At 40.0% G+C, this 72,089-nt stretch overlaps 1 long non-coding RNA gene across 6 annotated transcripts; it reads right to left on the bottom strand.

Annotated features, from left to right (window-relative positions):
• Nucleotides 1-2,386: 2,386 nt before the first annotated feature.
• Nucleotides 2,387-53,835, bottom strand: LOC146763588 (uncharacterized). 6 transcript variants are annotated; one of them, XR_014951652.1, is made up of 4 exons: nucleotides 33,810-53,835; nucleotides 29,939-33,707; nucleotides 29,706-29,835; nucleotides 2,387-27,333 (listed from the first exon to the last, which is right to left on the bottom strand). It is a non-coding gene; the product is annotated as an uncharacterized LOC146763588 (long non-coding RNA). The 6 variants fall into 6 exon arrangements; XR_014951654.1 differs by having other exon boundaries at nucleotides 2,387-25,734; nucleotides 27,255-27,333; nucleotides 29,939-53,833; XR_014951651.1 differs by having other exon boundaries at nucleotides 2,387-25,941; nucleotides 27,255-27,333; nucleotides 29,939-53,832.
• Between the last annotated feature and the right edge of the window lie 18,254 nt (nucleotides 53,836-72,089).

Consider the following 72,089-nt stretch of genomic DNA (forward strand, 5'->3'; position numbering starts at 1 on the left):
CCAAAAGAGACAATACTTATTGCCACATCTTGTTACAAAGACAGCACTGCAATCAGACAACACTTTAGGGGGTGATTCAGAGCAGCTTCAGTTTGAAGAAGCACTTAAAAGGCTGAATTGCATCTCTTCAGTTGCAAATCTTATACAAACTTGCCCTGGTTTTTTTTGTTAATTTTTGGTTTTGGTTTTGGTTTTTTTTTTTAGTTTTGTTTTTGGTGGGTTTTTGTTTGTTTGTTTCTGGGGGTTTTTTTCTGTTTCACTTTTCTTTAATGAAACACGAACTCTGCAAATAGCCTCTCTGCCCCAAGAAACACTTAAAGAAAGTTCTGCTTACACCTCCCTTCCCACCTGACCACCTTGCCCGTATGTAAAATGAAGGCTTTTTTTTTTTGTGTTTCCACGAAACTACAAACATGACCAAACTGGTCCACAAAGATTTAACTTTTGAGGAAGGCGAGAAACAGCAGAAGAAAAATTCCTGTTGGAGGAACACCAGGACAGACACCAACTTGTGTGCACATGGATCACCTGCTCTCTAACCAAAGGTCCAGTGGCCACCTGGGGACACTGTGCACCCTGAGCTGACAAACTCCCCAAATTGCAGGGAAAAAAAACCCAAAAACAAAACAAATAAAAGCTGCAGATACCACAGCTGCAGGTCCCACAGGGCAAAACCATTTGCAAGCCTTTGAACAAGATGGAGCAGAAATAGTAGCAAAGTCACATTGGCTTATAGAAACATGGGGGTTTTTTTTCATAATAGGCAAGCAGATAAAAAAAATATCCATCCAATATCCAAGGGTGCTGAGGGAGCTGGTGGAAGTGGGAATACACGTCTGGAAGCAGAAGAAACAGGAGGGAAGGGAGGAAGGGAGGGAGGGAGGGAGGCAGGAAGGAAGTATTTATAACCATTATTTAAATGGTTATAGATTTATAAGCCTCAGCTTTCCACAGATCTGTTCTTCACTGGCAACTTTCTAGCACATATTGGGATAATGCTCCTAGGAATAAGCACAGAAAATTTTCCAGTTCAGTTCCCACAAAGATATGAACCTGAGTTGGAACACACCACTTGCTCTACCTGTTCCTGTGTTTTCCACATGCTGAACAACAGCTTCAACAGCTGCTTGAAACCCTTTCAGCCTCCTTGCTGGTGAACCAAGCCAGGAAAATGCATGTGGAACTGGAGAGCTGCATTTTGAAGCAGACAGCAGAAGGAAGCTTCCCTGACCATGGCAGGAGGGTTTGGTTATTAATGTCCCTGCAGCCCAAACCATTCCATGATTCTGTGAAAGAGGGAAGCACACTGGTAAAAGAAAAACAAATCATGACCCTTTAAAAACCAAAAACACAAATGCCACACACTCACATATTTTAATAACTGAATGGCATTTCTTTTAGGAGTAAAATATGTTAGTTATTTTCATGCCTGGTTGGTAAAAAGAGCGAAGACTATTTTTAACCCCACTCAAATTTATTTACAGGTCATGAACTCTAAAAATGTCATCAGCAGGCACTACAAACTGGAATACACAACATTTCTTCAGAGCTGCAATTTGTTTCACTTGGTGCACAGCTAAACTTTACTGGAAATGAGAGTCACCATCTAACCCTTAAAAGTGCCTTGTTCATTAGAGGAGGTGTTATTTGATTTAGCATTTCTTTATCCATGAAGCATTTTATTCATTGTCAGGAGAGTGGGAATAAATATTTCCCATAGGAGTTGGCATGCACCTGCAAGTTGCCAAGTAATGGGGAAGATTCTGAACTAACAGATGTTAACAGTGGAGAAAAGCTAAAAATTGATGTTGAGCACTGAACCTGCCACTTGACAGAGAGGAAGATCATCTTGATTCATATTTTCCTGTAGGAATTTCTAAGAGTTCTCCATCATGTAACTCCAGAGTCTTTTAAATCAATTACTTATTTCTGTAGAATTTTCCTGTAAAACTGTTAATAAAAGCACAAATGTGAAGCTTCATGTGCAATAATATTTGTAAACTAGAAATATTGATATTTTCACATTTCAGAAGTGACAATGGGGGGAAAAAAAGCTGAACCTGTCCTTCCATATCTATCAACACATATGAAACATGCATTTAATACCATTTTATTATTTTTTAACTAGTTATTTTATTCGTGGTTAAGCAGGTGTGGCCCAGAACAAAGTGAAACACAGAAAGTTGTTGGCCTCGGCAAGCAGTGATTTTGTGTTAACAATGATGAGATTAACAGCAAGAGAATCAGAGGTGGAGCTTTTTGAAAGCTTGTCAGATTTTTGTTTCACATAAGCAAAACAATGTGTGGGTGGCAAAGAAAAAACCATCCCTTGCTATGGGCAAACTTGAGAAATTCACCTCTGGAGTTAGAAATCAGTTGTTTTTTGTTTTTTTTTTTTTTTTTTTTTTTTTTTGTTGTTGTATCTGTAGTATTGTGATTGGCTAAATAAGAACAAGAGGCAGATAATCTGTTTGTGGATAAAGGATCCACTCGTGGCTTAAATCAACAAGGAAATCCCAGAATGTTACAAGCTGGCTTACACTGACTGCTTACATGCTCATCAGCTCTTCCACAACTCAACTCCCCAGGTTCTGTCACAACACTGGGAGGTCAAGACATGGTGTTCATGACATCACTAATGCTTTTTAATTAAATAGAAGTAATCCTACCCTTAGATTGCACTTTATTTCAATTACATTTTGTAATTCACTAAAGGGAGTCCTGGAAGTATTTGCTAATGCTGTGTTTCCTCAGTGGAAATATGGATGGTTTCCCAAACTGTTAACAGGGACTCATGGGGTTGACACAGCTAATTATAAACCTAAACAGATTTCTCTAAAGTAGTGGCTTAAAATTTGTCTGATGCTGGAGGAAAGTGTCTGGGATGATTTTTATTTCTGCTGAAATTAATAACCTCACTTTAATCCATTTTCTCAACAGCTTCACTAGAAGTTTGATATCTTTAGTTCAGTCTGCTGGTTCCTAAGCTCTTTCAAGTCATTACACTTCAGTAATTCACTGGAATCAATATTAGTGGGTCTTAATCTTGGCATGAATTATTCCTGAGACACCTTAATAATAAGCCAAATGATTTTATAAAGAGACAATAGACCGGTGGTCATGGTACACTTCGGCAAGACAGTGTTAAAAAGACAGATATTGTCCCAAACATCCCTTAAAAAAATGTGTTCTCAAAACCCCAAACTACCTGCAGTTTGGCAGCTACTCCATGCAGAGCTGCGACTTGGGACTTCATCTCTTCTGCCACTATTCTCCACCCAGTATTGAATATTTAATTAAATGGGGAATCATCTACCAGTGCATTCACAGTAGCAGCTCAGTTTCTCTCATTTAATCTTGTAAATCTTTAATCCTGTAATCTTTAATCCTGTTTCTTTGGGTACAACACAGGTACCAGGAAAAGCAAACTTGTCTGGGTCTGATTTCTAGGCAGCAGAACCAGCTTATTTAAATCAGAGCCACCACAGTGCCCATCAACAGCCCTGCACATAACAGACCTGAATTACCTTACACGTGGCACTTCTGTGTAGAATTTGCCCAGGCTGTTCTGTGTTCAATACAGCAAAACGCTAATCAACAGGATTAATTAATTAGCATTTATGCATAGCGCCTGAAGCCTTAATTAACATTCCTCTCTGATTAAATTGTTACTGAGGATTCCAAGTCTCAGGTGAAACTGAGCGTTGGAAGTTTTAGTGCTTGATCTTCCACCCCCCTGTCTCCCAGGACTTCAAAGTGAACATGAGGTCAATTTCTCAAATCCAGTGGAGTTTTGCCATGCCCTTTTTCTTCCCTGGCAGTGTCTCCTGTAGCAAAAATCAGACACTTGGAAGCTTTGCCTGCTTCCCAGTCCCTTGATGTCACCAGGCCACTGTTCCCTTGATAAAATACTTAAGATGCTAGACCATTACTTTTCAATGATAAAATGTCACTGGGACTATATCCATTCTGTTTCACAAACAAAGATAAGGAAAGAAAGCCTCATACCAGCTTGGGCAAACAATATTCATTGTAACTTTTTGCTATCCTGTCTGTAAAAGTAATTTTTCCTTGTCTTAAAAATGCCATTACTGTGTCATAGAGTTTCTATCTCCTGTTGTATTTTGTAACCTATCTCCCAAAAGATTCAGCCTCTGAGAAGATAGCTAGGTATAAAGCCACCCAAATCTGTATTTTTAGCAGGCTGTTTCCTCAAACTCAACATGGTTTTACACAGCCAAAAATGAAAAATGAAATGAAAATGAAAAAGACTTCTAAATTTTGACAGAAAATCACATGGTATACAAGTATAGTGCATCTTGCTAAAACCTGGACATTTCTTTTCAAAAAGAAGGCTAGATATAATCCTGCCCAGCCACCTCATGTGATAAAAATTGTGTCCAAGTATTGAATGAACTGGAAAATTACCAGGCTGAGGTGATTTATAGTGACCAAAGAGGTCTTCATTCCTTTGCCAAACTTCTTTCTGTCTAAAAGAGCATAAAGGTTTGATAGCTCACCTCAAGCTCCAAAGCCCAAGTGATTAATTTATTTTGTTGTGTAATCACCTCCTCCAAGGGGACCAGCTTAGGGTAAAATTCAACATATTGGGTCTCTTACATCAAACTATCAGAGATGCTGAAGTAAGAGAAACTTCTAGAGTTTTCTCACTTTTCTGAGGCCATATTCAACACGAAAGTCTAATTTCAGCTACCCAAGCTGAAAAGATCTACAGTACTGAAGTTTTTTTTTTCTACCAAATAAAAAACAATTGCATATCTTTATCACTTAGATAAAATCTATGTTGAGAAATATGATTGGGTACTCACAGAGAATTAATTATGGATATGCAAAAGTCTTTGTACAAGAATGTATGCTGACTTAGTAAATTATACATCATATAAAGAAAACTAATTTGGTATAGATATTAAATTCTGCTGATTTGCAGCTTGCAAATATTGACATTTTGATTCTAGTCTTTGAAACTAAAAAAAAAGTTCCAAGATCTTGTAAATTTGCCCGAGGTATGGAGAAAAATTTCCTTCTCAACTTCTTTGCTTATCTCTATCTCCAAATGAATTGTCATTCACCTTTTAGCTCAGCTGTGTTCTACATGTGTTTCTTTTTCATCTTTTTATAGGTCTTTGCAGGTATGCAAGCTTAATAAATTTCATCACAGCTTGCAATGGCAGCTCTGTGTCAAAAGGAAAACAAGTGCATGGGATTAGTTATTAGTAGATTGCATTAGAGAGAGGGAAAGTAGCAACTTATTGCAAAAGCTGGCTGAAAAACAAGACCATACATTCCACTTGATATGATATCAGTGCAACTTAAACTTGGAAAATAACTTCATAAAGGGTTTATTTTCTCAGAAATTGGGGTTTTTTTTTGTTTGTTTTTGCTTTTTTGGTTTTGCTTTTTTTTCTGGTTTTGGTGTTGGTGTTTCTTTGGGTTTTTTGTTTGTTTTGGTTTTGGTTTGGTTGGGGTTTTTTTCTGAAAGAAGAAGGATTAAAAAAAAAAACCAGAACTTCTAGGAAAGATAGGAGACTCAGTATGTTTTGTACACTAGTTTAAATCTTCCTGAGGGATAAAAATAGCCTTCAAGCAAGTACTCTCCTCCACCCTTGGGTGGATCATGGCAATTTCCACTGCTCACCTCCTGATTATGCTCTAGCATAAAAAATATTGCTTGGGAAGAAAAATGTGGCAAAGGGGAAGGGATGTAAAGTGGTTTCCCAAGGCAGGAGGGACAATGTGTGAAACAGATGGATGGTTCCTCATCACCAGGAAATTCTAATGCTGTTTTGTGGTCTGAATTTGGCAAAGGGTTGTGGTGTGAGGAGCAGATGGAGGCATCCATCCTCTGTTTTTTATCTGTGGCCTGCCACACAGCCAGAAGCTACTGCTGCCACTCAGCAGACAAAGACAAGCCTGGATGCTTCTGCCTCCTTCATACAGACCTAAGATATTTGACATTTGATACGAAAATAATGCTGGGATAAGGAGAGTCAAATGGGCTTTCCCCAGTTGATTTGGGCTGGTTAACCTCTTATTTACTACAAGAGGGCTCTGCATCTCTGCCTGCTCTGTTTGGATAATACCCAGCTATCAAGCACTCATGACTGACTTTTTAGCACAGTTGGAGCTATTTGTCATGGTTATCCACCAATTTCTAGGGCAGAATGCAGTGAATCACCTCTTACAGTAAATATTTCTTTAAGAGGCTTGGGGTGCAATCTGAGACCTGTTTGACATGTTCAGGTTAAGCCTCTGTGTTGGTGAGGTTGATAGATGAGCTCTCAAAGAAGGGCACAGATCCCTGCCCCTCCTTTAGGAGCCCTGCCTACGTGATTGATAATTGAGTCAGTGTTATGCTAAAAAAGTTGCCTTAGCTACAGCCCTTGGTTCAGAGAGCTCATCCATCACTGGCCAGGAGCATTTTGCTATCACTCTATGGGTGTTTGAATGCAAAATACTCCTGCTTCATTGCCCTGGTTAATTCTGACTGCAGCCAAGGGCAGGCAGTAACTCTCATTGTCAGAAATTAATTTATGCTTGCCTAAGAGAGAGTCACAGCTGGGTTAAGGAAGTGCTGAAAACTTCCTAATGAGAAAGCACCTAAAAAGGAGTGTCAGAATGACACAGGCAGGACCAGCAGTTAAAGCAGGTGACTGAAGTCAACAGAATTCTCCAGCCACTTGTGACTGAGAAGAAACTTGAAAGAAAGCAAAATATTGTCAGGCTCCATCCGTGGCAGTGTTCAGGTCACAGCACATCATGATCTAGTGGGTGGCACCCCTGTCCATGGCATGGGGGCTGGAAATGGCATGGTCTCTTCCAGCTCAAGGTGTCCTGTGATTCTATGATAAGACCACATATACTTTGTCCTTCTTTGAGTAATGATGCCTCAATGCACAGCTATCAAACATCTGTTAGCCTCATGCTATGCCAAAGTCACTGTGGGCAAGGTGGAGACCCACAAGGATAAGGAAAGGGAAAAAAAACGAACTAGGACCCTCTGCCCTGTACCTTCACTGCTGAGGCTGGTGGGCAAAAGGTTCCATGTTTTCTATGGAATGACCACTGGGCTAAGTGTTTTGTTTTTTTTTTTTAATTTATTTTTTGGTTTCTCTGAAGCATTTATCTGTCCTGCTGCCATTCATTGGCAAGCACCTTGGTTTGACAGGAGCAGGCACTGATGAGGTGCTGAAACACATCCACAAATGCCTTCCAAGGTGAGTAAATATTTCTTTTGGACACTGTGGTGCAGCAACAGGATGGGTCCCACCTGTGACACCATCCTTGCCTGAACATGGACAAGTATGGGTTTAAATCCAAGTAATCCAAGCCTTTGACAGGGACTGAGTCTTTTCAAATTCACACAATGTGTGAAAACAAGGAAAGCTATGTGCCAGACCAACCAACCCGGATTTTTCTGGAAGTCCCCAAGTTCCAGCCCTGAAAATTTAATTTCATTTTGCCCCTTAAGTCTCTTTTCCATGTTGCAACATGACCTGCATGCATATTCCTTCTGTTTTACCCTTTTATTTCTCTGTTCCTTTGCCACACATCTCAGATATCCCCCAGTTTATTACCAGGAAACAAACAGGTGTTTGACAGGTGGCAATTTGCCTGGTATTAATTGCTGGGAAACTGCTCACTCAGAGATCTTATCCCTTCATATTCTACTCCTCATACTAATTGGCACTCTTGATAGGTGATAAGGTGAGAATAATAATTAGATATAGATGGAGCATTTTGACTGATGCAATCTGCACAGCAAATATCTGAGCAGCAGCAATCAAAACTGCTCAGGAGCTGGCAGGAATTTCTGCACAGAGGTTGGTGCATCACCCTCAGAGAAGCAGAGTGCTGGTGAATTACTGTCTGTCTTCCCAGTGCTTAGATATCCGAGAGGGCATCACTGTGGAAGGTGTTAATTAGTCCATTCTCCAGCACCTTTGGGAGAGGGAAGCTTCCAAAGGCCCTGAAGAAAATTAGGCAGGCCATTCCTGGAGGCAGGTGATGAGCCTTTAGCTGAATGAGATTACAGCTCCCAGCACTTTTTCCTGGAGAGGAGCAACCCCTGACATCCCTGGGTGCTGTTTTGGTGCTGGCTCTGCGTGGGCTCTGCAGGTGCCAGCCCTTGGAACCCCCTCTGGGCTTTGCCTGGCAATCCCTAGTGATATTTCCACCAGCAATGATCAATTTCACAATCCCTGGTGCACATCTGCTCGCACGAGTCGCCACGGGAGAGCCCAGCCAGGCAGGGCAACAGAAAAGGAACAGATGGGGCTGTTCAGGAAAAGGAATGTTTCCCAACAAAAGCCATTCAGAAATATTTATTTTATGAGCAGAGATTAATATCTTCAATTTGTTATGAAAAAAAGAAAAACCAGACCCAGAGAAATATTGTTGTGCTGGGTAACTGTTTCAGACTTGTCTGTTGTGATAAATGTGAGATGAATAAATATCTGTAGCTAGGCTGGCCTGACAAGAGAAGATTCTTTAGTGCTGACCATTGAGAATTTAATGAAAATGGAAGTAGTGTGTACTTAAAGGTAACAACAATGTGAAAGAGGAATAGCCTCCAGGTCTGCAGGCTGAGAGATCTGCCTCAGGTTTGCTCATTCACACTTTCAAATCAGAGCCCTTTTTGTATATTCATACCCATTTTGTTTTGATTTTTGTGCCTTATTCACTGAGCAGTATTGCTGACAGCAGTATCAACCCCCAAAAATCCCAAGCCAGTCATGTGGGGGTTTCAGTAAAACACCAGCCCACATCCAGAAATACTCTCCCAAGAAGGCTGGGTGCATGCTTTAGCTCATTTAAAAATATATGGTGTTACACACATGTTCCCATCAAAGCAGCTGGCATGGTACAGGCTAGATACCAAATATCAGGACGTGTTTATAAGCAAACTATAAAGGAACAAAAACAGAACAAAACAGAACAAAATGCAAACTAAAAAAGAAAACCAAAAAAAACCCACCACACCACAGAAAAAAAAAAAAAAGAAAATAAATAAAGAAAAATATATATGAATGAAATACATGAACATTTGAAAGCAAATGAAAGGACAAATCCTTCTAGATATTTATTTCCAGAGAAACCACTTAAGGATGATAATAACTCTTCACCTTCTTTCTTTGGCTGTTTTCTTTTCCTTCCTCTCTTTGCAGCCTTGAATCTGATGTGAGGAGCTGCTCTGAATTCTGTAGTCATAGGCTCACTGCCAAAACAAGCAAGCAGTATGTTCACAAGATGTTATAATCAGCTGCAACAAGCAACCAATTTTTCTTGCAGCAATTGGACCTAACAGAGGGTTATATGACTTACTTTGTTCCTCCTTATTTGTTTTTAGCATTCCTTTATTCCTCCTTTGTTTTTCTTCCACAAAAATATATTCCATGCACTGCTAAAAACTGAATATTTTTTCCCCCCAAAATTTAGTTATAGATAAGGATAGCTAAGGAAAAAATGCCTATACTTCTTGAGATTACATGCTACAGAAATGTCTGCTTGTATCTGGCCTGTGCAAAACTCCTTATGAGAGAAGGACTTTTCTACTTGATAAATCCCATCTTTGGGTCATATTTCATGTAGTAGCGTCTGGAGGACACATTCAGTCTCAAAGGTGATGACAGAAGTCACGTGGCTACCACTGAAAAACAAGAGAAAATTTAAACAAAACAAAAGCTTGAATAGAATTTAATAGTCCATCAGAAAATTAAGTCCTACATGTGTGTGTGGTACTGTGCTATGGAAGAGCCCAAAATTTCACCCCTATTATCTTAAATTATTTAAAATGAAAACAGGCAGGAGAGAAATTCACAGTGAAGCAGATAGACATGGAGATATGCATCTCCTTTCAGGGGAAATAAATCTGTTTAACTTCTTGTGACATCTCCAAGGTCTCAGAATGTTTTACCTGCTTTTTGCATACACACAGAATTCAATCTCACATCTTCTATGGAGATATAGCTAAGCTGGAGAGGAACCACTGCTAGAAAAACTGAGAGATGCATCCCCTCAGTGATATTGGGAGTACTACTGTATTTGAAGCTTCTGACCTGAGTGCTCTTCCACCTTTTTTTCTTTTTTGAGGGTTCCTTAATGCCATCCTTCACAACACCTTTGTCGTGCATGCTCCACATGACCCTTCCAGCCAAATGTTTGTTCTTGGTCTTTCTGAATTCTTTTTTCCATGAAAAAGAAGATCACAGGAAAACAGAAAACCTTTTTATCCAGGTTTCTGATGCTCAGGATGTGGCCCTGGTTCTAGGATGCGAGTGGCATGACTTACTCTCCCAACAGACTCAAGGGCAATCAGGTTTTTCCCATTTCTACTCATTCTTTATTGAATTAACTTGTTTGCTTGGGCAAGAAAGAGTAATCAATCTTTTCTGTGTGCAGCAGTATGAGGACTTGATTTTATTCCAGACCTCAAGCCGCAGAAAAATCTAAACATTAAGAGTGCCCAAGACCTTACAGAGTGAAGATTTATATATAACCCTATATTTACTATTTCAGACACACAGTGCTTCAGAGTTGGTTTCTTCTCCAGCTCAGATCAGTCTTTAACTTAAACAGAGTTTTCAAAGAGCCTGGCTCCTGGCCTAATGCTAGTCCAGGGGAAATGAGATGATCATAGTGGTAATAATTTGTACGTTGGGCTTTAAGTCAGATGTGGTTGATCTATTCTCAGTTTATCTGTCCATATGGACTTTCAAAGAGGAGAAAGCAGTGTGGTAACAATTTTCTTGAAAAGGCCTCTGATTTCTTAGTCAGAAGATTTAAGGGGATTGTTCAACTTTCATTTAAATGTAAAAAAAAAAAAATTAAAAATTGCCAACCAGTGTAATATTAATCACCTCTGACTGGATGTTGTATCAGTGGTGTAACCAGGCACATGCTTGTGTTGCAAAGTCCAGTTTTCTTTCAATTCCCTTCTGATTGCATAAGTCAGGACCAGTCCTCACTGTGGCTGTGCTGGCAGCAGCAGGCTTTTCAGGGAAATTCTCCATTCTGTGTGACCTGAGGATTATGGCATAGAAACACTTTTGCCAGATGAATATTCATACGACCCTCACCCATCCTCTGGCCAGTGTCAAGCCCAGTTCAGAGTGCCGGTGCTGGGGAGGATGAGCTGGGATGTGGGATGGGGCTGGGACAGTGCAAGGAGATCCAGGTTTATTCCTTCTCCCTCTCAAGTTCTGCTGGGAGGAGTTAATCTGCTTTTAAAGGAGAAGAAGGGACTTGGTCCTGCATAGTCATGACTGGCCAGACTCAATTCTTTGCAGTGGGATGTATTGGGTTGGCTTTTCCAACACAAGAAGTTGCGGTGTTGCTCCACTTTAGTCTCTGAATCACAGACTATTCTCAGTTGGAAGTTGAAAGTGGCCCCAGAAGGGTCATTAGGTCCAATTCTAAAGTGAATAGCCCACACTGTGCTGTGACCAACTCAGATAATCTGAAAAACCTTGAAAGAGAAACCAGGAGATCAATCCAGACACAGTAATTCACTCAGTTACGTAACACTTTTTATTTTCAGCCATGAAAACACATTAAACTAATAGAATTGACCAAAATTTGTTTTCATTTCCCTGATCAAGAAATCTAATAAAACAGCAATTCTGATTTATTTTCTTCTCCCGAAAATTTATTTAGTTTCCATATCTTCTGTGTTCCCTTTCCACCCATGCCAATCACCTTTACAGCCATAAGCAGGCATGGAACTTTTTGCAAGGTCTAAGCCTGCATGAAGTTTAACAATACTTTAAAAAAGACCCTAATCACACACTGGTTTTCACCTTTTTGTGGATAATCATTGTTTCTAGAGGTATTTCACCCTTGGTCTTAGAAACTATTTCATATCTGGAAGTAATTTCCTCACTTTGTAATTATGTTTCCAGAGGAATTCTTGAGACTCTATTAAAATTCATAACCATGTTTTTTTTTTTTTTTTTTTTTAATTTGGATATCCCTAATAATAAAACTCAGGAAGCAGTTTTTAAATATATTCAGTATCCAACATTTTCTTTCTCATATAGATTTTATATGGAACAGAAATTGCTGCTCCACGAAGGTCTCTGCTGACTACTGTAGTTATTTCCTACCATACTGATGAGATAAAAATACAAGCAATATTCAGTCAGCATAAAAATTATACTGAGAAAGTTTAGTGATGATTTTGCCCCATGTTGTGGTTTCATTGACATCTGCACAATTCAGTGAACTGGGGCTCTCTCAAATGAGAGGGTTTTTTCCTCACTTTAGTGAAGCTGAAGGTACAAACCCAAAAATCAGATTCCCTGTGAAGGAGCACCTGAAATGTCTTTTGGAATCACTCCCTTTAGCATCAGGAGCACAGCTCTGACCCAACAAGTACCAGCAGTCAGAGAAGCTCATTAGGGCAGGCAATTTATGCAAAACATGTTTTCTCTTTCCATGCCTGAAACAAAATCACATCCATGGGTTTAGTAATTTAAAGTACTAAAAATGGTGGTGGCTCTATTTTTGCTTTTTGGTGGATAGCATAATGTTCTGATTTAGTCAGGGAAGAACCTATATATTAAATGCAAATGCAGAGAATATGAAGGAGAGTGGATCAAACCCATGGTGCTTTTAAAGCTCATTTATGGATGTGTAAAAACATACATGTTTTATGCATATACTTCATAAAAATGTTCTTCCTCCTCGCTTTGGCTTAGTTTTCCATACCTTTGTCTCCAAGACTTTGAAGTTTTGTCCAGACTAAAGCAAATGTGAAATTAAACAGACCTTGTGCTGCAAGGATGCTGGATTGTTTTATTAAAAAATATAATCATTAGGGGGTTCAACCCTTGAGCAAATCACTGATCTATTGCAAGACAAATTCATTTCAGCTAATCTATCTGTTCTCTGAGCTTTGCTGTTTTTTTTGTTCTTTCAGTGAAAAAGAAAAGGAAAAAAATGGAGAAATATATTTTCTTCTACTTATCAGCTGAGAAAGAAGATGATTGCACCTGTCTCTAAGCTTCTTGGATAGCTCCTTTTTCTGATTGAATCCTACCGTTTAAAGAAAATTACTACTAGCTCCTTGAATGGTCTGTCTTCCAAAACCTTTTCTTTTTTTTACTAAACCTGAGAGAACAATATAACCTAGAAGAAGTGACATTGGTGCTGATAATTTACAGGCAGTAAAGACACTGAACTAAAACCCAGTAACAAAAAGATTTTTCTACTCCCATTCCCTGACATTCTCTGATAAAATCCTATCAGGAAAGCAGCTGTCAATCTCTTCAACACTACCTCAGGTTTAGTTCAGTATATTGGCTGAATAATTTCAGCCTAGGACTAGATTTTGCACCTTGCACTTAGTTTATTTTATGTTTGTCACTGGTGACATGTAAGTAACTGATCACGTGGGGATGGCTCAAATGAGTATTTCTTCAGTGGATCAAATTGCTACCCATTTTCATTCCACTTACAAAGTTCAGTGGAAGATGTGAAAGGTATAAATTTTGGAGGAACCCTGAGGATTCTTTTAAGGTTTTATAGAAAAACTGCACCTTTGCTCTGGCAGCAGGAAATGGAGGGCAGGACAAGGCTTCATATGACAGCCAACAAACTGCTGCCACTTTCTGTGAATGAGTGCAAGTGCTTCAAGGACTTATTTTTCATTTTGTCATTAATGGGTACTGCGTCCCTCATTAAAATATCAAGACTCTTTTAGATTTAAAGAGGAGCTCAACAAATTAAGCAAATTGCTTTCAACTGTGGACTAGACTCAGAACCTCTCCTTTAAACCGAATAGATCAGTCTGGAGCCACCAGTGACTCAGAACGTTGCTTTGATCCCAAAACACAGGAAACAAAAGTGGGAGGAAGTGTTTTGCTGTTGTACTTCTTGTTTCCTCACCTGCCCAGGAGTGGGAAGCATGGAAAGAGGCATAGTGATAACAGATGCTTTAACAAGTCTGCAAAAGCAACTCCCTCCTTTCAGGAGTTTTCCCCTTCCTCCATCTCTTGACTCTTTACATACCTGGCAAGTTATTCCGTCTCTCCACAAGCCCATTAGGCTTTGTAATACCTGAAATTCATCACACTTGGCCAGCTTACAGAATTATCTGATGAAATAAACTCTGTGTGCTGAAATGTGGGGAGAAGAGGCTTCCAGTGTGAGGCTTTGCAATATAAGATCATGAAAAAAGGAAAACACATTTATTGGCAAGGATCAAGTGGCTGTGACATAGGAAAGGAATGAAGCATTGTAGCTGTCCAGTTTTGTACTGTTTACCATAATGATAGTCTCTGGACAGACACTTAGCTTTATTGAAAGCTCTGGCACAATTTATCAAGTGACCACAATCTGAATAAATGTCTTCTTTTATTGCTGCAATGACATGCAGAATTCACAGCTAATGCCTGTGATTTGTTATCATATGGGTGGATCTGGAAGTTTCTAAGGCTTCTCCTATCTACAATTAATTTTTCCCATTACGACAATCTCAATCCCCTCAAACACAAACAGTTTTGCACATAATTAATTTCAAGCCTGGAGTTTACAGGCATCTCACTGTGCATGAAGTGAAGCACAAATGTAATTGTGGGGCTGGACCTGGGCCACTGATTCTTTGCCTAAAAAATCCCTGACTTGCCGCAGAGGAGCCCAGAGCATGATCACTTTGGCCAAAGCACAAATATTTTGGCTGGGAATGTGGCTGGATGTCCCCCTGCCTCCTCCTGCTCCCCTCTGCACTGCAGCCTGGACTGGAGATTTCCATGTATGATCTGCTAGTAAAGGGTGAGGGGGGATTAGTGTTGGTGGTATCACTCCTGAATATCTGGAGAGCAAAGCCCAGCCCTGCTGGAAAAGTGGCAGGACTGGGGGAGAGTAAACCAGTAAATCACGGCAGCAGGATCAAAGGCAAAAGCAGTTATTTCTTAACAATTTGTTTTATTTACTTAATCAAACTCTTGATTTTGGCCAAAAGTCTTCAAAACAAACACAACCCCACCCCAAAAAAACCCCATGTAGAAGTTAAATTACTTTGTCTGGGGGCATAATTGTGATGCTGCTTCTTAAAACAGAGGGGAGACAGCAATAAAACTCCCCATTTTATTAAAACACTGTGGTCAGTCTGAACACTAAAATGAAACCATATCTCAGAACAGCTTTTAAGTATGATTTCTTTTCTAGGCCTGCTAGTTACAACTGTTTGCACTCCAGTTATTTACCTCGTTTCATTAATCAGATAATCACAATATTTCATAAGAGCAAGAAACGAATCTTAGACCCCACCTAATCCAGACAGGTGATGTCAGTGGATGTGGTAATCTCAGGCCTTCATCCACCATCCATCTGATTATTCAATTACCTAAGCCTACTACACTGTCAGCTGGGTTTGTGCAACACACACCAAAACCTACTTGGAAAACAGAATCCATGCTTGGTTCAGGGCTGGAGTGTGGAAAACTGGAGATGTGGAAGGTGGGTGGAGGAAGGAGGCAGAGGATAAATGTGGGAGAGGGTTGTGCTTGTGTTTGGGTTCCAGGAAAGCTTTTAGAGGTTTCTCTGCATCAGTTAATTCAGGCAGAGATTTCTGCCAAGGGTGCCACCACTCTGAAAGGCAAAGTGGTCACAGTGTTGTCTTGTATTCAACAATGACAACAATCTCACTAGGAAAAATTCCACTTAACCCAGTCCTTCTCTTATTTGTTATTTCTTAAAAGGTAGGCAGTTTACACATCCAGGGAAGTCCACATTGCATCTGCTTAAATTTAGCTTATGACTTCTCTCCAACCTTTTTTTTTTTTTTTTTTTAGCTGAGGACAGCAGCAATGCTATTTTATGTACTTTTATAGGAAATTCTACATGGTAGAGCACAAGACTGAGGCCAATCCTGAATCCTCCTGCTGTGCAGTTGTAGGACATAAGAGGTCCAGCCAAAGAAGTTGACTGCAAATGAGAAAATAGTGTGAGAACTTCAGCTGGGATTTTTAAGTTATGTAGAGAAGTAGCAGGAAAAAATTCAGGAACTAGACTGATGACTATTTTTAAGCACCAAATTATTTGAAGAAAAAGGAATAATAATTTGCATAAATTGAGTAATTGACATCACCATAGTAGTGAGCAGAAGGAATAGCACTAGCAATGTCATTGTCTGTCTTATGCCTCTAATTGACCTGCTTTTCATTGCTATAGAGACTTGAGCAAGAGGGATTCCTAAGTCTTTTCAGGTTTGGGGCAGTCTTCCCAAGGATAATGGAAATAGAAACTGTGCATCAGTTTAATGCTCCAGCTCACAGGGACCAGGCCTCTGTTCTCCCTGCACTGCACAGCTCTTAGAAATTTGCAGAAAGGCACTCAGGGGCTTGCCAGAAAGCAGTGATTTCCCAATGTGCTCAGCATTACAGCCTGGGAGCTGCACATCCCCTGCCCATTATCAAAGCTTTAACTCTGGGGTTGCTTTGTATGGGAATTCTCAAATGAAGTAAACCTGAACCACTATCCAGCAATAAATCAGGTTAGATTTATACATTTTAGATGACTAATAGCCAAAAAAATATTTCAGTCCAGCCAAAATTGTAATGATTTCTGTCTTACCCTCACTTATAAAGCTGACTTGAATCTTCTAGCAAAGGAATATTTCCTAGCACTTCTCCACAGGAAATATGATAACCCCACCCCCCATTTCACTTAATTTCCAGCAGACACAAGAAAAGGCTAAATTTTTCCCAGCACTGGAATGACCAGCTGTAAAGAAATGATTGGTGCCACTGAAGGCTGCCAGTGCAAGGATGGGATCAGTCACCTCCCCTTCCCAATCTGTGCGCTGTGTGTTGGGAATCCGTCCCTCCTCTCCCTGTGCTGGACCAGAGGATGGTTCCAGACCACTCACAGACCCAAGACTGCCCTGGCACCAGCATGTCAGCTCACCCTGAAACATTTTTAAACTTGGTAGGATGCTGCTTTTCCTGGAAATCTTGGGAATGTAGCAAGCACTTTGTGAGAGCAGGCAGATGGAAAATGTTTGAGGCCTGCTTGAGAAATCCAACAGCAAGGTATCCTGATAAGAGGATCTGCTGCTCTGATGCAGGAGGACATTCTTAACACATGAAACCTAGTAGGTACCTGTTTATGTTGAAGTTATTTCATTGTCTTGAAACTGGCTTCAGTGTCTTACAAAACACTTACGGTAGATGGGTCTTGTGTCAGCCACAAAAATGCATCTAGCTCAGCTGAGATAACAATACATATTTTCAGATGCTTATTCATGTTTCAAACAGTTGAGACCTTGGCTTTCTGTCAGTCATTACCTCTGCAGCTGCACCTTTCAAAATTGTAAAGCTTGGTAGAAATAGAAAAAAGAAAAAAAAAATTAAAAAATATAAATATGGCAACAGCATCTGGATTTTATTTGTTCAGACTAGTATTATTTCTTCACCTTTGGTCAGCATTTTACTCTTCTAAATAGGTGAAATTCACAGAACAAACTAGACCCATGTCCAGATTATTAATACATGTTGTAAACTGTCATTCATTGGTTTTTAAATAATAGTTACATGAAAATGGAATACTGTCCAAAAGATTCCAATGATATATTGATGTTTGACTTTTTTTCTCCCTAACCTAACAAATATTTTGTGTATTTTTGTGGCATTTCCATTCAACCTGCCCTTAGACAAAAAAATAGAAAAAAAATGGAGAGGGGAAGGCTACAGAAGAATACTTCTGCTAAACAAGGTGCTACTAAAATAGTAATAATAATAACAACAATAATAGTAATGCATTCCACAGTTATGATTGCTGTGCCTGCATTGCTAAGTCTTGACATTTTCAGAAAAGAGGAGGAATGCAAACTAAATTTCTGGTGGGGCAGAGGGTGATTCTGGCACTGAAAGCATCTGGACTAACCTGAAATCTGAAGACAAGTTGTTTAAAAACAAAAAAGGAGCTGAAGGTTACAGCTCAGCTTCAGAGTTGTTGACTTTTCATGAAGAGCCCTCAGTTTCAGACTCAGAAATGAGTCTGCAAACAGCACAATTCCTGATGTTTTCATAGGGGTGTAGAGCACCCAAAACATGATCTGGGGACCCTGTAAATCTCAGATGGAACCTCTGGGTGTGGCCACCATCCCCAAGCCCACAAGGCTGTGTTCAGGTGGGTTTTTAATGAGAATCTCCATGGATTCCCTCTCTGGGGAAGCTGCTCCCATGTCCAGCTGGGTGGTCAGGTGTTTCTGCACTCTTGTGGAATCTTCTGTTTCCTTGTTTCTGTGTTTCACAATTTTTTGTGTCCACTGCCTGTTGTCCTTCCCTGGATGCCACTGAGAAGGATCTGGCTCTGCTTTTCACACTCCCACCACCTACTTTCACACATGATTACATGTGCAAGTGCACATTTTATCCCCTACCAAGACACAAAATCCCTCATTGCTTCTCCTGCAACAAACCCCCATCAAAGGAGCAATATCTGAAGCTCTGCTGAGTGCACTCAGTGAAGGAACCCTTGCAGGAACAGATGGTTTTTATCATCCTGCTTCTGGCAGGCTTTCACAGTGGGGGTTTTATCTCATGCACATGCTGGAATACCCCTGTGGATTGGTTTGCGTGGGCACAGCCAGCTGCCAATTCAAACAGTGTGCAGCAGAAATGCAGAGGTCTTTATCCTAGGAATGATGAGGAACATCCCGTGGCAGACTGTCTCTGGCTTTGTTCCACCAAGATGTTTCCACTCACAGAGTTAACTGGAAATTAAAAAGTCATGTAATCATATATATGTGAGAACAAAGATGATCCAGGTGCTTTAAAGTGCAGTTCTGGCAGAGGATATAGTTCTAATATAGAGATTTGGTTTTGTCCAATCATCTTTTTTTTTTTTTTTTTTTTTTTTTTTTATTCACCTTGTCTTTCTTCTCCACAAAAAACAAACAAATAAACAAACAAAAAACATAAATAAAAGAAGAAAGTATAGTTAAAGAAATTTTTCCTCTTCGCTTCTCTGTCTTGCTAATTTTTGTTTCTTGGTTTGTTGTTTTGTTTTCAATTTGTTTGTTTTTTGTGGAGAAGAAAGCTGAGTCTCTGGAGAACAACAGTGAACAGTTCAGTTCTAACAGGTGACTCCTTTATTTTTCCCAGAGGAAGGAACACAGTTAATTCCTTGGACTGGGCTTCAAGATCTCAAATACCACAGAAATTACTGGTTATTCTTGTATTTAGTACACAGGTTTTTTTGGGGAGCAGCAAAACTGCTGCCTAGCTCTGTGCACTCAGACACCCTGGCAATTTTTGGGAGAGGTCCTGCCTGGTCCCACAGCTCTTCTCTGTTCCTTTTTTAGTCTGCACAAGCAGATCATGCATGCTGCCCCCCAAAAAACCCCATGCTCCTACTGTTTTTACCTCTTTAGTCCTGCAGTACAAGTCTGTAAAATTACAGTTGGAAAAATTCCAGATTGAGGAATGGGTAATGGTGATGGTCTGCATGAAAGGCAGAATGCAGAGTTAGAGGAGAAGATACTGCATGAACATTCTCACACCATTCCAGGGGTCACAGCTTCCTCCTTCTCCAGGCTCAACCCCAGGTTACCCACAATAATCTCAGGCATCAGATTTATTAAAAAAAAAAAAAAAGTAGCTTAATGGAGTGGTACAGCAGCAAGTCTTTGACTAATCTGTACTAAACAACCAATAACTCACAAAAAACTGAACACCTCCCAGCTCTGAATTTCTCCTTTCCTTTAATTTGCTGTGAATTTTTTTGCTTGTGTCATCTTCACATCTTTATATTCCTCTTGTCTGTTGGAAGCCAAGCACAGCAGCACTAACAATTGTTTTCCTCTTCAGATTGGGTGCCCAAACTCTTCTTAGTCTTGGGCTTCACAAAGATGCTCTGAGCCCATTAATGAAATAAACAGTCAAAATATCTGAATTAAAACCATCAGCACCCAAAATTTCAGCATCACAAACCACTGTTACCCAGAAGAATGTTCAAGGAATAATCTTTACACTTCCAGTCAATTATCAATTGAAAGCACCAATTGTGGCCTTGTTTATGGGTACCAATGGCTGTCTGCAGGTCACAAACATATAAATTAAAAATTGGAAGTGCCTCAAGCTTTAATTGCTGGTTCTGTTTTTATATCCACATCATGCAAAACACATCCAACACATGGCATTTGCAGCTTACAGCCAAATTGGGCTCAGTTTAAAACATATATTTGTTAAGAACTGACCTGCTTTTAACACAGTTGCAGAATAGACTGTTTTTTTTTTTTCCTGTTAGTTAATGGGTTTATTGAAAACATATTTCCATAGTTAAAAAAAATCCCAAAACAAATAAAAAAAACAAAACAAACAAAAAACCTCCAAAACAAATAAACAAAAAAACAAACCCAAGAAGTAATTTTCTTATCTGAGCCTTTGCAGAAGATATGATTATGAAAATCTCATATTTCACAACGAGTTAAAAAAAACCCACACACATAGGATTTTTAATCTTGTCAGTAAGGTATTTGCAGTTATACAGAACAAAATGGCATATATCAGAGGAGCAATCACAGCTAAACAGAGATCTCTTTGTAAAACAAAGTATCCCAATAAGGTCATTTCATGCTGATAGGCTTATTATTAAAAATAATAGTCATTATTATAGTGCAGATAGTGGTGTACATGTTTCCTGGTTCAAGCCTAAGAACATATGTCTTCCAAGAATAATTAACAAATTTGTTGCTTTAACATGTCCCTTTCCCCCCTTTTTACTCCAATTATGAAAAATTTGCATCTTATATAAAAAAAAAAAAATCAACAATACATGAGATTTTTCAGAAGCAATAATTTCTGGCTTTTCCAAACACTCAGAGCAGTTAATACATCTCAAGGCAGGATCAGTTAGAGCAGAAGTAAATTATTTCTGATTGTTTGCCTTGCTCTAATGACAACTTTTAGATGCAAGGATTTGCACCAAATCAGTCACTGAAGGAGGAAAACTGTTTTGGGTACCTTAATTTTACAGGACAAAGGAACATGAGCTTCCTGATTCTCCAAAAGCAAGCAAGAACTTCAGGAAGAATTCTTCAAAATTATCTAAAGCACTGAGAGAAATACAGGACAATTTATGAAGGGCTTCAGAGATCAAAATATTCTAGCAGAGGTTAGAACATTCTAGCAAACAAAGTTGAGCAGGACTTTAGCTTTCAAGTAAATTTTTTACTGCCAAAAGAGCAGAATGACTGACATCAAAACAATTACCAATATCTGCACACTGTATTTAAAACATCATTAGAAATTGCCTAAAAAATGGACATTTAGCTTATTTCTGTTTTTAAACTTGAGCTTTTTTCCTTTTTAGGTGACACATAGAATTAATAGTAGAAAAAAATGAAATCATACTTACATCATATGTAAAAGCTAGGTGTGGGTAAAAGACCATTAACAAAAAAAAAAGTCAATCAATTTCTAACAAATGAGACAGAATAAATTTAATCAGTGATAATCCAGTTACCTGAGAAATTCAAAGATTATAATGAAATAGGAAAAAAAAAGTTTATTCTTTAACTTTAAGAATAAGAAATATTTTTCCTAGATGTAATATTCTTGTTATTGTTGGTACACCCAAGTTTCCCTTTCTCAGTGCCCTACAACACCATCATTGGTCCGCAGATATTATCCAATACTTCAGTCATGGTCATCAATGCAAGAGCTTCAATTGGCACTGGAATGGGAGCAGCCAGAAGGTCAGAAATAAACCAAAATTAAACACGGGCACTCTTGAGCACTCATCAAGTGCTACAGTTTTTCAGAGGTCTTTCAATTTAATTGAAGGAGGTTTTTTTCAATATGTGTTTTCCTTCCTACCATTGTGCTGTCTGCCCCCTAACAACTGCATCTGTTTTTCACGTTAGCTAAGAACAGCATTTCTGGACCTTGAAATGAAACTATTTTGTGCCTCTGAGCTGGAAAAGTCCCAGCCACCATCAGCATCTGAAATCCCTACAGCACTGTGTTACTCTAATCGGTAACATTAATATTAATAATCTTACACTGGAGAGCAAGTACCAGTCTGGAGGTTTTTTCCACAGCAAAATGGTTAATGTATACTTTAAAGGAATTTTTTGGTGGTTTTATGTTTGAGAAAATAAAGAGAGCTTTGACCAATGTCTGTCTGTGTCTCTGCAGAGAGCAGAGAATGTGGTTGTATGACAGTAGAACACTAACTCTTCTTTTACTCTTCAAAATCAAGACTTTCCAAGCTTTCTTATTATGTTTTTCTTATTAGTTTTATTGTTTTAATAGAAAAATTGAAGGGGGTAATAAAAGTAACTTCCCTGTGATGTTTTATATTTGTTCTACTACTTTAAAATTCAATTGATGAGGTGCTACTGGAACTTGCGCAGTCACTTGGCATGGACCTCAGATGCATAAAATTTAATTTTAAGTTTTTTGTCTACCGCTGAGGGTTTTTTTTTTTTTCACAGCCAGGCATACTTTGGATTTAGTATCTTAATAAACAAGATGCATTTCAAATTAGTCTCATCATTTTTTTTACAGTGCAGGAGCAGGGAGGACTCAGTTCAGTTTGATGCAATGTTTTGAGTCAACACAAAACACTTTTTGTTGTTTTGCCAAAAAAAAATGATATTCAGCTGTGAGTCAAGACAAGCCAGAACCTCCCAACTATTTTATTCTGGCTGTTACACTGAAAAAAACTCATTAATCACTTAGAGGTATGCTGCTATACCACAAGATGAGTGGCCATTTGTTTTTGTGCTTTTTTGGGTACAGTGGGAGAGTGCATTGTTCCTCTGTGTAATTTTCTCTCATTTTTGTTTGTTTGTTTAGTTTATGTTTATGTAAGCACACTGTTATTGATACCTGCCCAAACCAGAGACATCAGGATCACAGGACATTGTCAAAAGAGTTTTTCTACATCCTGCCCTTCATTCCCTATTCAAACTAAATTACCAAAGAAAATGTTGTTATAAGTATTTGCAGTGGTGGTTCAGGGCTTCTGCTTTTCTGTGCTTGACACTCAAATGTTTAACTCCAATTCTCAACCACTCCTGATATCTTCCAAAGTTTTAGAGTGTTGCAGAAATTACAATTAAAAACCTCACTTTTTTTTTTTTTTTTCCCCAAAATTCATGTTCTGGCTTCAGAGCAGCACTGGTCACTCCCACTGTTGTGAAGGAATTTTAACTCCATAGTTCTAGGATTTTATGCCTGTTTTTCACAGGTGCAACTGATGATACTGAATGTGCAGTAGTGGAAAATCACATCTGATTAATTCTGCATCATAAAAGATGAAGGCAGAAAACTAAGTAATGAATCCTAAGTATTGGGTTAGCAAACCTGAAAAATCTGACTCACATCCAAATTTCTGGTATGATAGTGTGACGTAAAAGAGATCACAAAGTCTTACAAACAGTATCATGGCATTTGGAGTAGATCAAATTGACAATTCTTTGTGGTGAAGTTAGCATCCAGGGGAAAATTCAGACTCAATTCACCAACCCCCCACAGCTTCAAACACCACTGGAACCAAACTGAATGCCTTACATTAATTAGAAACAGAATACAATGTTTCTAATGAATAACCATGCAATTTGTTAAACTACTGTGACATTGCTAACCTTTACATTAATTTAGATCACACTAATTTTCCTTTAAATTTTTTTCTTTGCCTTTTCTGACCTGATTTCATGTTCTGGAATCTGATGGAAGAATAAGACATCCCAAAAATTAGAAATAAAAAAAACCTGAGGAAGAAGCTACCTTTTCCATCTGTAAGTCCCAACTAAGAGCTGCTGTATCTCCCCAGTGAGAACAGCCTGGTGTGGTCAGCTGAGAGAGAAGTTCTAAAGACTTTATAATTCTCATAGCTTGCTTTCTTTTTTGACTAATCTAGAGATTGAGCATTGTAGTTGATTAAAAAGTGAAATGCAAAGAATTAAGAGCTTGATGGATGTAATATTCCCTGCAATTACTGAGTGAAGAAAAACCAAAAAGCAAACTTTTAAAAGGCCAGAAATTGAGATTTGGTAAAAATATCAAAGGCAGCACACATTCACCGTTCCTCTGGATGATCATACAATTAGCTTCCTGTGGATTATGGGCTGTTTTTTGTTTGTTTGTTTATATTTGGTTTTTGTTTGTGTGGGGGGTTTATTATTGGTGTGGGATTTTTGGTTGGTTGGTTGGTTCACTGCCTTGGGCTTTTTGTTATCAACTTTTGGTTTTCCAGAAAACATCTCCACATGCATTCATGTGTGCTTTCCACTCCACTCCATGAATTCTCTGGACAGCAATTTCCTTGTACTTTTTCTGATCCTCATGCTTACAGTTGTCATTCCCACCTATTTCCCAAGCTTTAGTTTCCTGCAGGATGGTGGCTTTGCTGTTGAAACATTTCTGGAGCCTCATGGTGGCCCTGTCATGGGCCACTTAGGACACAGGGACAGCTTTTCAGTGGGATGGATCTCCAGTGACTCTCACTTAAGGGGCCTGCAAACACTACATGCTTTCCCTGAAGAGTGGAAAAAAGGTCCAAGAGACAGAGCTGAAACCTTTTAGATTTCAAGCATTGTTCCCTGTCTCTTTAGCTTTTCACATTATTGTTTCCCAGCACCACTTCCCTCCACCATCCACACATACTGCAGTGGGGTTTGCTCATGCCAACAAGAAATTTAAAACTGTGGCCTTGACACAAGACACATCTTGAACTCTTGTCACTTTCAGATGTTACCCATGCTTTTTTCCCTTTTGGGAAAATCTGAATAATTATCATCTCTTACATGATCCTATTGCTTATTAGATGGTGTTCACCTTCCCAGTCTCATGTGTCTGTTTTCCTCACAGTTGTGAGTATCTAATGTCCCCTGTCCCCATCCCTGTCTGCAGTTTGGTCCTCCTCTGTTGCAGTAAGGTAGAAAAATCATAAAGAAAGGCCTCACAAAGTCAAGCCTTCTCTCTTGGAATTAGTGGCTGGCCTTGTCAAAGCTAGCATTTTGCAAGTTTCCATGAGAAAGCAATCCTGTTGTGATCAGTTCATTACCATAACAATCTATTCCTGGGTAAAAAACAACTTACACCTGTATAAACTGTTCTCACACTGTCAGATAGAAAAATGGAAACTATAATCTCTCACAAACAACTTCCCTGCATGCATGCACTGCGAGTTTGACCAATCAATACAGAATAACAATTTGGTACTAATCAATAAAGTAATTGGCAGGCAAACTACTGAGCAATTGGAGTCCCACACGAGGTCCGTAAAACTGTATGAAATTCAGTCAAATAAATAAAGGGGCTTTTTCCACCATGAAGAAAATTGAGTCTGTGTGATTTATTCCCATACTCCTTCACTCAAACCACCAGTATCTCTGCCCTTTTCCTATTTTGGCTAAGGTTGGTGGGCGAGAGGGCACATCTGTGACTGGGATCCTTCCAGGAAAACCACTGCAGCAAAAGGAAATGCTGCCTCTTAAAGCTTTCCTCCTCTCTTCCTTTTTGCACCATAGTGAGAAAAAGGGAGGGATGTGAAAGCTTCCAACTCCATCCGCAGCATCAGGATATGAAAAAAGCAGGCTTGGCAACTCTGCAATGCATTTTTTGCCAGGTGAGGCTGAAATCCTTGAGACTTCTGCTGTACTTGTTGCCACCACACGGTTTCCAGTTTCAATAAAAAAACCCTTCCTGTGGGGTTCCTGAGAGGTGGCAATGTTGTTTCTGCTCTTCCTCCACACTTTGCCTAGGGGAAGCAAACTGATAATTCACCATCTTGCTTTAGCTGTTGCAAAGAAGACAAGATCAATCATCCTGGTGTGTACTTTGCCATTTTGTAGCTCACACTAAATTCTTCAAATGTAGTTTTTCCATTTAAAGGTATGCCATGATTGTCCACACATCCAACGTACATGGTTCTCCCATCAATCAGTCCCTAGACCCAAGGAGGGGCCTAGGAAGAGAAGATTTTATCATCATATCCCACCAATTCCATAAACAGAAGGCTTCATTTGATGGTGTTTTAAACCTTTTCCTTTTCCAGAGCAATCATTTTTGAGCAAAATAAAACCTAACCCAAGAGAGAGCTCAGGAGACAAAAAAAATTTTAAAAAAGAAAAAATAAAAAGAAGAAGAAACATTATCTCACTTGGTTTTGAGTCAGACTCTCCAGAGTCCTAAGGGAGCAGAAGAGCAAACAAGACTGTTCAGAATGTTCCTGTTCATGAGCTGAGCTCAAACAAATGCACCAGAGCAAATAAAAATACACACAAAATTAATCCAAAAGCAAACCTATCCCCTGAAAGCCAGGACACTGACTAGGGCTACAAGGGAGCCAGAAAAAAGCAGGTGAAGGTATTCTGGGGTGGAGAACACCCATGCTATGATGTGGAGTGCAGGAGGAGAAGAACTTTGATCCTTGCCTAACTGGATTAATATGGAAAATTTAAAGAAAAGAAACCAACTTGCTCCATTGCAAATTCTGGGGCTGACTCAAAAATACTTTTATTTGTGCGGGCAAAGCTAACCAGCTATGTTGTCTGCCTGGGTATTTCATTATTTCACACAATGGACTTGCATGCAGCTTGTTCAGCTCTCATCTGTCTCTGGAGAGGCTTCTAGGTCATGTTGGAAGGCGATGGGAAATGGCAGTGGAAGTTCCATAGAGGCTGAAAGAGCTGTTTTTGACTTGCAGTAGCTAAGGATATTTCATGGCTCAAGAGGAAGGAAGAAGGTGTGGGATATGATGCTCACAGTTTAGCCTCCACAGTCATAGCAGGTGCAGTAAAACTTTAAATAGCTTCCCTTCCACCACTTAATCCGCCTTCATTTAATTTTATGAAATATCAGTAACCGATAATTAATTTTAAGAGGTGTCTTGCTTTCCTCAGGATCATGGCATGCATGCCAATGCAGAAAATGGACTGCAACAGCCCTCCTGAATGTGACATGGCTTGTTATGGAAAAACAATTAACAAGAAGCAATGAAATCCAATTTCTATAATCTGTGCTGTGATGAAAGCTCCCCTGATGTGTACTTGTCTTTCTGGAAGCATTCAGAGCTGTCACTAATCCTTTGCATTCTTTAGAGAATGTTCATTGATTTAACTACCATCAAATGTAATTATACTGTCCACAGGTATGTTTGTCATGCACTTACACTGACGTACATTGAGGCCATTGAGTAATTTCTCCTGAACATGGAAGGATAAAAAGGGATCATTTAAAACTGTGTTTCTGAAGCTTTCTAGGTGTCTTTGACCTTACCTTTTGCTGCACAGGTTTTTCACTCACATTGAAGCAGGTCAAAACAAAACACTCTTCAGACACCTTGTAGGCCTCGCATCTAAATTTAAAAATAAGCACAATTGCACTAAAGGGATGAGGATATGAATTATTCTTAATTCTGTTTAATTAGATGAAAACTAGATGTTGATAATGTGTATCTGCCATCTAGTGTGCTCGTGGGTGTTAGAATAGAATGAATTAAAGTGTCATTGAATGGTTTTGTTTGGGAGCAACTTTAAAGATCCTCTTTTGCCATGGTCAGGGACACCTTCCACTAGACCAGGCTGATCAGGGCCCCAAAAAAGCTAGCCTGGAAAAATTCCAGGGATGGAACATCCCAAACCTCTCTAGGCAATCTGTTCCAGTGCCTCATTGCCCTCAAAGTAAAGAAACTTCCTAACACCTAATCCAAACATTGTCTCTTTTGTTTTAAAAGCATTTTGCCTCATCCTGACACTATCTGCCTGGTAAAAAGTCACTCTCCCTCCTCTTTATAAGCCCCCTTCAGGTACTGGAAAGCTGCAATGAGGTCTCCCTGAAGCCTTCTCTTCTCGAGGTTGAACCCCAAAATTTGCAGCCTATTCTCATGGGAAATGGGCTCCAGCTCTTTGGCCCAAGTCCACCTTTATATCCACCAGAAGAACCCCCAAGTCCTTCTCCACAGGACTGCTCTCAGTGAATTCTTCTCCCTGTCTCATGTGTGGGATTGCCCTGACCCAGGTGCAGCACTTTGCACTTGGCTTTGAACTTCTTGATGTTCTCATTCACAGTTTCTATCTTGCAACCAAGTAAGGAACAAATCTTGAGAGGCACCTCAATGTTAAGAATGAGAAAAAAAAAAAAATCCTTTTCTTTCTAAATTAAGTGCCAAAGGTGCCTGGATTTCAAAGAGGCTGTGATCCTAATACTATTTGGAAAGGAGGTTAAGAAAGATCTGCCCTTAGCAGACTGGAAAACCCTTCTTCAGCAGCTAGCCCCATAGCAACCATTCCACAGGCGGTCGTGCAATTCCATCACTATCAGGAACTCAGGAACAGATGGAATTGAATTCCAGCCTCTTGATAAGAGGAGAGTCCAATCCCACTCTCTCCGTGGTTTATCCTGGTGCAAGGAAAGGAGAACCTGCTGCTACTGCTGTAATCTGACCACATAACTAGTGTTACTAGATCTCTCTGGGGCTATTTTGCACCTGCAAAGGACAGCTCTGCCCCTCGGAGCACTGCAGGCAATCTCTCCACTCAGACATTATGCACAGAGGACAACTGCAATATTCAAACAAAGCTGGAGATTCAGGTTGCCCTGCGTTGATCATCCAAGGAGGAGCTGTGTGTCCTTTTTCTTCCACCCTGCTGGCTATTTTTCCTGTGCTTTTTAGGATGAATCAACCATCATGTTCAACCACTGACACATCCAGCAGGGAAACCCTACCAGTGGTGATGTGAAGGGCTCTCTTCAGGTCTTCTGAACAGTGCCTGGGACTAAGGATGGCTACCTTGGGGCAAAACATTTTTTAGAAATCCAACCACACATTTTTACATATCACAGCAGGCTCCATATCAATGTTGCAGCTCTGGAGCCTGTTTTTGTATTCTTTTCTAGAAACAGAGCAGGTGATGCCTGTAAGATGAAGGTATTCCAGTTTGAAACTGAAATACTTTAAATCTGAGACTTCATGGCTCTTCCAAAAGCTCCTTGGGAGGTCAGGATGGTGTGTATTTTCAATGCAACTAAATCATGTTTACTAATTTATGGCATGATGTACCTGTTGTACAGGTAAATAAATGATTTTAATAACTGGCCCAGCTACTTCCCTGTAAATTAAAGGAAGGTGTAAAACTTATTTTTTTTATTAAGTCCATCATCATGTAAAGACAGCTATGACCCTATTTCCATGTAGACATAACAGTCTGCTTTTTAGCCCATACTCATCTTAAGGACACAAATGTGTCCTTCCCACACTGAAATGTCATTTCAGTCACAGTAGGGTCAAAAGAGAGCAAAATTATCTGCAAACCCAGAAATGCTGATTTGTCGTTGTGTACTAAGCCATCTTCTTTATCAGCATAGAAGAAACTAATCAAAAAGTGGCATAAATTATTCTGATATTTCATGCTTTCCAACAGCAGCTTTTTGTTTTGCAGCTATTGACCTGACCAGTTGTCACCAGCACAAATTATTTAAGTTTTTCAAAATGCCATTTGGATTTCACATCCATCCCTCCCCCATCTAGCCTTTTCAAAAATGCTCTTAAGTAAGGCAATATTTTGCCAAAATGGGAACCATATGATTTTCTCTGCAATGCAACCAGTAAAAACTGCAGGGATGGTGCATGCAGTCAATGAAACAACAAACAAGAAGGAGGAGGAATGTATGTGCATGGAAACAAAGAAACTGCAGAAAACAGAAGTGATAGGGACCATGCTGGTGTACCTGTTTGCCCTTTGCCAAGAAGAAGCAGGAGGATGCACCCATAATTCAAGCATGCAGCCTGGGAAAGCCCTCTGAAATTCTTGGCCACGCAGTTTTCTGGTGCCTTCATAATTACATCGTGGAACAGACTCTGCTGGGACATCACAACAAGTCACAACATCTTTGAGCAACCCACAATTTGCAACATTATAATGGTAATGCAACTGTATGATGAAAAAGCTTTGTGGACTCACTGGTAAGAACTGGTTCATTGCTGAAGTCAGACATTTTCCTTAAAGTTTAGATCAGGAAAATAATGCTCCAGTCAACAGGAGTGAGAGGTGAAACTGGTGCTGCAGAGAAATTTGATTGGTGAGTTCTGCCCAAAGCCTTTCATTCAGCAAATAAACAACCAAGTTGATCTTTAGTGCTAAGCTGTTTCTGTTAGAAGAAATTAACTGTCCCCACAGAACTGAAAAAATTGGAGTAGGGAGCAAGTCGTCAGATGAGCCTAAAGCTGTAAACTGACCTAACTGCTAGGAAGGTACCTGTTTGCACCTAAGCTTTACATAAAAGGAAACAAAGGTAATTCAAAGTGTCTCTCTTTTCAGAGATGCAGTTTAACTGCATACTCCAGCCCTTCTGTAGCTCCTGTGAGGCACACCACTAATATTTTCAACTCTGAAGACTTCAGTGAAAATTTTACAGCATTGGGATTTTCACAGAGGTATGTCAAAAATTAAATTCACACAGGAAAAAAAAAAAAAACAAATCACAACATATAACACCACATGTTGTTTAAATTTCTTCAGAGACCCACAGCATGCAAAAAGGAACAGGTCTGTAAGATCTGATCTGTACCTCATTCAGCTCCCACGTTGCCTGAGGATGCAGCGGGAATTCTGAACCTTGATGTTTCATTAAAAGATTAGCAGCAGAATCAACTGGCTGCACTGGAGAGCAAATGAAGGCTGAGATATCCCATGATACTGAGATAAGAGCACGACTCTCCTGCGTGCCATGAGTGGTTGTGTTCCCCACAACTTCTTCCACCAGGAGAGAGGGAATTTTTCCAGTGGAAACCCAGTGCCAAAGCAATATCTGATGCTAATGGCGCTTAGGATTTTAGCTTTTGTATTTTTCATATATTTCTAATCCTGCAATTCTTTAGTGTATAGCTCTAAATTCCATACAGAGCGTTGGATTTACTTTCCCATTTTGGTCAGACACAACAATTCCTCTCCAGGCCTGGGAATCAAGGACACCCCACTGCCTCAGACCCTGAGAGATGGAAACAAAAGTGATTTGGTGGGGGCCAGACGTCATTAGCTGAAGCTGTAATTAGAAGATTAATCCCCAGTATGCAACTGGTCCAAACCTATAAAACTGTGAAAACTCATGACCCCTTGTCCATTTTGGGTGCAGCCCCTGGGTGGGTCTCGTCTGCCCAAAATGTACCTGTAGGCCCTTCAATAAGTATAACCATTTTTAATTCCCTTAATTCTGTCTCTGTTTTTAGGTAGTCCCAACAAGGCACCACTAACACCCTCTGGGGCACACTGGAGGTCCCTCAGCTGCCTGAATGCTCAGTTTCTGCCATGCTGGTGAGCAGGGCAGGAGAAGAGGAGGAGGAGGAGGAGGAAGGATGCGGAGCTCTGGCTGGATGAGCTGCAAGTGGAGAAGCCAGAGCTGTCCTGCAGGAGTCCTTCCAGCTGGCACCAGATAAAGCAGCCCTGTAGCTATTCTGATTTTCACTGGAGGGGTGGCTCTGAGCCAGATGTTGGGTCTGAAGAGGCCTGAATGCAACAAGTTGAGCATCAAGCCCATAATGCTGAAGAGAAAAGCAAAGCAAAGGTGCTTATCCAAGTTTAACTCAGAATATTGGGCCATAAAATGAGCTCTGTATAGCACTTAGCTAAAACAGAATACCTGAGGGATTATAAATCTTTTCCCTCGAATTGCAGCATGTTGGCATGGACAGCAAACGCTGTTGTGGAAGAGTTATTTCAAAGTATGACAATTGAAATGAATGTTGTGGAAGCATTTACACATGTTTCTTTGGATGTTACCATTCCCTCTGCTTTGATAAGATGCAGGCAAAATAGCTTTCATAACTTTAAAAATCCCTTTTCACTTGTATTTTATATAAGCCCTGTAAAATTGAGAGTACAATACATTTCCTCATTGCAATCAATCTCTCTTATATATGTCTGTGGATAGAAATATGCAGAAACACCTGGTTTACTATTCTGGGATCTCACATTTAGGCTGATATCTTGCCACCATTTTCTACCAGATTAATATCTTTTTTTTAAGCACACACACACACACACACACACACACACACACACACATGTATATGTATGTTAGTATAAATATACTTAAATGTATAAAACCACATGAAATTCCAATACCAGGTTGGAATAAAATTAAAATACATAAACTGGTTTTTTTTTGTTGTTGTTGTTTTTGTTTTTTTTTTTTTAATCTATAACAGGGTTTGCTACAAGAAACAATAAGCATAAGAAAATATTTTTAGGAGTAAACCTTCACTACAATTAGTACATGTATTTGTTTTGGGCTTTCAGGAACTCATTTACTATCTTATTTATTAATAAAACTGTGAATTTTATAAATTTTATTAATGAATGGCAAAATGGGGCCCAGGAATGAGCTGAGAGTCTCTCTCCTTCTGGCTGGGTTGATCAGAAATTTATCTCAAAGAATTTAACCATGCTATAAATAGAACTAGTCAAACTTCTGCTTATGAATAGTTTCCCTGATGGGAGACAGCAGGTTTTTTTGGTTGGTTTTTTTTTGGGGGGAGAAAGATTTTCATAAATATATTTACATTTTTTAAAATGAAGATAGGGAGTGATTTGGTTAGCAAAATGTATGTTGGAAGGAAAAAATAAAAACATTCTTGCTTTCATCTCCATTCTTCAAGCTGAAGATATGATCCTCTCCCACCTAATTCTAATCATAGTGTGAAGCACAGTTAGAGCCTCCAGGCTTCAGTTCATTCCCAAAGCCCACAAAAACCCTCCAAAACTTAGATATACCAAAAGGACCTTTCCACCTCGTCCTCCTCTTTTGTCAGGCCACACAATTAGAAACAAAAAAAAGTATTATTTTTTACTCTTTTAACCTAAAATTCAGCTGGTATTTTGCACCCAGAAGATTATTCTGTGATGAAGATTTTCTTCACAGGGAAAAGAAATCTTTGTGGGGCCAAATCCAGTTCTTCAGCATTGCTGGTTTATGATTTCCCACGTAGCTGACACCAAACACTTTCTCTGCTTCTCAGATACACAGTATGCATTTTTCAGTAACCTATTTTTCATCTTTTGGACTCCCAGGAAGACACAAAAAATAGCAGTCAGTATCATAGAACTGATTTTTCTTTTTCATTTTCCTCATAAGAAAAGATGACATGGTCAATGTCTTGGACTCTTAATTAATGTAGTATTTTTTGCTGCTTAGAAATTTGTCTTCCCTCTAACAATGAGCTCAAGACAACACATTCATATAGGCTCCAGGATTTTGTATAATCCAGAAAATTAGAGTAAAATGAAAAAAAAAAATCCACCCAAACCAAACCAAAAGAAAAGCAAAAAACATCTTCAGAGATCTTCTGAACATAAAAAGCCATCTGTAAGTTTAAAGATTAAAGAATATGACTAATTAAAGCTTAATTGAGCTTTTAAAACCAGACTTTTCAGGTTAAAAAAAAGAACCTTATTATTAAATTCTTCTGAAATTAGGCATAAATAAGTAAATAAATAGTAATTTTGAGACAACCAAAACTCCAGAATACTCACCAGGTCATGTACCATAATTTTTCTCTTGTTGCCATCAACATTCTGCTGGAGAAACAGATGTTAAAGACATCATGACTTGTCCAGTATTGCTTGTTTGAGAGAAGTAAAATGTCCTCATCTATGTTTGATTTTATTTGGAGGTACAAGTCCTCCCTGAGAACTGGCAAACTGAACATGCCTGCAAAACTCATACATCTCAGACCTGAAGAAAAATACAGTGAGAGAGTTTCCTTAACTTTTGAGGCTTGTTGGTACTTGGAAGTGAAATCCCAAACCCAGCTTCTGAGCTAACTTAATGTCTTACCTGAACACAGTTAAATGCATCCTTGAAATCCATAATTTATATGGTAATTTAGCCTTTTGTTTTCTGCTGTGAGAAGGACACTCAAGTCAGCCTCCATTTTAACAAATACGTTGATAATTTTGATTTTTTTTCCAAGATGGGGTGCGTTTGGTACCTGATCTGCAAGAAGTTCATTCCAGCAGTTTTCCATCCTTCCCTCATCCTTCCTGAGGGCAACTCTCCTTGTGGCATTTCTGCTTCCATACCATAGCAAGAATTTCACAAAAATGAGATCAAAAACCTTCCTAGTGTGAAAAGGTGGCCTGAACATAATGGGATCTGTGAAGCTTGATGGCATGTACAATTCAGTCAAGAAGAGGAAAATGGAAGGATGGGGCAGCCCAGGCACAAATCCCATTAGGCACTCTAATATATAACTTCCAAGAACCAATTGCTTATCTGTCAAGGCAATTAATCCCTAGACTGAAGTGTTATAAAAATGATGTCTTATTTTTTTAAATGGTATTAAGGACAAAGCTCTTTTTTTGAAGTTTGGGTTGAGGGTTTTTTTAATTAATTTTCCTCTCCTCAAAGAACATTAAAAAATAGTGCTCCATAAAGATTTTCCTTTCTAGTTCAGTGTCCAAAGTAAAAAGAGCAGAAAACCAAAAATCAGCTTCTTCCAAATGAAAAAAAAAAAAAAAAGAAACTAAAAAAACCCCAACAAACCTTCCTTGAAATGAATATTTGCCAAAAAACATTCTTTACCTAATAAACATTTTGTTAAATTCCAGGAAATAAAAAATTACATTTGGCAAATCTAACCTCACTTTCTTAGAAGTTAAAAACCCCACTTTATTTCCTGTAACAAAATCTTCCTGTAAACCTGAAGAGTTTTATCATGGAATTATCAAAGGAAACATTTTGATCTTCCTGATGAACCTTCCTCCCACATCAACCCTTCACTCACAAACTCTTCCCTCAGTTTCATCCAATATCATAAATGTTATTAGTGGGAAATTATAGTTTAGGGGAATAGAAGGAAAGACAGAAAAAGCAATTAATAAAAGAAATATTTACATAGTTTACAATATTTTATGGACCCACCCAATGATATTTTGCACTACCCATAAATGCTTGCTACTTAAGAGAAAATGAACATTAAGACTCCAAAGTCTCTTGAAGTAAACATAGAGACTCCAAATTACTTCACTAAGCACTGGATCAGGCTTTCTGGCATCTGGCGTTGGAAAGATTCATTGCACTTTTTGCCAGTTCTGACAAAAGTTATTTGAATCAAAGGTTGTACATCCAAGTGGACAGCAAATAACTGATCAAAGAAAAAAAAAAAAAGGAAAGGATAGGTTTTCATTTAAATTGTATTGCTTAGGTTGTCTCCACAGATTTATATCATTCTTCATTCCCATTTATATTTGTTCAAATAGTGAATGCATCCACTCACTGTTTGAGAGTTCTGAAATAATTAGAAACATATTTTTTTAAATATTTAGAAATTTGCAAATCCAAAGACGTCACCAGCTACCCCAACTCTCTGTAGTTTTTCTCTCTTTATTTCCTGTAACACTGTCATGATGACAAACATGAGTCTGCCACAACCTCTGCTAAAACTCAGAGCAAGATCGTGGGACTGAACCTCATCAGAGAAAACAATTCAGTGTTACCTGAATTCCAGTGCATCATTAGCAGTTTTTTCACTATTTGAAGAGTCAAAGTGACTACTTTTGTTTATGTTAAACACATTGAGCTTTGTGAGAAACAGGTGCCAGGCATCTCCTTTCATTTTTGGGACAACAAACAGTTTTTGCAGTGCAAAAGATCTCACTGCCCTTTAGGGGTGAAGCCAAAATTTGGACTTCACCCACATCCACAGGCATGTGAAACTGCCCCACTCGTGGTCACACCAAGGATGCACATGCTGCCCATCAAAGCCAGAAACAGTTTTGAGAAGTGTTACTGCATCAATTCAACACTCTTTTATTTATTCCCAGCATCTCACAGGGCAGCTCTGAACAGCCAAGAGGAAGATTTAAGCAAAAATTCAGAACTTTAGAAAGAAACCAACCAAGCCACCGAATCAAGCACAAGGTTTTACTGGCTGGTACAGCTTGGATCAGGGGTGTTTATGGGTTTATAGAGGTTTATGTAGGTTTATATAGGTTCAGCAAGAATTTGGCTATGGCAGGACTGAAACCTACATGACCACAGATCATGAATTTTAGCATTAGTCACAAAACAGAGTAATGTGATGTAAAGCATTATCAACTTGATTTGGCTTAGGGTTTCCTTGTGGGGGAGGAGGGTCTTGATCCTTCTGAAAATTGGTGATAACATTTATTCTGCTTTTTTTCATCTTAAATATTCTCACCTTGAATCCCCCTGATTTAGCATTTGTCTTTGAAAACAGCTGGAGACCCAGGCTACATCCACAAGCAAGTGATGTTGGCATCAAAAAGCATGGGGACTTCTTTCTGCTGTTACACACAACTCAGTTAAAGAAAAAGAGAAACTTTTCAAAACATTTTGTAGCAGCAGCCTCATTTCATCCACTGCATTCTGTTAGAAAAGGGATTCTCACACTTATTCAAAGCAGTACTATAAGTTATCCAATGTTTTGGGGATGTCTGGGCGCTGCCCTGAGGCAGAGGGAGAAGGATCACACCTGGAAGGCTGCAGAGCTGTTTCCTTGCTGTCCTGAGCCCTCTGTTTATGGCATTGCTGACTGCCAGCCCAGTGAAAGTTGCTCCCAAAGGCTGGGTGAGCCCTGCTCCAAGGTCACTGAGGTATCCTGATGTGATGGGAAGTCTCTGAAGGTGGACAACATGGGCAGAGCTGCCAGGTGACCAGGGTCAGTTCCTCCCAGGGCAGTGGGCTGCAAAGCAGTTTCCCCCAGCTTTGTGTACTTTTTGTGCTCCCAAAACACAACCCCTCAGGGCTGCAGGTGCTCCTTCCCTCTCCCAAGGCCTGTATTCAATTAATGATTGCTTATCTTCACACCTTGAAGGAGTAAATGTGCTCCAAGGCACTTGAGCCCTTACCTGCCTTCTGCAGAACACCCTCAGCATGGCTGTTTATGGAGCCAGCGTAACTCAGCTTCCTCACCATCATCTTCCTTCCACCTCCTGGTGTGCTGGTGAAATTCCAGGAGCACCTGAACTGGAAGTGGGAGCTAGGGCTGACAGGATGGTCTGAGTGAGTGGGGTAGGCTTGGATTCCCACCAAGAGATGGAGCACCCAAAAGCAGAAATCACAGCCAAGTTATATCTGTGCTGCAGCCAGAGGGAAAGTGAGAAAGTTGCCTCCCTGGCTCCCAAATTTCCCTGGCTGCGACAGGAGGAGAAGGGCTGAGACCCACAGATTGAACTGAGTGGAGCTGTACCCTCTCCTACTGTACTGTGTGAGCTGGCTTTGCATCTTAGGTGGAAAAATGCCAGTTTTCCCTCTCCATTGCGTGCTGCCCAGGAGCTTCCCAGGAGGGAACCCCTACAACTGTGTCAGCACCTGCTGGGACAGGAAAATGCTCTTAATCACAGGCTCTAGGGGCTGGCACTAAGTCACCCAAAGAAACAGAACGAGCAAGTGTGTCAGAAAACCAGCATGTACTGGGAGAAAAAACAGACTTGAACAGGATTGGGGGCAGGTTTAGTAGCAGGGTTGATGAATCACTGTATGCTTTCCATGCCAGAGCATGTTCAAACATTAGGTAAATTTTGCTAGTAGTGCACATGCCAGTTGCTCTTTGGTGCAGTGGAGTGGGGAAGTGGCTTCTTCACAGCACCAATGAAAATACAGCCAAACAGGGATCCTGTCACATTTTCACATGCAGAACCCTGTCCTGCCACAAGAACTGGCATGTGGGGAAGCACCATGGTACTGAGTTAATGAAAAGCTAATTCAGTTAGTGTCCTGCTGTTATGGCAAAAGGAAAAGATTTCCCACTCAGAGATGATAGAGCTGCAGAGGAAGTTCAGTCAGAACTGGATGCTCAGACTGGATCAATACACCACTTTTCCTTTTTTTTTTTTTCTTTTCAGGTCTGTAGGCTATGAGGGAGGGAAGGCAGAGCAGAGGGGAGGAGAGGTCAAAGAAGATCCCAGCAATGGTGAGTCACCAAGGCCTGGCACTTATTTAGCAAAGATCATGAATGTAATTACTGCAGAGGCAATAGCTGCTGTCTAACAGCGTGCTTTTCATCAAGCTCGGCAGGGTGAGCAGTAAAAGCTCAACTGGGTGATATGGTTGTACACTGACCTGCTCCCATCCTGTTTCTTCATGCTGCAGAAGAGAAGAAACACAGCCTGGCACCCACAGGATGGTTGGATGTGTGCATGTCTTTCTGCTCATCTGCCTCCCAAATCCTGACAGGCTGTCATGGCAAGCCTCAAAAACAAAAAGACAAAACAAAACAAAGACTGCTCCTAATCCAGTCCAATTTAACAACCAAGAATTAAGCTACTTCTCTTTTCCTTTGACCTGACTTGCTCGAATCCAATTGTTCTTGTCTTGAAAGTAGATGCCATCAACCAGTGCCAGCAGTGTTTCCTGATGAGCCTGCTGCTCTCTCTCCAGGGCTGGCAGGCTGATGCTGTTGGGAACCACATGGTAACACGAACACCACTGAAACAAACAGCTTTTGAAGCTCACAGGTGTACAAACCTCACACATATACAAATCCATGAGAAATAGAAACACTGTGTTCTGTCAGCACTGGTTAACACTGTTGCCTAGAGCCTGGTTTTCAAATAAACAGAGCATTTGTTTTCGTAGCTGGAAGTGTAAAGTGAGACACAAAAGGATCAGGCATAAGACTCCCTTTCTTGCTGGGTCACAAAAAATCTGTACTCTTTGTGAGTTTGGCAGCAGATGCTGACATGGTGACTATGAAATACAGAGATCAAAGAAGATGGCACAAGCACACGACCTCCCCATGAGAAAACAGAAGAAAACCCTCCTACCTCCCTTCTGCTTCACCCACATCTGTCTGGAGGACCAAATAGGCTTCCAGCTCCTGAGAATGCCTGTGTCATCATCCTTCTTTAAATTATGAGCACCACCACCTCTCCAGCCAATGCCAGGACCTGTCAGCTTTAGAAATAAAACTGTTCTGTGGAAGAGCTTGCTGTTTTATTACTTCTTTGCCTGCTGTGACAAAATTTCCCTTCCTATTTACACAGTTTCTCATAAGCAGGTTGTCGAGGTGAAGTGTTACCCCATAATAATTCCTCTGCTCTCTGCACTTTTCACATTCTGGGCCTCAAGACATGTCTCAAATATTAATCAGTGAGAGAATCACTCTCTGAAGAGCTATGCAGAAAGGAAAATGAATTTGAGAGGGAATACTTAGATACAGGCAAAATGGGCACTGCACAAGTACACTTAGTTATCCTCGATTCTGTCATATAGCCACAGCAATAAGAACCAAGAATTTGTCCTTTTGATCCTTGTGTGTTCAGGTAACTCAAAGAAGTTTCTCCTGAGGCTCCTCCTAGGTTAACTAAGCCTAGGTTAACTACATTAAGTTGCCTTTAGCAATTCTTTTCAAGCTGAAGTAACTCCAGATGTTCAAACTAAGCTCAGCATTTATTTAGAGTGTGATCCAAGAGCTGATGCTTTCAAAATGCTCTTAGGTTTGTATTAGTACCCTATAAAGAGAAATACCCAATCATCAGCTTCTTAGAAATCTATGCTATAATGTAGGATGTATATGCTGACTGCATGCTGACATTAAAATTTTTAACAAGCTCCAAAGAGATCACCAGGATCCTCTTGCCTTGCCAAGAGCCTCACCCAGCCATTTCTGCATGAGGCATATAACTTCTATGTGAGCTATACTGTATCTTATTTTAAAAGATACTAATCTTGATTTAAAGATTGGAGAATTCCCCGTGCCTCTAAGGTAAGTTATTCTAATAGGTAATTATGCTTTCCAAAAAGGAAAAAAAAAAACTCAAGGAAAAAAAAATGCAGTGATAAAACACCTACAAAACCAAACCAAACTGAACAAAAAAAAAAAAAAAATCCCTTTATTACTTTTCTAAATCTGTCTAGCTTCAGCTTCCAAGTGTTATGTTGCATACTGCCATTTACTGGTTTAAGACTATTTTGTGTCAGAAATCTCTTCCCCATGTAGGTACTTGTATGATGTAATTATGTCAGCTCTTCATATTTCTGGAGGAAGGAAGTAGATTTAGCTCCATAAAGATTCTCACAGTAATTCATATTTTTTTTTCCCCAGTCTCAAATAGTTCCTGAAACTCTTTCCTGCACCCACTCAGATTTTCCAAAATCCACTGGGCTGTAGGATTAGGAGCAGTGCTCTGGTGCTACTCTTGTTTTACAGTCCTAATCCCACCTCCCCACGCCTACTGGAATCAAGGACCATATTTTCTGTCTTGATTACAGCATCACTCTGGGAACACTTGTTCACATGGCTTACCCACCATACTTCTGCTCTGTCAGGAGTCAATCAGTTCCAGGTTCCAGCAGTCCCTGTTAAAATTCCACACATCACTTTCCCATTTAATTTTTTGGCTGGGTGGAAAGATTCTCTGATTGTGAGAGTCTGTCAACCCAAAGAAGTCACATGGATCTCCACAGGTTAATTCTCTCACCAGATGTTCTTGTCACCTGAAGGTTGATGAAGGAGTTATTTTGCTTTTAATTTATTGCTATTGTTTTTATCTAACAATATTGATCAGCAACATCTGTTTTCTGTTAAATATGCCTTTCCTTGCCATACTTATTCTTAGTACTTGTAAACAAGGAACAGACCAGAAAGCAAGTTCAAGGAAAAGTTATATATTTAATATAAACCTTCGATCCATTATTTTCTTTTTAATTTTATTTTTGCTTGTTTGTTTGTTTCCCTCCATAAATTATTTGGTGGATGTTGTCTCTGCTTTGTCTCTGGGGAGTACAGAATTTTTGCCAGACTACTAACAAATAAGCTGATTTGGATAAGATATAAGAAAAAGGGATTGATCTTGATTTTCTTATCACAACAGGACTGAGTACCAAATTGACTATATTTGTAAGCATATGAAAGTATGATTGAAAAACAATTATAATCCTTCTTACCAATTCTAATGTCACATGTTTGAAACCTCTAAGCCTCTTTCAGCCTATGTCTGAGCTTTATATCTAGGTTTAATGACAATGAGAGTTCTAGCACATGCTATCATTGCTTTTCCTGATATTGCTGATTTCAGAGCTCAGATTGAACTCAACCCTAACAGGGCTTCAACAAGACACTGAAACCCCTCTGTCACCTGGAGTTATACTCCATGAAAAGTTACAGGAGAACATTTCAAATTGCAAAACTCAGCACAGCTTGTCATCCAAATTCACAGAGAATTGAAATTCAGTTACTGTGGTTTCAGAACTTTGATCCTCAAGATCTCCCGTGACTTTGGGAATTTAATTCTCACCAGATGGAAACAGCAGAAGATATCTGAAGCCCCAGACTTAAGGCATCTGAGGATGAGAATACTCAATTTACTTGAGGTGAAAACAAAGCAAAATGGGGTCACTTTGCTTTTTGCACTTATATCCTGGTTTGAATGACTCCATTTCCATGATTGTTTAAATGAAAATTGCTTCTCCAGCTTCACACTGCAAGAGCAGGTGAAGACACGTGCCCACTTGTGAACAGCTTTCCTGCTTTGTAGTGGCAAGAATTTTCCACACCAGAATTCCTGTGCAAAAAGAAGAGAGAGGAATTTCTCTCTCAAGGAAGAGAGAGAAAGACCTGTTACAGTGATCTGGAACTGCAGCATTTGCTCTCACCAGGCTCCCAAAATAATGTTCTCCTGGCTGAGGCCCTGGGAGACTGGACAGACATCCTTACAGAAATCTGGAGGAGCAGTGCTAAGCCATTGCAAAAATTATTGTAGCAAGAAGATTTGATCACAGCAAGGTAATCCCTCCTCTTCACCAAAATATGCTGAGTGCTGTGTCTCAGTAACATTTCTGCCCATTTTCATTATTGAAACAATTCTTCTGGAGCTAGGAAAGATTTGTTGGGTTGCTGGCTTGGAAACCAGAGCTGTTATGAACCTTGTGGAGCTTCATCTGCAAGATGACCAATATAGAAAATGACCAGAAGGTGACCAACACTGACCTTTCTTCATGGAGCTGTTTTTTCAGAGTGGTCGAGCATATCAAAATAGGATGAAAGTTTTGGACCTTCTGCACAAAACCCTAAGAAATAAATCTCTTGGCATTCTTGGAAACATGCATCTCAATTGAGTTTGGCAGGGAACTAGAGGGATGACCTTGTTCTATTTACATATGCAAAAACACCTCTTCTGCAATTTAATTTCATAAAATTAAATCATGGTATATCTTTAGCAGTTTCTTTTTGTGTTGATGAAAGAAGAAATTTTATTTTCAGTTATGTGGAATTTTGAAACATTCCAGACCATCAAGACTTCAGTCTGAATAAATACACATAATGTCTCTGGCACATTTGCAATAGATGACAAAAAGCAGGTATTTGAAAATAGTCATCTTGAAGTGAAAATTAAAAGTGGGATATAAAATGTGAAGCTCTGCTGAGGAAGGACTTGGAAGCCAAGCTAATCTCTGTTTAAATATTTATAAAATTGGAAGCAATAAATTCTATGTTCCCTCTCTTTCTAATAGTGTGATTAAAGCAAGGAAAAAAACTCCCATTAAATAATAACTTCAAGATTGTTTTTCAAGGTTCACTCAGTCTTTCAGAAGTAAAAACCTTTGAAATACACAAAGAATTTTTCTGGAGCCATCTCTGGAATACCAGACAATCAGAATGGTTCTTCCATGCAATACAAATTTTCTGTAAGATTCAAAGGAAAATAAGTAGGCCTGACAGAGTTAATGTAAACTTTACACATTTTATGATGCCATTTGCTCTTCTTCTTACACATGTTGAGTGAAAAAAATAATATTATACTCAGACTAAGCACATATTCACACTTATTCCACATTTTCAGGGATGCAGATGAATGATGGCTAATTCCACTCTGTAATCACTGTTACACATCCTTCTTGTTTCAGCAATGTCTCATTATGACTCTTCTTTGTCACAAAAAACTGACAAACCCCCCAACCTAATCTGATTCTTGGAGCAGCAGATGGCCATCCCATCCCAATAATTCAAAACATCACACTGTCAAAATACCTTTCCTTTTCTTCAGAACTCCTGAGAGGATCTTAGTGGCTGTCAAGGCAGAAAATAAACGAGTTAAGACCAAATTGTGTGCAGATATCTCAGTTTGGAGGTTACCTATGCGTGATGCTAATGAAAATGTTGAATGTTGAGGGATCATTGGCGACCTCCCAGGAAGATGGAACACAAAAAGCCTGGCATCACCCAATTCATCCAGAAATACCCTGTTTTCCTGCTGTAATTTCTTATCAAAAAGTGTCTGCCATTGACTTAGGTGGGTGGGAAGGCAGCCTTTTGATTTGCTGCTGTGAAATAACCCTTGTCCTCGTGCATGCTTTTGGTGGAACAAGACTGAGATAAAGCCTTGGATAAAAACATTGGCCACATTTGGCCCAGTTTAATTTCATTTAAAGATGTGGCTTCAGCATGCTGATGCAAACAGAAATCTGACATAAAGCAAGAGGATGGGTCTTGTATGAAGATTAGGGTACCCGAGGGAAGATGGGATCACTTGTGTTTGAAGAAGAGCTGTTCGAGCTGAGGGGATCCTTGAGATAAAATGGTTTTAGGCATCATCTACTCCCTCTGCCACAGAACTTGACAACTGTGCTGTGGCCTGTGCCAGACCACAGAAGCCAAGAGAGTCCAAAGATGAATGCAGCCCAAAGTTTCCAAGGCAACAGATATAAACAGGATTTCATTCTAAGGTGAACTGATGTTGCAGATAACCAGAGTGGCTGACTTGCAAAGCACAAAGGAGGGAAACCAGCAGAGTTTCTTGAAGCTGTCCATCCAAACAGCTCTCAAAACCACAATTTTAATCCAACATTCAACCATAACTTTACAGTCCCATAAATCAATCACCAAGGCTCACTAATAGCAGTGAGAATATGGCAGGTATTTGTGCAAGCTTCACTAAAAATTAGTGTTTTCCCAATGCTGCATTTGAAGACACAGACACACCTACACAAACTTTTCATCAAGAAAATTTTTTGCCTTAAAAACACTTTGAAGATGTGAACAATCTTTCTAAAGTTTAAAGATTTTAAATGGGATATGACTATGCAAATATAATGGAATGAAAAGTATTTGGGCGGGGAGGGAATGGTATCAGAATTTTGATATATTTTTTACAATTTAAATTGCATTTGTATTATGTTTTTTCCTTGTCTACATAATATTTTTGCACAAAATAAACATGTGCTTAAATTAATATTTAAATATGTCTTTTTGTGAGTTTATATATAGCTACATGTGGACATATACAAATCATACATGAATACCTCCAGTAAATCCTAACATGAACAATTTAATGGGAAAAATACTTTAATTGTTTTATCCTGATTTTAGAAGCATTTAAAGCATTCTGATGCTTTTTTATTTTTAAAAATAAAAGCATAAAGCTTTAAAGAGCAGTGAAAATCTGGTGAGGAATGCACAAGCATTAAATCTGATCTTGCTTTTATTGCAGCTCTCATGACAGAGGCAGGATTAAGCAGTTGTCATTTATATACATCATTTGCAGCCAATTAACCTTAGGAATATTTATTATTTCACATAGCAATAGCTCTGTGTTGTCTCACAGCCAGCATGTCACCATTCTGCTTTTACTAGAGGTTTTCCTCAAAGTCTACAAACAGCTGAAGTCCTTCAACCCCAAAACACACAGAGAGTGTTTAGTTTCAGCTGAAAGGAAACACAAAGGAAGAAAGTCATAGAGCTCGATGGTAATATTTTCCTGATCCACCCAAAGATCCACACAGGCAAGAAATGGGAATACCTCAATAATTATTAGGAATACTTAGCCTCAAGGATTTCTCTACATCTGAGGCACTGCAGAAAACATATTTTGAAAAGGATTAAACAGGAGAAAAAGAAGTATGGAACAGAAAAAAATTATTAAATTAGACCTCACTCTATCCAAGTAACATGTTACTTTTCCACAAGAAAAGTAGAATGTGTAAAATCCTTTTTTCTGCATTAACTCATGTAATTTGACAAGTATTATATTAAACTCTCATATCTTCCAAAATAGGGCAGACCTCTTGGAAGATGTTGATTGGCTTCAGATAACTTTATAAGCATATATGCAAATTCTTTAGAAGACGGTCCTGCTTGAAAAATGGAGGGGGCTGTTGGCACATTTAAGCTATACAGACCATGTGGGTACAACCACTGGTGCAACTCAGACTCTTAAACTTTATATTTTTAAGTTCTTGGTCCATGCTGCCTTCCAGAGTCTTTTGACCATCTCACTCAGGAACTCATAATTCCATATTTTTTTTCTTTCCCATCAAAAAAGAGCAAAAGGACTTGAAGCAGAACATACAAATCTCATCTCAAAATAATCTGGAGGGTCTGAGAATTTACTTAGATAAAAGGCCCACAAGAATAAATTTCAAGTTAAAAAAAAAAATGCTGTGACAAATAATGGAGTAATATACACAAGTGCCTGGAAGAAACCAAGGTTTGTCAAGCATATATCATTGTAGATAATACAATTTCTTTTGATGATTAAATAATGGCATTGGTGCATTGGGGAGAAATAATAATTATGAAGTGTCTTGTACCCAAAGAATGTTACTGACATAGTGTGGGAACTCAAAATGTCTCTCAGACATTTTTAGAGGTTCCAGGCCTTGGTCAGAAGCATTCTAGACCCTGGCAGACAGCTGAAAAACAACTGTGATTTTGAGTTTGAGCCATGGAATGAATTACCAGCTTTGGAGGTGGAACGAGCAGTCACAAAAGGTTAGATAGTATAGTAAAAGTAGTTACAAAGTAGAGGGGAAAGTTTTTTAGTATTGTACAGGGGGGTTTTAACACATGTACAGGGGGGTTTTCACTTTGTACATGGGGGTCAGAAGTTCTAAGATGGAGGAAAGTGCGCTGAACCCATCCTTCTTCCTTCTTCTTCCTTACCTCCATGTTCTTGGTGATGTTGGCACTCACAGATTGGTTTAGAGTAGAAATGCACTTGGTAATATAGGTAGTAGGTATTGGGGAATAATTGTAAACATGTTATACGTAATATATCTTATAAAAGATAGCAGCAGCCCTGGGCGGAGAGATAGACGAAGAAGACAGCAGATAGAGAGGATGTCAGGGTGTGTGTGTGCCTCTACCCAGGCCGCTGATCAAATAGCCGCAGTCCAAGAACATAATCTGTTAGATAACTAGCAATAAACTGCCTTGAGACCGAACAGCTAAAGCCTGCGGAGTTTTTCTTTGGAAGCACGGGTTGGAGGAGGAATTTCAGCACCACATGTGGCCCCAAAGCAAGGCTGGGGTTCTCACAACATAGTTTCATGTGATTAGTTTTGATGTTCTCCAGGACTGGAACATGAATGGTGGAATGGCATCAAACAGCTTGGGAAGAGCACCCAGACATCCATTAGGCACAGTTCATTTTCAGAATGATTGGAAGCATGAGAAAACATTCTTCAGGTGGCCACTTCCTCCTTGACCCTGTCTAATGTCTTCAGAAACAATGAAGGTGGAAGGGTACAAAGTTTATAAAATCTGAAGGTAACAAAACAGGATGAAATGAAACAACCTTGAAAAACAGCACAATGTTCTGAAATGGTCCAGTGAGTACAAGTGTGATACTTTTTCCTCATTCAGGGGCAATTAGCAGGGCAAAATGGGGAGCAAACTGACACAGCAGCAGCTCCTCAGCTACCCACCAAGGCTGGCTGGTTTGAAAAGCTGAACACAAACCAGAATTGTCAGATCTTTGGGTAAAAAGAGGCACTGGGAGATTTGAGTGCAACTTGACTCCACAAGAGGTGGAAAGTAACATGCCCTCTGTGTTTACCTATGTGTTTCAAAAATTTTGTATACTAAGTGTTAAAAATACAAAGAAGGCAATGGAATGGGAGAAAAATTTTTAAAAATCACAACCAGAAAAATAAACCTTTAGGGAAAGATTCAAAAGCTGGTATGGTTTAGCCTGAAAAAAGGAGTTAAAACAGGGAGTTATGAGAAAGCATACAGGAGGATCCTCTTTCAGGAAAAAAGGAGAGTGCATCTCATAGATAATGTATGCAGTCTCCATCCCCTGAGGTCTTAAAAACCAGATTAAACAAATAATTTTCTTAAATGACACAGTTATGGATGATTTGACTTTGACATAGGGGTTGGACTACTTTACATATAGAAGTGCTTTCCAGACCTATTTTTCAATGACTATATGAAGTATTTGAGCACTATCCAAGAGAAATAATGGATTGTTTACAAAGTCATCCTTTTTTCTGTAAAACCTGATGAAACTCTGTAACTGGAAGAATTAATGTATTCATAATGATTTTTGTGTGTGAAATCAGTGAGAGGAAAGTATGCACTTCAAATCAGAGTTGTGTACGCCTTGTGCTTCAACATTGAGCCTTTAACTAAATAGTTTTCTATAAGGATACAAGTTGTCCTGGAAAAAAATTTATGTAGAATTTACTGACTCTAAATCTTATCCAAGTTTGCCTTCATTGCCTACACTAATCCACATGTTTTTACTCCATCCCTCTAACATCATTTTAGACTCAAGGTTATACCAATCCCCTAAAGCTATTAATCAGTTCCCAACTGCACTTAATCCTTGCCAAACAAAAACATAATTATGTACCTACAATAACTTTTAGAACCCTACCCCTTCCCTTTTATTCAAAAGATTTTAACAAAGACATTAATGGAGACTTCTAACTCAAACATCTTCTCAGGCATGAAAAAAAGCTTCAGGAAAATCTGTGCAAAACCTTTCCAAACCTATAGATTCCAAATCTATCATTCTTTTTATGCTATTAAAAAAACCTAAATAATCTTTGAGCTATAACATACTAAGATTTATAGGTGAAAATGAAAATTTAAAACCAGCATCTACTAATAAATGTATAACAAGAAAGTAAATGTGATATCAAATAACAGTAAGACTCTGCCAGATATCAAAATGTCCTCAGGAATTTATTTAGAAACCAGTTATGTCCCTTTTAATGGGTTCAGGTGTCACTTGGAGTTGTGTGAAATGTTAGTCAATAATTTCTATGCAGATCTGAGCAACCAGAAGAAAATGTTGAAAGCTCTACATTTCATGAAAGCAATACCTGCACTGGAATAATGGAAAAAATAGAGAAGTCCAGTGCAAAGGCTCATCCTATGTACTTTGGATGGTTGAATGTATTTTACTTCAGAAGAAAAATGTAAAACAACCTGAAAAACTGCAAAAATGAGTGGTCAGGTGACAAATGAATGTAATCTTGCAATACCAGAAATAAGGGAAGTCGCAAAATAATGCTCCTGATTTCCTTAGAAGCAGAATTCTCTACATATGCATAACACAGAGCAAAGATCTTATTTTCCATATCTTTGCCATCTCTAGAATTGAAACCTATAAGAAGGCAACTTGCTAGGCAGCACAGTACAAATTTGGAATTAATGAATGATAACTTACAATAAATGTTATTGGAAATAAATGGAAATAAAAATGGATCCTAAAAACTAATATTCCTCCAAAAGGGCAGATTCTATCTCAGTGAAGCCCACATAAAATTCTTATTTTCTTACACAATTTCTTGAAAAAGATCCATAAAATGAAGGATAATATCTTACAAAATTACTTTTGCCAATCACATCCGTGGCTAACTTCAAACTGTTCTTAATCCTTCATGATGTATTTACAGATGGAAGCAAAATAATATCTCCTTTGGACACAACTATTATAACAATGACATGAAAAGTATAATCTGAATGACTCTGAGTAGCTTTACAGGAAAATGAATTTCAATTTACAAGGTTGCAAGAGGGCATGAAAATGTGTAAACCTTCTGCTGTACTTTAGTTCTGTCCTATTTTATGAGGAATAGTAGATAGACAGATAGGCAGACAGGCAGAGAGACACTTTGCTGTTAGTTGTGAAAAGAGTGACTATTACCACCAGCCCATGACATCATTTCCACCTTTGCCAGGTAGAGATTTCTCCATTTATGTTTCAAAAATTGCTGCCACGCCAGAAATATGACAACACAACTGTGTCACCCTGTCACAGACAGCCACACCTAGCAGGGTTTTAGTCTAGCCACCACCACCAAATGTGACAATGACAATCTGTTTACAGCAGGATCTCCCCATGATCTCCTGTTTGGGGATGGATTTTTGGTTAACACTAAAAATTACACTGTCAGTTATTTTATTTCACATGTTCCAGCTTGATTAAGTCTAACATTAGTGTTTTTTACTGACTTTAACCAAAATCCCATTTGGTTATTCACAAACATTTTGTGGAACAGTATCATCTGGTGCATGTTCAGAGCATTCAAAGCAGCAGAGCTTTTGTTAGCAGACGTTTTTGTATTCAGACTTTGGAATTAGCTGACAGATTCATAGGATTGAAGCTGAACATCTGCTCTCTGTCAGTCACACATCTGAGAGAGGGAACAACTATAAATTAATCTATCCAGATTTGTCTGTAATTTATGATTCCTCAATTCTCCAACAATTTCAAAAGGAAACATGCGACTAATTTATGATTTCTTTCATTTTCTTTGTCTTTCTCCCTAACAATATCCATTCTTCTTCCAACTGCAATCCATAATCTGGCTTGTGGGAGACCTGCCCTTGCTAGCTAGGGGCAGGCAGGTTCCTGGTGGTCTGGTGGTACATGCAGAAAAGTAACGTAGTCAGAGCTCAAACCTCACTTCAGCTGAATACTTATTTTCCTTATTTGCAAAGTATTCCTCCAAAGCATTGAAAATCTTTGCAGATACTTCGTCTCTGCTCTCACCAGAAAGTAGGATTGGTGTGTGCATAAACACATTTGAGGGATGTTTTTATCAGACCAGCTCAAATAGGTGAAACCAGAATAGCGCAAAAACACAGGTTTGAGAACTTGGCTTTATACCACCTGCTTCAAATGTTGCTGCTAATTTTTCTGAAATAATTTAACCTCTTGGCCTTAGCTCTATATTCTTGAAGCTGTAGCATGCTATCTCATCCACAAAAAACTCCTGTGACTAGAGAGCTTTTCAGTGCTTTGAGATCACATTCCCAAATGTATGCTATGACCTAACAACTTGAAACTGATGCCCATCTAAGTGATTCTTGAGGACCTGTCTACAAAGATGTCTCTTAAAATGCATATCTGACTGCTACTGCCATCAGAAACTCCTAAAGAGTGACAGAATATCATCCAGCTACTGCAGAGTAATGGAGTTCGTTGCTAAAGCTTTCAGAATTTTGTATCAGTACACAAATGTATGTGCAGAAATAAAGATATTTCGCATGAATATATACAGGACTGACTAACTGGGAATATGGAGTGTATGGCAGACTTGCAGATAGGACTGGTGTCTTGTAGCTCTGATTGGTGCTTTAAATCAAATCACAGAAGTGGATTTATTCCCTAACTCTGAACAGAAGGATTTAGTGACAGTGTGAAAGTTGACCTTATACTCACACAATGCCTTTCACTCTAAAGGAGGTTCCTTAAGTTTGATTAAGCCTCCCCACCAAGACAGGACAAATATAACACGGGAATTGTCCCTTGCAATGTTTCTGCTGATAGCAGGGATGGCTCATGTCCCAGTGTGGAGAAGATTGATGCCTTATTCCTGGATAAAAGCTGTGCAAGGGTAAAAGTGGCTCAAGTTGTTGCTTTAAAGATGACCAAGAGCCTGGTCTCTGGTCTCCTCAATCTTCCCACAGGCTGGGCCAAATTATCCCTCTTTCTTTACTTGATGACTTAATTCCCAAAGTGAATTTTCCACACCTCAACTCAATCAATACCTTGGACTTAATACTAGTGCAAGGAGGAGCAGCATGTGTCTCCACCCTCCTACTGCAGTGGAAAACTGGACTTCCATTCAAATCTTTGTCCACTTGTTGATATTGACTAAGGAGAAGGAAGTGAACTGTCTCCTATTCCAAGCAGCTGTAAGCCTTAACTGGGGTCAGCAAGCAATAATTCACATAGTTTACCTGTTTAAATTGCAGAAATAATTCAGCCACTCAATCCAATAGCAAGAGGGGGCAAGGGAGAGGCAATGTCTACTAAACAAATCACAGTGCAATGCAAGAAGGATTTTTTTTGAGACCTGTTTGGAAGGAGAGCTAATAACCACACATTCAAAAATGTGTTGACATCACTCACAGCAATGGGCAGTGTCCCAAGGCTTACCCCAGGGACAGCAGCTTGTTCCAATCAAGAGCAGAACAGCAGTGCAGAAAACAATGAAAAACATTCCCTCCTGTGGGATACAGATCCAAGATGGCTTATGAGCCATAACCACTGTGCAGGAATATTTGTTCTAGAGGAACTGTCGGGCAGTGACCTGCAGGGAAAGGATTTTGTGCAAAGAACAAAGCAGAACAAAATGCTGTGGTGAGTAGGTCTAACGAGGTTTATCTCGCTCGCAGCTCTTTGTTTCACAAGTAGGCTGACTCCAGGCCTGCTGCACATGATGTACAAGTAGCTTGGAAATTTTTTTTGTATGGGGATTTCCTTTCATTTCCCTTGTATTTTTGCCATACATGCCATGATGGAGCCATTTGATTTGGAGACATTGCTGTGCAAAAGGCATGGTGGGGGTAAACACTCACTCAGGTCCTAGAAAGACTTGTGGGTACTTCTCAAGTTCATCTGCTGGCTGAACTTTCTCTGTGTATCACATTTCAGTGTATCACATGAAATAATAATCCATTTTTATCTGGAAAATGAGGGGTGTTGATAACCTCAGGCATTAAAAATGGGTCAGTGTAAATGGCCAAGAGCCTTTAAAGTTCATCAGAAGATAGAGAAGGACAAAGGGTTTAAAAAACACCACAACTGGAGGATATGGTGTAAAGCTTGAGACAAAAATTATATTTTGAGTTGTAATGGGGGGATAGGGAGAGAAAGACATCCTTATTGATGATAAATAATGAGAGATGGAGAAATTCTTGCATGGGCAATTCAAAGTCTTCAGTCTGTTTTCCTGTTCTAAACATCCCAATGAAGAAAATTCCTTTTCTATTTTTCTATTTTTATTTTTCTGCCTTTTCTATGCAGAGGGTTGTAGAAAGCAATAGTGAGAGTACAGATTCTAATTTTTTTTCCTTTTTTTTTTTTTTTTTTTTTTTCCGGGAGGCAAAGTTCTGGGAAGGGAAGAGAAGGGAAATAGGAAAAGAAACAGATTAAGACATTGCAACAGAAGAAGAAATTTCATCTGGGTACCCTGTTCTTCTTCCTTTGATTCTTTGCATTGTTCATGGACTTTTTAGTCCGTTGAAGATAGATGGTGTGCCAGCATGTATTGGTTATACATATTTATCAATGTCTGTGGTTTTGTCTTTGCTAGTTAATAATGACATTATCTTGAACAATGTGCTCATCCATGCCACTAAAGTAAATCTTCATCGTGAGGTTTGTCCTTTCCCCTTGGCTACCTAAGGACATCATCTCGAGGTTATCAAAGATATATCTATCAGTTAAGGTGGAACTGTTCACAGCAGTAGGGGTGTAAACCAAAGTCACTGGGGTGAACAGTTGCAGAGGGAGGTGAATTAAGTTGCCAATTCCCTGCCAGCAGCCTGGCAAGGAAGAATTCCCCTTGGAGAGCAGCCAGTTCAGGGCTTGTGAGACACAGGAATGATTTCTGAGTTGGAAAAACCTGAGGCACTAATGCTTAAAGGATGACAGGTGACTAGGCAGAGGTGTAATTATTAGTTTCTCTGCTTTTCTGCCATTCCCCCAGCAGATAGCACCTTCTGTTGGCACAAAACCAGTGTGTGTTTTCCTGCTTTTTGATTAAACCAAGGAGGCAGACTACTGTGTGAGAGAAGGAAGAAAAAAAAAAAAAAACAAACACACACCCAAAAGAAACAAATAAAAATCCAAAACATCCCTCACTTTGTCAGGGAGAAGCAAGCACATCCCTGACTGTTTGCCAGGAGCTGAGTGTGACAGCACAGCTGCTTCTCAGCACATCCGTGTCCTAGGCAGGGATTTTCCACAGTTGACAGAAACACCCAGGATAGGGGTCCAGGTCAGGGCTGCATGAAGGAAGAAGACAAGCCAGTGGAGAGGAACTTATTCTGGTTTTTCCAGTTGTATAGTACAAGCCACAGGATTGTGGTCCCATTGGTAAATGTGCGAGTGATGGTGGTTGTGGACCGACACCAATGTTTTACTTAGCTTGAGAGGGATTTCCCTGACTTCTAGAAATAGCAGTGTCCCGTTATTGCAAAACAATAAAACACAGCTCAGTGTGTGCTGAGACCACAGGTTGAGTCAGTCGGATGCCAGTGAGGAAACTCACTCTGAAATGAAATGTGGCCATCCACGCTTCCCTCAGCAGCATCACTGAGGGGCTAAACTGGTCTCAGACCAGACAGAAGGCTTTGAGAAGTACCAAAAATAAAACAAAACAAAAAAAAAAAACAAACAAAAAAACCCAAACTAAAAAAAAAAAATAAAAGAAATAAAAGAAAGACACTTTAAATCTCCCAAAGGAAGCACTGAAATTCAGTTACTTCCAGGAAAAGGCAATCATTTTTAATTGAAAGGGGAAAAAATGATAAATAGATGCAATAAAATACTTTTGACATTTAGAAATATTGATTTGGAACAGAACATCTTGTTTTTCATTATTGAGTCAAAACATTTAGTTTCTCAGATCAAGATGCCAAAGAAGGAGAAAGCTCTACAAATCTTTCAATTTAACATTTCTGCTACAGGTAGATGTGATCTTTTTCTTCCAGCATGATTTTGCCAAAAATACAAATTGGGTCATTCATGAGTCTTCTGTAAGTGGTTCAGTACAGACTTGGAAAAGTCTGAAGCTCTTTGTTACAGTGTTCATGCCACCTTGCCTAGGTTATGGTGGTAATGCTCAATAAAAAATTGCTCCTAGAATAACCATTTGCTTCAAGTCTTGTTATCTCCACCTGTAATTTTTTTAAAATTACAGGTTTTGTTATGTCAGGCTCCTCAGTCTTATTTGAATGTGTTAGTAGGGAAAAAAAGAATTTCATTTCCTAAATAGAAGTTAGGGTAAATCCAGCTAATTTGTAGGTATCAGGTTGAAATATTCCCATATTTATCCATCCAGCCTACAAAATGAAAACTCCTGGCTGTCATCCTGAAAACCGTATCACTTTCAAAGCTGTGAGGTAAAGAAGGCAGGAGCTTATTCATCTTCATATAATGCTGGAAAAGTGTTTGAACCGGGTCTGTCTGATAAAACAAATGTAAAAATACCCCTTTCATTAGCATTATGCTTTTAACTAGAGAGATTGTAGCCAAGCACAGTAGCCACGACATCATGTACATAAATCACTACATATTAATTTGACAGATATTTGTTTCTTGTATATGTTTCTTATGCAGACTTATAGGGAGTAATGAGTATTTTATTTAGAGCAGTTCCTGATCTGCGCCTGCCTAGCATCCTAATAAACCTAAAACTGCATTTTACTTGCCCAGTAGATCAGGAATTTAGTGTAGATTTTATTCTTCTGGAGTGTATGTCCATTTCTTCTAATTTTTGCATTGTAGTATATGCAACAAAATACACAACCAAACAGAAAAGAAAAAATTACCTTAATTAAGCTTAATGATACAGGTGATTGTGAACTTAAAGTAGGACCTACTAAATTAACTAAAACTATGTTGTCTTGATTTTCCCTAACAGTGTTCTGCAAGATGAAATATTGCCTGTTCATACAACCACTGTCCTTCAGGGCTGATCATAAGAAGATAGTTACTTGAATTAGCTGAACTTTGGGTGTGTGGGAGAGACATGGGAGGTTGATTGTGGGTTTTTTTCTGTACAAAGTGATGTCATTTTCTGGGAATATTGGATGGCTGACGATCAAGTTTAATGATAGCTAAAAAGATGATGTAGAATTGCACCTTGCTAATTTAGCATAATACTTGTTTTCCCTGAAAAAAGCCATAGTTTAGTATTGGCTTTAGCCCAGACTTTGTTGAGCCACGACATGAAGAGCAAAATAAAAAGTGGAACAAAGCAATTATAATTATGATCAGAACATCAGGAAAGCACAAGAAACAGGAGAGACTGGGAAATTTTGGAAAATGTTAATCAATTCTCTTTCAAGCAGACCTTCACCTGAACCATTCCTTCTTGAAGAATGAGTCTGCTGGAAGTAATATGCACTGGATGTGGACTTTGCATTTAATCTCCACTCATCAGAATATTGAATCACCTGAAATAAGTGCAGGGGCCTGGTTGAAGAGAGTATTGCTATATCTTCAGGTCATCTAATTGTCCCTGGGTTAGGGTTCTACAGAGTGGCTTTTGGGGAGCCTGTCTTCCTGAAGTGACAAACTGCACCCTCATCCTGCTTAAACTGCATCATGCCTGACATGAGGAGCAGGGGAACAGGGACAGTTCTAGCAGGCGATTGTTAGAAATCAACATTGCTCTGCAACCAGAGGAGCCAATTTAGCTCCAGATCAGGGCAAATACTGAAAAAGTGTTTGCATGACTTGTGGTGATTAAATCTGACAAGTCTATCTGCATTACTGCAGTTTAATCTGTGATAGTGTTTGCATTTCAAAGGGAAAGATGGGCTGGAAGAAGAAGGAAGGAACTGATTCAGCACAGCACTCCAGCAGCAGCAATTACACTGATCACAAACATTGGGTTAAGCTTGTACCGAGTATTTTGCTGATGGGAGTAGAAGACTCACAAATGCTCTTTTATTGTAGAGAAGAGGTTTCCACTTGCATCTCCTGGATCAGATGAGTAAGGAAAATGTGTGCTGCTGTGATCTCATGTACTGAAGCACAGACCTTCAGCTGGCAACAATCGCAATATGGCAATTGTACCACCGATCTACAAATAAAGAGCAGTTTATAACTCTGAAAAACCCACCCATAACTTCAACAAAGTATTTGGCTGTCAAAATATCTACTGTGAGAAACATACAAAAGCTTAAAGGTGAAAGATGGCAGGCAGAGAAAGATCCAAGCAGACGATAGCCATGTGGCAGGATGCCACCATTCCATCTGCATCTTAGCAACACGTGAAGAGGTTCCTGTACTAAAACACTTTGCAGGCATTGCAGTGAAAAGTGAGACACAGAACCCAGTGATCTTGGTAGACAGCAAGGTACTAAATTTGGGAACTCCTTCTGAAAGAGCATAGAAAGACATTGTGTCTTTGGAGCTCTGTTTTTAGTTTTCCACTTACAGTGGGGAACGTCTCCCTTCCTTTCCTCACATGGAATTTTTAACATGAAGAATTCTCCTACATGTGACACTTGTTGTCTTGATTGGTGTGGGAAAATAAAACTTCAGCTTATGATCACTAAAGTCCTCGGAGTAATTTTCTGGTCCCTAATATTTTAATGATTGCCTTTAGCTTGTAAATGCTTTTCTTAGACAAATCAGTACAACAGCTTCAAAAGCTGGGAGATCTCTTCTTAAATCCCACTTCACAAATTAACAGTCATTGTGCTTGCCACTAAAATCATGAGCACTGGACTACCTGTGAATAAAGGCCACAAACTGGACCCCTGCCACCTTCTCTGCAGCCTGTGGTGCTAAGAAAACAGAGAAAGCAGAGGCAAAACCACAAAGGAGTCATATAACAACTTCCATTATTGAATTTTAAATATTTCACTGAGTTTTATAGCTGATTCTGGCATCAGTGGGTGATATCTCTAGTGACTTCTATGTTTTCAAGACAAAACATCTTATGTGTAAGTATAGTGGGTATTTAGCCACTTTAATTTCAGTGAAGTAAAGCAAAACTGGAGTTGGGACCACTATTAAAGAAAACAGTTAAATAAACAGATAATAGTTAAATGTAAACAGATGTATGAAATAAGTAATCATGTTTTCCATAATTAATAAGTAACTAAAGATTAAAATAGATCATGGAATTGAAAAAAATAAAAAAAATGAAAAATAGATAAAAGGGACCCCCACCTTTTTTTTAACTAGTAAAAGGTAAACTCAAGGTTTGGAATAGCAGAATCAGCATCAGAGGCATGATGACGAATTAAAGAATTGGTCCATCATCTGTAGGAATGCACAAATTAGGGTTCTCATCCTTGCAGTCATTAAAATGCATTATCTACCAAGAGAGATCTCACAATCAGATTGAGACTCTGGCTTCAGTTAGATTGACTCACCAGGCACCAAATGGCTGGTGGTGCTAGCTGAAGTAAATAGCTTTCCACAAATTTAAGTGATGAAAGAATAACATATTTGTGGCCGAAATCCATGTGGTCCATTAAGGGGCTGAGTCATAATTAGTTCAAAAGGACAAGAGAGTCTCAAAGTGTCTTACTGCACCATTTTATCATCTTCAGGTCCGCAATTCCTTCAATACAATTAACTGTACTGAAAATACACTGCTGACCTCGTTATCCTGGGTTAATAAAAGCTGGATCATAAACAGAAAGATGGGAATATTACAACAGCTTCATTGTACTCACTGTAATAAATAGAGCCTGTCTAGATAGGTACAGGAAAAAATTGTACCTGAACTCATTCCAGAGTTCAACATTTCATATTTAATGCCTGTGACCCCAGAAGTCTCATCTCCATTAAAAATAAAAACTTGCTAGACTTTGGTGTGTTAGTAAGACATATCCCATGCAACATTTACCTATAACCATAGGTATGTGTCTGACCAAGGATTGCAGCATGGTTAATCTTACTTTTACAGATTGAGTATTAGGGACCAAAAAGTAGCTTTCTTCATTTGCAGGAAACCAAAACTTGACCAGTCTTCTGGCAAACTAGGAAATGCTGACATGCTGGAGTGAGAACTGGAATTGCACCCTGACAGCCAGGCACCACCAAACTTGTCCCTATGCCGTGACACATTTCACAGCCATTCGAAGGCAGCGGTCCCCTATTCCTATATCTTCATCAACTCAGTTTCAAAGCAGAAGCAAGGCCAGGGAAGCCCAGCTTATCCATTTCAGTGCTGATTTCTCTCTGTGCAGCACCTATCACTCCACTGCACTGTAACTTGCCTCCAGCTGGCATAGCAGAGCAGCAACAGGAACACACACGTGCATCAGCCCTTTGCCGAACAGGGTTTGAGCCAAGACCAAACTCTCATAAATGGGAATTTCTCTGTCCAGTTCCTCTTGCCAGCACCAAGACAGCCCTGCTTCATTTTGTTACAATATATTTGGCTGCTTTCATTCCCCTGGTGCCTCCAGTAGAGACAGAAATAGGAAATAACTGATTAGAAAGCATCATGGAGAAGAGCCCTTCTTTATGCTAGGATACAATAACCTACGGGATCATTGCTTCCGTTGGAGAGCTTCTGAGACTTTAATTTGGCCCACACACCTTCAGTAGCTGCTCATTCTCTTTACACAAACTACTGGCATGAAGCAAAGTGTGGCACTGACCTCCGTGTTTTACCATTACTTAAGTGAAAAGAAAAATGTAAAAGCTACAGGGAGAAGGAGACGAGGAAGCACCAGCTGTATAAAGAACAAGGGATAAAAGGTTAGTGAGGGTGTTTTCCTTTAAATGTTAAAGACCTCTAGCACTGCAAAGCACCATAGGTGGGCTGGAGACCTTGCCTTGGTGTCCTGAGCAGTGTTTCTTGCCTTGGCGTAAAATTTGACATCTATGGCCAACCTGAAACAAACAAGCGGTGCCTTTCCTGGTGTACAGCCCTTTGTCAGTGAAAAGGAAAGCCACAGAAATGTTGTGCTGGGCTGGCTGGTCCCACAAATTCCAGCATGCTGAGGTCACCTGTTGGTGCTGCAGCAAGAGGTTGTCACCTGCACTGTGGTGATCCAGCCCCACAGAGGTAGCACCACCTGGTCCTGGTGCCCTCACACCAGCCAATTCACTGAACAAAAGTGTCTCTAAGGCCAAAGTAAAGAGAGTTCAAAGCCGTCAAACACAGGAGAAAAAGATAAAAAAAAGAAGACTGTCACAAGGCGAGAGACAAGAGGAGAAAGAAATGAAGTAGTTTGCACATTTATGATTCAAGTCTTGAGTTTACGGTGATGCCACATAAAAACAGAAGGAAAGCAAAAAGTTTTGCACCTTTTTAAAAACTGGTTGTTGCAAGGAGGAATTTCCCCTAGTAAGACAGGTAATGTGCAATCTGAGATATTCACCCAATGTGTACAATAAATTTTAGAGAAGACTAGATGTGAAGTATAAAGAGAAAAATGTATGTATCAGGGACTTGTAGTCACTGTTGAGCACAGAGAGGCTCTTCATCCCTGTGTCTGTGTCCCTGACCTCTGTCTGAGAAAAAGTTAAAGCTGTTTTGGAAGACATTCTCCATTAAAATGGCATTTCCAGGTGTATGGAAATCAGGAGAGACTCTGTTACCTTGCCTGACACTGTTATGCAATTAACTGTGTTAAATCATCAAGGTTTGAAAGGCCTCCTTCTAGAAACAAACTCTATTTCCCTCATGAGTACATAAATCTCCCTTTATTTATTTATTTGTCCCAGATGTTTCTTTTGGGAGACTTTCCTCCTCTTACATTTCGTTATTCTCCAGGAAAACACGGATCTGAGAGCCCCTACCTAAAAAGGGAGCCAAGCAGATGGAGGTCATGGAGTCACACCCAGACACGGCAGAGAGAACTGGATTTTGCTGCAGCAGAGCTCTCCTGGCTCCTTCCTCGTCCTTTCAGAGCTGGGGCCACAGAAAAATCACCATAATCACCCTTCATCCACCCCTGCTGTCCTTCCTCTGCCTCTCCTCCTCCAAGCCCTGCATCCCTGGCTCAGGCAGCACCCAAGGACTGAGTTTCAGTCTTGCTTCTCCACCTCTTTGTTAACTTCTGTGTTTAACTTGAAGGGGAAAAAAAACATCCTTTGTGAAACCTCTAGGAAATGTTTGGCACTCACCGAGTCCCTTGCACTCGGTGTTTTTTTCTTCCTAAAGAGACTAGTGACACTGCTATGACTTTTCTGCAAGCTGGAAGCAAATGCTTATCACTATTCACAGAAGGAAAAAAAAAACCAAAACAAAACAAAACAAAAAAAAAAACCAAAAAATCCTTAGTTGCTTTCGGAAGTTTTAAGAGATCATTTCCCAGAAAGCTCAAATAATTAAAAGTGATGCAAAACTGGAAAAAAACAGACCAAGCTGTCCTAGGGCCCACTTCAGGCCTGTGAAGGCCTCTGTGTAGCAGGTGGGCACCTGCAGTGATTTCTTGTTTATTTATGTATTTTTTTAGAAGTATTTGTATATGCAACCTCCTCAGACCCCATCCTGAGATAGGAAGGGATTAGTCTTGTTCATCTTTGCCGTCTCACAGGGCTCAATCTTAAATATCCTGTCACCTCCTTCTTTCCACAGGCTGCGTCTTCCCTATCCTCCCTTCCAACCCTAAAAGGAAATAAAAACTTACAGTACTTTAATTTTTGCCTTACTGCAGTAAAGTGGCCCTGCAAGCACCTGAAAGCTCCTTCATCCTAGTGTAAAAGAGCTCTCAGTGAATGCAGAAAGTGGCTGGATGAAGCCATTAGCCAAGGAACAAAGTGATCAGGAATCAATAGGTCCATGCCTCAATCATGATGAACACAATTTTCCTCAAAGGAACCATAGAAATTCCTTATTGTTACCAGGTTTTTTTGGCTGGGTTTTGGTTCTTTGGGGCTGGTAGTTTTTTGGTTCTTTGGGGCTGGTAGTTTTTTGGGGGTTTTTGGGTTTTTTTGGAGGGGGGGGTGGGTGGGATTTTTCTCAGTTTTATTTTGTTTGTTTGTTCAGGGCTTTTAAAACTTATTTTTGAGGGGTTTTTGTTGATTTTTTGGAGGTTTTTGGAGAGGATTTCTGTTTAAAATTATTTTGGGGGAGTCGATTTTTTTTTCTTGGGTTTTTAAATTTTTTTCTTGCTTTTTTTGTTTCTAATGGATTTTTGGTTTTGTTTTGTTCAGGGGTTATGGAGGCGTTTTTTGTTTGATTGGGATTTTGGGTAGGATTTGAGTTTGGGCTTTTTGGGGGAGTTCTGTTTTGGGATTTTTGTGGCGGGGGGAGCTTTTCGGTTTGTTTTTTTGGGTTTTTGTTTTGGTTTGGTTTGGTTTGTTTTGGTGGGACTTTTGTTGCTGTTGTTGTGTTTGCATTTTTTTTTTTTTTTCAACTCCAGGACTAGGTCTGCATTGCACTGTGATTTTCTGACAGCACAGTGGTGCCCTGTGTCTCTGCACCTGCCTGGTGTTGTGAAACCCAGGCTGTGTGAGTGGTGTGATGGCAGTAACTGGAACAGCACGGGCCCTGGGGGCAGTTTCAAAGCAGAAACTTGTTGCAGCAAATGTAGGGACATGACCAAATTACTGCCTGGGTTTATTCTCTTGTTTGTTGCTCTCTGGAAATTCATTCTCCGAGGACAAAGCTGACATGTCAAACAACGTGGGAGGGTGTGAAAATTCAAAGTCTTGTTCAAAAGTGACTGAAGTCTCCCTGTGACACTGGGAAATGTAATTCTGGGTCCATAACATGCAGCACAGCAATTATTTCCGAAGCTAACAGAAACCCTTTGCCAGAGGCTGAAAATTCACATCTCCTGAACATTTGGGGAAGGATTTGTAGAGCTAAAACTTGAGGCAAGCACACATAAAATTTGATAACTTGCTGTTTATTACTTCTGGTCAGCATTCAAAGAGACAATAATGAATACTTTCAGAACAAAACAGTGAATGCCTGTAAAAATCATAAATATTATAAGCACAGTAAATAAATATTTAGAATGCTGAAAGCAATTCCAGGACACAAAGAAGCAGTAAAGCACTGGAGTTGCTGAATTCTCTCATCAGACTGCTCTGATCAGTTGCTCTGAACTTCAAATAAGCCTGAAAATAATCATCTTCATGTTCTGCCAGATGCAAATAAACTGTCCTCTGATTTCTGGTCAGCACTCAGAACACTAAGTCTCAGATTATTTTCTTTCTCCACCCTTCTTTCTTTTTATTTTTTTTTTCCAAAGGGGAGTAATGGAAGTAAGGAGAGTCATTGGTGAGAGCAGCTTGATGCTCTGCTGTAATTTACATATTTATCTCTTTGCCCTCCATCCCAGCTCTGAAGGATGAGACTTGGCAGGTTACCTCCCTTTCATAATCATAATATCACTACCACCTCCTACCTGCCAGGAACCACTTCCCTTTCCAATCAGAGGATGCTCACAGCCATTTGGACAAGTTCCTGGAGGAAGAAGAAGCACATGGGGAACCAAAGTAGGTGGAGAAGCTCCTGAGCTGCAAACAGGCAGTGGATGGGGGGCATTCAGGGTATTACTTTGTCTATTCTCCCCTGTGCACCCACCACTGGCCACTGTGAGATGCAGAATACCAGGTGTAAGGGTCTTTTTTCCACTTCCAGTACAATCAACTTATCCAGCACTGACTTGGAGAGCTGCTCAACCTTCAACCTCTGTCTCCTCCCATTTGGCTCTTCTGCTGGCTCAGCTGTTTAGAGGGAAGGATGAATGCAGTTTTTTGTAACTGGGTTCATACTGCATCCCTTTCACATTGCCAGTTCTCATAGCTGGATTCTTCCTATTGCTTTCTAGTCATGTTCCTCCATTCTTTCCAGGAAAAAATAATATGAATTCCCTAAGGTACTCCTCTTTTTTCTGACATCTTCTAGAAGCTGAAGATGACAGTTGCTGGTCAAGGAGTGTGGGTGACAACCTGGTAAAAAGTTAAATTCATGTTCATACTTGGTGCTGCAAGAAAAGCCAGCATGAGTCTCAACCCCAACTACTGAGAAAGCCATCACTAATTTAATATTTTGGGGGTGTTCTAACAACTGAGCTCAGAGCATTGATGTCTGACCAAATGGAGTATCTCCAGACAGCCCTAGAGGGCTCAGTCCAGGCTAGGAATTTGCCCATGTTGGCCCAAAGATTTTCTGGAAGGCAGCTGCTTTGTTGACTTTAGAGTGGGACTAAGGGCAAAGAGAGACAACAGGATGGTTTACTCTATATCTCTGGTAGTGATCATCAGAATATTTTCTTTTGGCGCTGCAGTCACTTTTCATGAAGTCACTTGAAAAACAGCTGTTGCAGGAGGATGTAATTCCATCCTATTAGTCTTCACAAGTGCAGAGGCAACTTGTGAAGACTGGGAGGTAGAAACAAACCAGAAGGGCAGAGAGCCTCTCCTCTGGCTTTTGATGGGTTTCACACTCCATCTGGAAGGTGACTGTGGAGCATAAAGGAACAGGGAATTGAAATTATAATGCCCTGAATAAAAGGATGCTGCATTAGCAATTTGATTTCAACTGGCCTGTTAGTGACCCCCGCATTGGTTTGAAACAGAAATCTTTAGTGGTTTTAGGAGCAAAATCGGATCCACTAGAAGCTTGGACAGTTTGCTGATTCTCTTCCTAATCTCTTCCATGCAGAGAAAGACCACATTGTCACACACACTGGTTATACAGCTAAACCAATTAATGGTGAAGGAGACTTTCATCACCGTGAGTAAATGGAAGGGGTTGGGTTTCCTTGGGAGAAGAAATGTCTTTTTTCCTTCACAGGTTCTTCACAGAGTGCTTTTAATGAGCACCAATAACGGCACAATAAATAAGAAACTTGCCCAGAGATGAGACTCAGATTAATGTTTTATTTTATAACGTCCTGGACAGGAGAGGACCATGATCTAACCATCCCACTTGCATCTGAAATCTCAGACATGCTGAGGAGTGTGGGTAAAACTTTTCTTCTGACTTACAGTCACCAGGGTTGCTGACCTCTGTGGCTAAAGGCAGAGAGTTCAGAGGCAAAAGAGGTGTGGGCTCTCTGCTTACCACAGGCTCTCATTCTCCACCCGACAGTAGGAACTAAGAACCTTCCTGTTCCTCAATTTCTACATTTGTCCCTGTAGTTCAGCAACATCAGTGTCATTACCACAAAACCTTTGAGATCCCTGGATAAAAGCTTTCATCAAAGGGCACAATTATGTTATTAAACAGTAACTGCACTGTCTAAATTATTAATAATAACAATAATAATAATATTTATCTCTTGCAAAAGAGGTTTATTTTAGAGCAGCATTTTTGATCTGCTAGATGCAATTACTAAACAAGATCCAACATGCCCTCATTCCCCCAAACTTGCCTTCCTCCTGCAATTATGCAATCCTGTTTCAGGCATAATTCCCTTTAAGGGGAGGATGGAGCAGAGGGAGTCCAACCACTGCATGGAATAAGAACAGAATTAGCTTTAGAAATCCTGTTGACAAGAACAGGACCACAGTGTCCCATGTTTGCTTGTCATCAACCTATCTGGACACAAGCTGAGAAGTTCAGCCCAGAGGTCAGGAAAACTCAGTGCTAAGCATATATTAAATAAACACAGAAATAGCCACAGGGCCAGATTGTCCTCATGTGTTCTTGCCTTATTTCCCTGATGAAACAGGATATTGTAGCTCCTTCAGCTTTCTTCTGCTCATCAGTTCAGAGGTTCTTGCTTTCTTAACTCCCATCCACAGCCTGTCCGTGCTGCGCTGCAGACATGAGCTGTAAATTCTGTATGGGGCAGTCTGCAGAAGAAGCATTGTTGGGCATCAGTCCCATCCTGGAACCTGTTTGGAGTAAGGAAACCCAAATAAAACAGGTTTAATGATGACTGCAGCACTTTGCTACACAGAAAATCTTGCTGAGATAAACAGGGATGAGGAACTTGCCAATCACTGTTTAACATTGTTTATTTTTGAGGGCTTCGCAATCCAACCATCCTCACACCAATGGCCCTGGCAAAGGTTTGTGCCATGAGCCCAGAACCCCTGAGAATTTTTTGTTCTTTGATTATTTGCAAACAAAAGGTGACCTGGATTTTCTGTCTGCTCTTTGTCTCTTGTTCAAGACACAGGGACTTCTTGGTTGGTCTTTTCCTTTGCAAAAAAAGAGGTAAAACACAGAGATCTAGCTTCAGGAGACTGAGTGTTTTCCCTGCTCATCAGTAGGAGGGTGTCTCTTCCATAAGTAGTGATAAGAACATCTAAAGCAGTTGTGTAAAAATCTCTGTGTGGGTCTCTCAAGGGCATCCGTCTAGAAGAAGCAATGCCAAATGTGGTGTCCCTGAGTTCACAGCTCGCCTCTTTGGCCCCAGAGAAGGCAGCTACTTGTGAGTCACAGAATTATAAAAATAATTAATGTTAGAGAAGTCCTCTAAGATCATTGAGTCCACTGACCCAGTGCTGCCATACTCACTGTTAAATCATGTCCCCAGGTGCCATGTCCACATATTTTCTGAATGTTTCCAAGAATGGTGACTCAACCACTGCCCTGGGCAGCCTGTTGTAATGTCTGACCACACTTTCAATAAAGCCATCTCCCCTAATATCTTATCTAAATCTGCTCTGGTGCAACTTGAGGCTGTTTCTTCTCATTCTGTCACTTGTTACCTCAAAGAGACTAACCCCAGCCTCACTGCCCCATCCTGTCAGGCATTGTGTAGAGCTCAAGGTCCCCCCTGAGCCTCCTTTTCTCCAGGCTGAGCCCCTTCCCAGCTCCCTCAGCCTCTCCTGGTGCTGACCCTTCCCAAGCCAGGTGACAAATTTAATCCTGGTGATCACTTCTGGTATGACAAATTAGTATTTTCCAATTTAACATATTAATCTCATGTTTGACCAGGAAGCAAAGGTGGGAAATCTTTTGCCTGTAGTGTCACAGACTGGATTCTGTGACTGCAAGGACAGAATTGAGAGAGGTGAAGATCAGGATGTGAAAATTGACATTTGATTCCACTGAGGTACTCTGCCTTCCAGCTGTGTTGCACTCCCAGCCATGGCACCATGGCACAAGAGATAGAAGAAAATGCAAATTGGGCTATTCTACTCTCTCTCCGATAGATAAGTCAGAGGTGAAATGAACTATATTTTTTTAAGAGACCAAGTAACCCAAAAAAGCATGTTGGAATTGCAATCTGCAGTGTGTTATGCCAGGTCACACTTACCTGTGAAACTAAATCAATTACAATACCAAAAGTCATCCTTTCATGTGCAAAGGTATGGTTTTTGCAGAAGAGTCAGATTAGAGGCTGGGGCACTTTAACAGAAGCATGGTATAATCTTGAAGAAAATAGAAGAGTGAAGAAAGAAAGAAAGAAAGAAAGAAAGAAAGAAAGAAAGAAAGAAAGAAAGAAAGAAAGAAAGAAAGAAAGAAAGAAAGAAAGAAAGAAAGAAAGAAAGAAAGAGAAAGAAAGAAAGAAAGAAAGAAAGAAAGAAAGAAAGAAAGAAAGAAAGAAAGAAAAAGAAAGAAAGAAAGAAAGAAAGAAAGAAAGAAAGAAAGAAAGAAAGAAAGAAAGAAAGAAAGAAAGAAAGAAAGAAAGAAAGAAAGAAGGAAAGAAAGAAAGAAAGAAAGAAAGAAAGAAAGAAAGAAAGAAAGAAAGAAAGAAAGAAAGAAAGAAAGAAAGAAAGAAAGAAAGAAAGAAAGAAAGAAAGAAAGAAAAAGAAAGAAAAATAATAGAGGAGGGAAGGGAAGGGAAGGGAAGGGAAGGGAAGGGAAGGGAAGGGAAGGGAAGGGAAGGGAAGGGAAGGGAAGGGAAGGGAAGGGAAGGGAAGGGAAGGGAAGGGAAGGGAAGGGAAGGGAAGGGAAGGGAAGGGAAGGGAAGGGAAGGGAAGGGAAGGGAAGGGAAGGGAAGGGAAGGGAAGGGAAGGGAAGGGAAGGGAAGGGAAGGGAAGGGAAGGGAAGGGAAGGGAAGGGAAGGGAAGGGAAGGGAAGGGAAGGGAAGGGAAGGGAAGGGAAGGGAAGGGAAGGGAAGGGAAGGGAAGGGAAGGGAAGGGAAGGGAAGGGAAGGGAAGGGAAGGGAAGGGAAGGGAAGGGAAGGGAAGGGAAGGGAAGGGAAGGGAAGGGAAGGGAAGGGAAGGGAAGGGAAGGGAAAGGAAAAGAAAAGAAAAGGGAAAAGAAAAGAAAAGAAAAGAAAAGAAAAGAAAAGAAAAGAAAAGAAAAGAAAAGAAAAGAAAAGAAAAGAAAGAAGGAGAACATTTTTCTTTCTTTCATTTTTTCCTTCCCTGATTTGAAAGCAGGGCAGTGGATAAACATCACAGCTGATCAAATCTCAAAGAGTTACACTTGCCAAAAAATAGATGATTTTGTGATTTCATTACTATTGGTTTCTTTTCCCTTCCTCAGAAGCAGAGCATCACAACAATATATTTTTACTCTCTAGGATAAATATCCACATTTTAATATTGGATACAGACAGGTCCCAAACCTTGCTGTTGTAGTTCCTGCATAGTAACACTTGCTGCATGCTCCCTGGAAAAACAGGACTGCCTTACTCTGAGAGCAGCAATCAGGAGCTCGTGCCAAGGAGATGGGAGTTGGCATTTCTTAGAGAGCTCTACAACACACTTGAGGAAAGGAGGTTTACCCTAGAAATTAATTTCATTTACACTGGCTTGAGAGAGAAAGGCACCACCAGGGAGATACACTCATGGCAGTTTTTCCTCCTAAAAATTCCTTTTACAGATTGAACATAAAACAAGAATAAAGTGCATGCACGAGTAACATGATACACAAGAGAAGAGGGGAAAAAATGCAGCAGTTACGGCAATCAGAGCAAAACAGCAGGCTGTGGTTCACTGAGGATGGAGCCAACATTGTTCCTGCAAGCAGCAGGCCCTCCTCGTGCCCTCACCCACTTGCTCCCACCCCAGGTTGCCCCACACTGGCCACCAGCCAAGCCAGCAAAAAACAATGGCACAAAGGTTTTGTTTTTAGAAGAAACAGCTCCGTGTTTTGGCTAGCCATGCAAGCACATAAACAGCTGGAATGGCGTCCTTTGGCAGCGGTGCCAATTTAAACTGTGCATGGAATTGCACAGGCTTCCAGAGAGGAGCTCTGGGAAGGATTAGCAGAAACTCTGCAGAGCCTTGTGTTACGATGGGGCTGATTTGGTCACTGGTGTCCAGGCTGCCAAAGCAGATGCTGTTTCCATGCTGAGGGGAGGAATCCCTGTAGGTTTACACATGGCCAGCTTCCATCATGTGTCTCTAGCATGAGAAGGGGGATGACCTTCCTGACACTCCTGTGGGTACAAGTGTGTTTTCCCATCACTCTCCACATTCAGTGGGAAATTCAGCAGATTATAAGATGAGTTAATGGAGAGTGAGTCAAGGAGCAGGGCACGGAGCTCCTTCAAGTACAGCACACTGAGTGTTTGCTCAGGGGGTCTGAAGGACACAGACTATGTGCCACCATGTCTTCTGCTCATTTAAGTCCTCTGGCTCTTGTTTCAAGTCCAGCAGAAACTGCTTTGATGCTTTAAATCCAAGCTGTACCCCACCTCAGCACACACCAAACCCCATTCCTTCTACAGGTTTAGCACTCACAAGCTCTACTCCAGCACCAAGGTTAAGACCCAGCAGGGTAGGAACTGCCTCTCCCTTTTCTGGGCATCATCCTGAATTGGTGAGGTCAGTTCACTTCTCCCCATCCAGGATTCAGGATGCAATTACCCATCCCACGTCATGGCCCCTGCCAGCACTCAGCTCGTCAGAGTCCAGCTCATCACAGCCTGTGAGGTGTTGAATGCCATTTTGGGTAGAAGTGGGACAGGAAATCTGAAATCATACCTCACTCATCCATTTGGGAGTCGGGATTTTATGAGAACTGATTTGTAATGGAAAGTAATTTGCTTCACTTTTGTCACCCCAGAACTTCCTGTCTGGCTTTGTCTCTGTGTTAACGTGTTGTACATCAATATTGATACTGTACCCCTTTGCCATGGTGTGGGATACATGCTACCCTGCCCTGATCTCCCACTAAGCAGTGAGGAAGCTGAAGACAATGGATGAAGGAATTAAAATAGTGTCCTTGGATGGTTAAAACCAAGGCAACATTTCTCCAACCTACATCCTGTCTGAGTAATGTGAATCCAGTGCAATCAGTGGTAGGTTATTGCTATTATTTGATGTCTGAAGAGTTAGGTTTGTTCTTTTGTACTGGTTTTGGTTGTTTTCTTAGTCATTCTTCTTGAATATTTTACCCAACAACTAAATTACAGGGAAAAAGGACAAATTTTCACTGGAGTTCTGTGCCCAGTTCTCTTTGTTGTCTTTTGAAAACATTTATAATCCCTCCTGTTTTTCTCATCTTATCTCTTCCCTAGACTTTTACTAGCAAGTCTATATGGAATTATTCTCAATAGGGATGGTTTTCATGGAAAAAAACCAGTGGAAATCAGTATATATCAATTAATAGTAAAACTGAGACGATTTCCTGCAGCATTATACCACTATGAAGTCTTTGTGACTTTTTTCATTTCTGGTATTTGATCTGCTCTAAGACAATGCATGAAGCTGTGGCACAGAAGTAGGCAGAGCAAATTGAGAGAAAAAGGATTAAAAAGCCCGAGGAAAAAAATTAATGTTTAGATGTAGCTGCTTCTTTATAGTAATGATGTTTGTGATTTTAGATTGCCAAAATTTTCAGTGGATTTTTTTTTTAATTTACAACTGATGCTCAAAATGAATAAAAGGAGAGCAGAAACTGGTGGATTTGTAACAGTGGAGATACAAGGTTCCATAACGGAGACAGCTGATTTCATCTTTATTCACACTGTTGTCGCAGCACTTTTCAGCTTCCACCTAAAGGTCTTCAGAGTCTGGTAGAGATTTGTGGAGCTGAGTGTCAATGAGGAAAGTGCTGAAAGTCTTGATAAAGTCAAGATAGACAATAATCACTGCTTCTCTTGGTCCCATCAAGCCAGCCATCTCATTCTACAAGGCAATCTTCAGGCATCATTTCCCTTTGGTAAATCCATAGATTGATAGTGACTGCTCTCAACCAACTTTTTCTCCTTAATGAATTTGGGACAGTCTTCCAAGTTTGTTGCCTGACCAGGTTGTATTTCTCCAGATCCTCCTTCTTGCCCCTCTTGCAAATAAGAGGGATGATTTCTTTCTTCCAGTCTCCATGAACCTAGCCCAGTTTCCAAGACTTCTTGAAGATAACTGCGAGTGATCTCACATTTACATCGGCCAGCTCCCTCAGCACCCTGGGTGTGCCCCTCCAGGATGTGATATTCATGTACTGGGATATCAGAGTATACATATTAGATTCAGATTTTTAGTACTTTTTTTTTTTTCCTGATACATGCAATTTTTAAGCTAGACTGTGTTTGTAGAAGGTGCTGTAATACTCGACTAAATGAAAACAGAAGTGCTTTAATGACACTGACCTTTCAATATACTGAGTCACCATGACTCTTGTGTCAGCCTCAGATATATCCCTTCCAAGTAACTTCCCTGGAATGATGGTGTCAGATGAGGAAAGAGAAATGGCCAAAAGCTATTGGAAAAAAAAAAAATATCTTGCTATTTTGTAAATAGAGGTGTTTGGATAAAGGAGGTGTTTGGGTATCAAAGCAGGAAGGGAAGAGGAGAGGAGAGGAGAGGAGAGGAGAGGAGAGGAGAGGAGAGGAGAGGAGAGGAGAGGAGAGGAGAGGAGAGGAGAGGAGAGGAGAGGAGAGGAGAGGAGAGGAGAGGAGAGGAGAGGAGAGGAGAGGAGAGGAGAGGAGAGGAGAGGAGAGGAGAGGAGAGGAGAGGAGAGGAGAGGAGAGGAGAGGAGAGGAGAGGAGAGGAGAGGAGAGGAGAGGAGAGGAGAGGAGAGGAGAGGAGAGGAGAGGAGAGGAGAGGAGAGGAGAGGAGAGGAGAGGAGAGGAGAGGAGAGGAGAGGAGAGGAGAGGAGAGGAGAGGAGAGGAGAGGAGAGGAGAGGAGAGGAGAGGAGAGGAGAGGAGAGGAGAGGAGAGGAGAGGAGAGGAGAGGAGAGGAGAGGAGAGGAGAGGAGAGGAGAGGAGAGGAGAGGAGAGGAGAGGAGAGGAGAGGAGAGGAGACAGGGAGAAAGGGAGAAAGGGAGAAAGGGAGAAAGGGAGAAAGGGAGAAAGGGAGAAGAAAGGGAGAAAGGGAGAAAGGGAGAAAGGGAGAAAGGGAGAAAGGGAGAAAGGGAGAAAGAAAGGGAGAAAGGGAGAAGAAAGGGAGAAGAAAGGGAGAAAGGGAAAAGAAAGGGAGAAAGGGAGAAGAAAGGGAGAAAGGGAGGAAGAAAAAGCCCTGCATGGGGCTTACAGGGAAAATGCGCATTTCTAATTTCTCCCCAGCATTTTCGTTTCTCTGATAACAGAGTCCCACAGGTTTTGATGGATCTGCTGCTATCACATTAAACTCTGAGACTTTTGGGGTGTCCCAGGGAGGAAGGGGCTGGGATTTCAAAGGAACCCCTAGCCACACGTTCCAGCTGGGCTGCAGCCAGGATTTCAAAATCAAACTGAGCAGCACAAAGAATAATTCTTAAAAATGAGGAAATGTAGGTGCCTCTTTGGGGGCTTTAAGAAAAGTTGAGCTCTTTTGACACAAATCCAGTATGCAATTACAAAATACCCCACGGATTCATCTTTCTGCTTAACCCCTTTAGGTTCCTCAGAAGAGACAGGGGGAAATGTTTTAAATTATGCCCTTCAGTTTGCAAGTCATTGACCTTGTACATTTCTGGGGAGGAGTACAAGGGTTTTTTTCTTGCTATGGCAAAGAGTTAGATAAAGTTTGAGGTGGCAGCTAATAGATTTCACAAATTTTTTGTGGTTACCATCCTCAGCCAGGTCTGCATTAAAAGCATTTCTAATTAGCTGCACTTTGGGTGTTTCTCTCATATTAACCTGGTCCCAGTAGGTCAAAGGCCCATATGTCCAAATGCTGCTGTGACTACAATTTTCCTAAGCTAGCTACAGTTTATGGGTATTAAACTTTTATCAGGACATGGTTATAACTAAAATAGCCCAGCACTAGAAGGAAGTCGGAAACAAAGATTCATCCAGCTGGGAGCAGTCTGATTGCTTCCTAAAATAAAGACCAAAGCAAGAATAAGAGAATTTCCTCAGTTTTTCTCAGACAGAATATTTCCAAATCACTATTCCAGCACTCACTAGGTCAGTAACAGTACATATACAATTGTAACAGCAGTTTCTCAGGATCCATGCTAATAAGAAGGATTATTTTATCAGACGCATTCTAAATTTTCCAAGTTTGTTAAGCCCTCTGACATCCTACAGAGGAAAAATTAATGCAAGTTTTATTTTGTGAAAGTGGAAATTTATTCAAAGTGCTAACCCAAAGGATAGTTAAGAGCCTGAAATACTTGTAGGATCTAAGTAGAGTGGGACAGCTTGAAAAGGATAAATGTATTGTAGAAGTGATAGGCATGTTTAA

Source organism: Lonchura striata, chromosome Z (assembly GCF_050655825.1).
Source record: "Lonchura striata isolate lonStrDom1 chromosome Z, ASM5065582v1, whole genome shotgun sequence".
Classification (NCBI taxonomy): Eukaryota; Metazoa; Chordata; class Aves; order Passeriformes; family Estrildidae; genus Lonchura; species Lonchura striata.